The sequence below is a fragment of the Thermobia domestica genome, chromosome 7, assembly GCF_964235325.1.
Source record: "Thermobia domestica chromosome 7, izTheDome1.hap1.1, whole genome shotgun sequence".
In the NCBI taxonomy this organism is placed as follows: Eukaryota; Metazoa; Arthropoda; class Insecta; order Zygentoma; family Lepismatidae; genus Thermobia; species Thermobia domestica.
In genome coordinates, this window is record NC_137460.1 from 107,364,967 (window position 1) to 107,425,914 (window position 60,948).

Sequence of the window (60,948 nt, forward strand, 5' to 3'; positions counted from 1 at the left end):
CAATCATAATTGTACAGTTCTAGTGCCAATGTCTCCCTTTTCACTTTTTATAATAATAATAATAATAATAATAATAATAATAATAATAATAATAATAATAATAATAATAATAATAATAATAATAATAATAATAATAATAATAATAATAATTATTATTATTATTATTATTATTATTATTATTATTATTATTATTATTATTATTATTATTATTATTATTATTATTTACATTTGTCAACATTATTTACCTAGTATTCCGCACGAGAGAAGATTTGGGAGCTCTGTTGTCTCGAAAAGGAGCTATAGAAGCGATATCTTGTCTCGAAAAATACATAAGCTCTGTCTTCTCTCTATCTTGTCATGAAAATTTCTTCTGATCTCGTCTCTTGGCAAACATCACGCAAGACCAGTGATAATTTTAGAGAGTGACTCAAAGGTGGAATGAACCCGAGGCATATCTTTGTTCGTGGTCAACACATGAGTTATCAATATTTTAGCAATACTACTGAAATCATCATTGCCTACACCTCTTAGTTACGTGGTTCTTAACTTCTTTCTGCATGATTTTTTTCTTTTAGCGAAAAAAATAATCAGTATTGGAAATCCTCAGATGGAAACTTGAAAAATGAATTAAAACTTGAATTTTAAAATTTTCACTTAATTCCGATGAGAAATAAGTAAGTGCCATATACCACACACTTACAACTCACAAAGAACATACCAGATGACACCGAAATCTCTTATTCATACACGTCAATATCTCACACAACAGACAAAACAGTCATTTGATGCCTTTGATAAATCACAAAAAAGCTAAAGTGAAAAAAGAGTATGTGCCATATGTGGCACGGCATGCGGTAAGGGGTTAAAACTTTCTGTTTAATATATATATATATATATATATATATATATATATATATATATATATATATATATATATATATATATATATATATATCACAGCCTGCAATACTAGCTATATAAACAAACAAATCTATAATAATTATCAACACAGTAAAGTAACGAATTACACACAGCAATGCTTATTATCCTCAAAACTATCTATAATGCAGGGGCATAAGAAAATATTATTACATAATAACTTTATTTTCACTTAATAATGCATAAAGTTTTTTATTAACATGGAACAGAATGGACAATTAAAATAATATTTTTAGTGCAAATAATGGTGCGCGGAAGGTGAGATAATAGTTAAAGCATTTAAAAGTAAAAATAACTTGAGGGCAAGGTTGTGTAAACTGGAAAATAAACTTTTTAACAACAAGCTATAAGGTTTAGCTGACCTCCATATTGCATTTATTGATTTGATGTATTGTTTGCAAAAAAATAAATAAATAAATAAAATAAAAATAAAAACAAAATTATGGTAACGTTTTGGTGGATAAATACACGGACTTTTTGAAACTAAACAGAAAAACAAAAATAACCTTTATATTTGTATACATAAGAATAATATTTATGAAAAAATTATAATTTGGACTTTTTAAAGATTTAAAAATATAGTACCAACTAGTTGTGATAAACAAGTACATTTACAAGTATAAAAAGACAAATTTTATAAATCAAGCAATTATTATTTAACAACTAGTTGAATATACCCATGCTTCGCTGTATTTGGAAGTCAACGTCTGTGGGAGTATCATCATTGATCTCAGCGACCGCGAAAACTATGGATTTGATACTAATATCGGTCATTTTGGGCTATTTTTACATGTCTCGGATTCTCCCTCCCCCCACGCTAACTCCCGGCTTGCATACAATTGTAACTAAATTTGCAAGTCATAGCTAATAAAAGTGTCAACATTGATTTCAGCGATCACAAAAACTATGGATTTGACACTAATATCGGTCATTTTGTATTACTTTTATATGTCTCGGTATCTCACCCCACTCCCCCGATGACCCTCGGCCCGGAGCCGAATAGCGTGAATTTGGAAGTTAATGCGATCAGAGTTTCACCATTGATTTCAGCGACGGCGAAAACTATGAATTCGACACTAATATCGGTCATTTTCTACTACTTTTACATGTCCCGGTAAACGCCCCCCTGAGACCTCCCTGGTGCGAATTTTGACAAAAACGTTTAACTCTGGTCTAGAGCCTGGACCAAGGTATTTGTGACTAAAATTTGGTAACTCTCGGTCAATTTGTCTGGTTCCCAAGCCGGTTCTAGTAAACGCTCCCCCTGAGACCCTCCTGGTTCGAAATTTGGAAAAGGGGCTTCGTATTGATCTGGGACCTGGACCAAGGTACCCTTGACCAAAATTTGGTAACTCTCGGTCCACTCGTCTGGTCCCAGGCCGCACACAGACAGAGACACACACACACACAAACAAACTCTTTATTTTATTTATCGTATATTAGATTATTTATTTGGCTTTTACCATTTTGGATTTACTTCGTTTTGTTTAAAGCTTCAACATGAAGTTTTTGAGTAGCTGTTGTTAGGACGTTGAGTATAAACTTAGAAAGAAAGTATAACTTATGTATGGTATTGTATAACAGGTTAAAATTATTTATTGGCAATTTACATGTTTTATAATAATTATGTTTTTTGTGTTTAATTTGTGTATTTAACCTATGTGTAATTGTTTTCTTATTTAATATATTAATTAATTATATTATGCATGAGCGGCTACTAATAACGTCCGCATTAATAAAAAAAATTAAATAATAATTTACTTATTATATAATAATATTTCCTAGTCCATGGGAATTTGGATGAAGAAATATTGAGACTAATTGCGATGTATTTGTAATGAAACATATAATCACGTGCTACCAGGTGTTTGCCATGATTCCATTGCAGACGGGCTGTATGACGTCATAATTTCAAGTTGGCCACCAGAATAGATACTAATATATTTTTCTGTCTGTAACTCATTTATGGTTAATTCTATGCAAATTTTGTAAATAACATTTTTTGTTCAGAATGAAGAAAGGCAGTGAAAAGTTCATTATATATATATATATATATATATATATATATATATATATATATATATATATCTTACATACCTTACCGATTCCGAGATATAGTCATAGTATTAAGTTTTCTCACTTCTTTTTCATTCATATCAACTTTCCGTACTAGGCGGAAGTAGAATCCGTAATTTGTAGGAAAGCATTTTTTTTTAGTGCTATGCATGTTGTATATACATCATCACCATCATAGATACTCTGCCCTTATTGGCAGGTCACTTGCTGCAGCTGAGAAGCTTCCATGCTCCACGCTCCTCCGCTAACCTCTTCGTCTTCACGTATGATCTTTCCGTTTTTATATCATCCATTAATTGTAGTCTATTTCGCCCCCTCCCTCTCTTTCCCGCCACCACAAATTCTAGGACGTCCCTCATGGTACAGTTTCTTTTTAGGCAATGTCCCAACCGTTTCTCTTCATCTACTTAATAATATCTAAAAGTGTTCTTTTCTCCCCCACCATTTCTAACACTCTCTCATTCGTTTTCCGCTAGACCCAAATAATTCTTTCCATTCTTCTCCACACCTACATTTCAAAGGCTTCCAGCCATTTTCATCACTTTTACGTAATGTCCACGTTCCTGCATCATACAGTACAACACTCCACACGAAGCATTTTATGAGTCTTTTTCTCAACTCTTTATTCAAGGTCCCACAAAACAGACTTTTCTTCCTCCTAAAGGCTTATTTCGTCATTCCTAACATTGCTTTTATCTCACGTTCTCACTTCATGTCATTGCTAAGAACACTAGCCAGATAACGAAAACTATTCACCTATTCTATTTTCTCCCCTTCCACTTTTATATTTGACACATAATAATTTAATATATAGTAAAAAATAAATCCTTAATACATAAATAATATTAAATATTTATTTTAAAGACAAAAATCAATTATAGTTATGGTTGTTGGAAGGGTTTGAATAAGGCTAAAATGAACAAAAGTGTCTTCTGAGCGACAATGGTGGATCTAAGCCGGACCTTTGGCCCCCAGTGTTTTCAGTGACAAATATAATTTAATGTATTATTTATGTATTTTTAAAAGTTTATAGTAAAATCATGATATACTTATCATAGTCTGGGGTCTGGCTGCATCCCATTTTTTACCTCTAGTTCCGCCCCTGCTGAGCGACATGAAGTGCGAGCAAATTGGGTAGAAATTTACATTTAACAGAATACTGTATCGTACAAAAGATTCCATCCTTGACAAAGTAAGCCAATTCATTTCTCCTTTTCTGGAATGGCAAAGAGGGGAAAAGAATAGAAAGTTTGTTTTAATTGCCTATCAGCATAGATGGAATAGTACTGTAAATGGAACTCGAACCACTACTAGAATGGAAGAAATGCACAATTATTACTACATTACCGCTCTGAAATTCTGTAATACCGGTACTCTTCAATGCCTTATCATTGACTTCCATGTTTTCCTTTGGGTCATATAATTAGGTATATACATATATTAGATACCTAATATATGTATACATGTCGTTACTTATGTAAAGATGTGTTTCACAATATTCACCCCATATAACTTTGGTCCTGAAGAGAAGAGTAAGATTCAAAACTATTTGTTTTTTGATGTATTTCAAGCACACTCAGCGGCGCAAATCTGTCTTCAACATTGGAGGGGGGGGGGGGTAAGACCGTTCTTATAATCTTTTTTTTTTTTTTTTTTTTGCGATGTCCAAAATATTTATGAAGTTGAAAAATAATGTTGTGGAGGATCAGGGGAGCAGACTTGTCTTCAACGTTGGGAGGTGGGCAGATTTGAGGCTTATTGCGGGGGACATCAATTTCATCTCACGTTCCTTTGCGGCAATCGGACAAAAATCATCAAATATCTCCTCAAAAACACATTCCAAATCGGATTATTGGAGAGGGGAACAATTGCACTCAGTTCGAAGATTGGAGGGGACATGTCCCTCTCATTCTCCCAGGACTTGCACCAGTAATCAGACTAACATGGTTGATTTCTCTCCACCACTCACTTGACGCTCAGTTGACTAGAGTACGTTTGTTTTATCTTGGCAATTCCCGCCTAAAGGAGGGAACTGTCTGCAACGCGTTCTTGGCACGCCACGGTTAAGTTGTGAGTTACAGTACGCTAGGAAACAGCAAAACGCCACACCACTTACAAGTCACTGTAACACACTTGTTCGCGTGTGCTAACTGAGCACTTCAAATACCCGCCAAAGGCAATGATCTTATTTGATTCGCTGGCTGACAACTAACGTCACCTACACGACAATGTCAATAAGATGTCTACAGGATTAAAACGTTCACGTGAGTGCTACCAGAAACTACTTTAAAGGCCAATTAAAAGCGCTGGCGGAAAGTGTGACAAAATAAAACAAACATACTCTAATAGTGTTAAATTTCCTTGTGGTTTTTGATAACACCACGTGAAATATTAAATAATAATAATTTTTCATATTTAATGAAACTATGAACCCCTTTGAGTGTTTTCGTTCAATTATATTTTTATGTAACTTATCTAACGAATAAATACTCTTTATTTTTTTTAACGTAGGTAACAATCATGGGCAGCAAATCTTGCTACATTGAGAACAAGCGTTCCAAATCCTGTTGCAACACTGAGTTCACTCATGAGGACACATTCTTCTATAACAGTGAGTATCATCATCACTCAGCGATTACTACAACAAGTAATAACGACAAGGCTCCATCTTATAATGACATACTTGCATGCGTGGTAATTTTTGTTCTCGTGTGTGTTGGAGCCTTCTATGAGTTTGAGATAAAAGAAGCTGTGAAACAAGATATTAAACAACTGCAAAACTTGTATCCTGAACAACAGGGTAAAACGTGGAAGACGATTTTACGAGCATTGAGGCCTTTGATAGCTGATAGTACAGACGAGCCTGTTATATTAGTTGTTGTTGTACCACCAAGTAGTAAAAGAGTGGCTGATAGGTTTGTTGTTACTTTAGCAAGTATGTGTAAAAGAGTTCTGCAGGCTGAAGACTTCACGCACTGCAGCCATATACAAGCAGCTTGGTACTCGACACAAGGATCAGGACCTAGTTTCTATGACCATGTTGTAGAGTTGTTAGAACGTGAGAAAGTTGCTGTTGTCACTGATATCCAAAATCTCAACTATGAAGCTGCTCTAATGTTTCTCAGCTTTCGGAATAACATACCTGATTCAATACGACGATCCATTCTGATACTCACTGTATCTTCGCCGGATTTATCCAGAAAGGGATACGACTTGCGACCTCCTAGCATCATAGCTTACGACTACTTACGCAGAGCGTGGGGAGATGTTCTAAAAGGTGGACTTTTTGCTGCAATTCTTGATAGACTAACAGCTTCTGTAATTAAACTTGTGCCCGATGAGTCAAAATTTTGATGGCTTCTATTGTTACTCTAGCGCCCTTATGTCTCTCATAATATCTAAATTCCAGGTTACAATAAACTGTTTCCATACTCCTTGTTTTATTTATGTGTAAGTGAATTTGTTAATAGAAGAACCCTACTGAACAGTATGACTCCATTAGTACATATTACACATAACTGATTAAGTTATAATTCGCAATATTTACACGAGACAAAATATTCTACATTACGAAAGTAAAGGATTGTATTTGTGGGTTAACGCTCATTATAAGATAAATTTCCCATTAAATTTACTTTTGGGCCGTAGTAACTACTTAATTAATTACTATGTGGAGTAGACTGAAATTAATTTTGTCAAATAATAAAAAAAAAACAGTTTATAGTGTTTTCTGTACAATGTCAGGAATTTCTGCTTAGTTGTCGTAGATTGTGGACAGTTATAAGTTATTCTCAATTTATTGAATAGCTGCAGTAAGTATGAGAGATTTGAGTTGCTCCGTTACAAAACTTAATTTTTGCCGTGATCTAATATAGACAATAGCTAACAATGTTACTAGCAGTGTCACCAGTGTTACATAAACACATCCCTTAATTATTGTATTACGTAATATATGAGAGGTCAACAGTAAACTTGAATGTTAATTTGCCTCCACTTTGAAAGTAATAATTTTATTTAATTATATATACAGTTACATTATATTTTTTCTCTACTACTATTCAAGCCAACAACCTGAATTTTTAACAACATCCTCGACATAGAGTAAAATATTCACTTGGTTTTCTCTGTTGCCCTACTACCACTGTTTCCACTCAATAACAGTAGATAATTGTAGGAAAACAGAGATTTTTTAAAAAAAAATTCCCTGTTACTTCCCTTCTTTAGGCATACTTGCAATAATCTGTATAGTTTGAGGCTTAAAAATGTTACAAAAAGTTTATGTGCAAATTAGTAACAAACTATTCCGGCGTATGCTTATGCATTCAGAAATACACGTCTCGATCGACTAAGTGCTAATGTATTCACTCTAACTTAATCTATTCTCCTTGTCTAAAGCAGCCTATGTCACATAATTTACTCTTTCCATTCAGACGAGAAAAACAAAAATCATATTTACAAGCTTCATAACTCTAAAACTGTCTCTTTCATTTGTTTGTTCTGAAATGCCTTTCTAAAGCTTGAATAAAATAAATTGTCACAAAATGATCCAATAGCTTCATAAACGCCTATATTTACATTCTTTCCGTTCTTCAAAGACTGAATATCACATCAAGCTAGGAAGATCTTCTTGTGAAATCTATGGAAATTGTCAATCACGGCAATAGGCTTTGTGCTTCCCAAAGTCTGTAATACGGGCGCAGAGTTCTAAAAGCTACTGACAGAAATGAATGTTATTCAATGCTTACTTTCATTTTGTTTCCCAGGAATTTGCAAGCAATGGTCTAGGGGTGTCATTTGGACAGGACAGAAGGGTCTAATTCCCCCTCCCTTGAGTGTGATAAACACATGTTGTTTAATCACATGTATAGTAAAATATTGATATAAAAAGTGGAACTCTTATCTTGGCGGAGAATCCTCCCCGAACAAAATCTAAAATGACGCTGCTTTTAGCAACAAACCTATAGAGTATGATAGCACATTGATAAAGAGCTCTTACATTTGGTTTCGAGAGTCGAAGATTTGATCCCAAGCCAGGTGCATTCATAATGGATGACATTCAGAGAGAGAGAGAGAGAGAGAGAGAGAGAGAGAGAGAGAGAGAGAGAGGGAGATTCAAATATGGAAACAGACAGAAATTATTTACATACGCAAGTGTAGAACTGGAGAAAAATTAAGGGACAGCATACATATTATTGACGAAATTTGTGATTTTGTGGAACAGAAGAAGGAAAGTTCCCGAACTGCGAGGATCACATCAGTCAGTTGTCGAATTAAGGTGGAGAACTCTTTTTAGAGCATCAGATAATTGCTAAGGGAGAGAAAGATCATAAGATCTGCTGAATTAAGAATTTTAAAAATCCTTAACTTCCGAAACGGGTTTCGAGCCATGAACCTCTTAATTATCGAACCATGATTCTACCCATGGAGAACTCTAGGCAGTCATTCATATATGTTTCTTTAGTTTTCTTTACCTAACAAACGCATAGCTTGGAATCAAAGATGTAACTTTTTGGAATCTTGTACTTAGGTTAATGGAAGAGACGAAATCAATTGAAAGGTACACAGGAATAACGATCTAAGTCCATTTTTAAACTTTGTGAGGAAAAGCGATTTAAACGTGTAAGGACTATTTTCAGTTTGTTCTCGACAATTATTACGTCTGTTTTTCTGTTCTCAAGTAATAAACAATTTTATTGAATCCTACAATCATTGAGATTACCTTTCTTAAATAAACAATACATGCATGGAGATAATATTTCACCTTGTCATTTGTTTGTCAAAGGTGTCTTTACTAAAACTTATTCACTGTCTTCATCCACCTCATTTTCGCGTATTCTCAATGAACTGAAGTACTGTTGTGCTTCCAATCTGATGTCTCTGCTTTATCAGAGGCAACAGATCTGCTTTCAGTTCTCGAAGTTGAGAGGTTTCTATGATTTTGTATATTTCATATGAACCAAAGTATGACTTTCGAAGGAGAACCAGTGTATCCACCTTCTTTGCAAGGAATTATAAGATTGTCCTTTGTGCGACATCTTTCTTGTATCTCTTACCAAAAAATGTCCATTGTCGGAAAAATTCCGGCTCACAGTCTATCACAATGAAAGGTTCTGTTTTTCTGCGTGCGTGTTCAACGACCTCACGCCAGTCATTAGGTGTTTCACATTTAGATCCGATATTTATTATGCTCATGTTTCTGTCACATTCTAAGTATGAATGGCCCCTTACTAGAAATGTAATCTGAATGCTCTGAAACCGTTGTGTGGACCAGAAAGTGAAACAATTGGAATATTGTGCAGTTCTTATTCTGCCTTGGGCAGGAATCGCAGAACATGTGCAAGTCACTAACAGTGTTTGATACAACTTGTGTGCCCTAATGCCACTTCATGGAACAAACATCATCCGAACTTCACCACCAAACTTCATGCAATCATCTTCAGTGATGGGACTCATGGTTCGAAGCCATTTTGATGCATCCGGAACTCCTCCATATGCTCTTTTCTTCCTACTGGGCTCGGTGCAGTTTGTTCACCCGAACTAGAGTTGTCTATTGCAAAGTACAGCACTCGATGGTAGTATACACTAGCAAGACAAGAGTCAACTGACAAAACAAAGGTGTACTAATGTTATGCCCTGATATTGTGTTATGCTCACAAACATGAAAACAAACAACGAAACGTAGACACACGAACTCAACTCGTCTTTGCCTTGAATAAGTGGGACTATGGAACTGAGGACTTCGATCGTTTTTCCGGTGGACCTGTGGACTTTGATCGTTTTTCCAAAGTACACTCGTGTCCAAAATTATTGTCGCATGTCTATAAATATGTTGTTGTAGGAATATAATTTGATAAAGAATTCGCCCGGTATTTTTTATAATGTCGACAAAGACATGTATGTGGCACATTTCATGTCAAAGGAACAGTAAATAAAAACAATAAAACGAAACTTTCTTGTCCATTTAGCAACATTTTGTTTTATTCATTCTAATTTTCGTATTTATAATTCATTTCCTATGAAATTTTCCACAAATATACATTTCCCGATTATACACATAGTATCAGTATTAAAAGTACCCTGTAAAATCATTATCAAATTACATTCTTACAAGAAGAGAGTTATAGATATGTGACAATCAGTTTGGACATGAGTGTACATCATTCTTCTAATACTAAATTCCAGGGACATTAGTCATGTTTTCGAAATACACAGTTTTTATATGAAAGACCACTATCCGTTGTATTAAACGGTAATAACAACTCAAACTCGCAAAAATGGAGTTAGATCGTTATTCCCGTGTGCCCTTTAATTGATTAATTCATTACCCACAGTTTATCATAAGTTTTGTTATCTGGACTTTTCACTTTTGATTTATTTTCAGAGTTTCTTTCTTCTATTTGGATTTATCTCCCTTAATATGATATATTACAATAATTTACCAACATTTTTGTGTAACAGTTTGATTTATTTCCTTAGTAGGCTTTGCAAAACTTAAGCTCTCTTTAACTAAATTCCAATAGCCTCGGTCTCCTCTATATTTAAAGTGGACTGTTATCAAAATACAACTACCATTAAATTGAAGAATTTAGTTGTTGTAGGAATACACGAGATGTTATATGTAAATTGACAGAATTTATTAATAAAAACACGGATAGTAAGGGAAGGTAATTACAGTATATTTAGACCTAGCTAAAGTGTTTGACCCAATATCGTACAAAATTTTGCTATGCAAATTTTAAAAATGTGAAATATGGGGAGTATCACTATCTTGGTATCATGATAGCTATTTAAAAAGAAAAAAACAGGCTGCACAAATTAAAAATTTTGTGGTGAATTTAGGACTATAAAGTATGAAGTTTCATAAAGAACAGTCCTATGGCCTCTTCTAGTATATATATAAATAGATAGATAGATAGATAGATAGATAGATAGATAGATAGATAGATAGATAGATAGATAGATAGATAGATAGATAGATAGATAGATAGATAGATAGATAGATAAATGATTTATATAACCTAGAAATAGATGAATATATACAATCTTTCATTGATGATACTTTCCTTACTGCTGCTGGCAAAACATGGAATGAACCATTCTTAAAAGCTGAATTAGAACTGAGAAAAATAAGATTATGGCTCAGCAATAATCTGTTGGTATTAAACACTGATAAAACTAAATATTTGAATTCTCACCTACTTTTGTAGAACAGCTAACGGATAAATTACTCAAATTGTATAACTGTGACAATCCTATAAGATGTCGATATAAATATTTTTCAAATTAAGAACTTACAAAATATTTTGGAATAAACATTTAAAATTGGAATACCATGTCAATACTTTACTAAAAGTTTTAAAAAAATGTCATACAAATTTGTCAACTGAGAAATATTGTTTATTTGGAAATATTGTGTATGATATACCATGTTCTTGTAGAAAGAATATTAAATTACGGTCCATTAAATTGGGGTGCTTAGTCCACACACTTAAAACCAACAACTGAACTGCGAAATAGTGCAGCGTTTGAGAATATGTCTTAGTAAACAATTAGGTGAAAAAGTAAATTTAGAAATTCTATATAAAGAATTTTGAGTTTTCTCTAGTAAAACACTATTGTAATAGGTTTCAATTTACCTGATATATAAAAGTAGAGGCAACATGAAATCATCTATTCACAATAAGAACAACTAGATCTATGACATAGTATCAGACTCATTATATAACAGCAAATATTTATAATAAATTAACAATAGCAGCAATACCAGTAAAAGACGAGAAATGAAATGAAATGAAATCTTTGAGTTTTACGTCCCACAGTTATGCCGGTTAGGCTAAAGGAGACGGTGATGATGAGTAATGAATGAAATGGTGGAATGAAGAAGGTGGGAGGAAACGGGAGAACCCCGAGAAAACCCACGCACACGGTGTTTGTCCACCACAAAGTTCACTTGGCGGGGGCTGGGATCGAACCCGGGACCCCTAGCACCCGAGGTGAACGCTCTACCACTGAGCCACCGCGGCCCCAGTAAAAGACGAGAGGAATAGAAATTCTACAAATATTTAATTTCACAATAAGCAGAAAGTATGATAAATAAACAAATTGAAGAAATATTACAGAAATAATGTCCAGCATTAATTAATATATTAATCCGTAGACTTAAAGAAACTGACTCACACGCAAACATCTGTTTATGTGAACCTTTATTATATTACGGAAAACAATTATTGGAATATAAAAAATCTGTGACGAGTTATTCTTCCAGATAGGAAAATAAGACTTCTGGAACTCCGAAATCCTATTATCCCTGGAATATCTGGTATGTTAAGTTGTATAAGTATAGAAAGTGCAAATGAAGTACAAGAAAATACAAAGACAAGAATGAAATACAAAATCTTAATAGAAAAATTTGGATTGAGCCAATATCTATTGAGTAACTTTAACTTTTTATTTCTTTTCATTCCTTTCGTATTTTGTTAATAGTGTTCTTGTATTATTATACTTTTTTATAGTTCAACTATACGCTCTAACATTGTATGTGTATACTTCTGTACACTTGGAATTTCCAATATATTAGTGTAATTGGTACTATGTGTATTGTAATTTGTTTTCTTTTTCTTTCAATAAATTTCAAATTTCTTTCAATTTTAACATTAATTATTTATTTCTCTCATGTATTTAAGTACATAACATAGTAACATAGTCTCTACATAGTCTACATACTATTCAAATTGACATGGTGTATGTTATAAAATATGAAACACTTTCTTTTTAGCAATAAATAAATATGATTCGTTCTTCACTAGAAGTATTTATATTACGCTATTACGGAAAAAGCACCCCTGGTACATTTCGTTCTCTTACCCCCTTCAACTCCCATTAGCTGCGTGAGGTGTCCCTACATTTTGCTTTGGAAAGGTAATAAGTTAAACAAAAAAGGGAACCACTTTGGAAACATTGTACGAAGACACTCTTTTTTTTTTTTTTTTTTTTGTCTTGAATTACGAGGAAAGTCTGCAAAGTATCTTTACGAAGTCACCAGGGAAACATGCAACTAGATTTACAGTATATAGACTATTTATCTTAATATAGAGACTATAATATCACTAGATCGCCAATGTTTCCTGAAATTGAATATAGTCCTCATATCTAAAAAGGTTGGCCATTTCTGTTCTATCGAAATGGTTATTGTTTTGATGGTATAACTTTCTTAAGATGAACAGTCTGTATTTGTTCTTCGTTACAAATACTGCGGGATGATCACTATTCTTTCAATGTAATTTTATAATAAGAATCAAACATCTATGGTGTTACAATCCAAGAAAGATTATGACCGGCCAGGTGGCATTTATTTATTGATTGACTAAGAGTTGTAAAAGTGTAATAACTAATTATATCTACCATTCAACTTCTTCCTAGTGGTCTTATGTCGCACAATGCTATTAATCTCAATAAACTATATAATTTATTAACTGCATTTAATCTTTATAAGCTCTTAATCACACATCACTTCTAGACTTAATTATTTAACTGCATTCACATTGATTACTCTCTTTACTCAAACCCAGCCACGAACATTAAACGACTAGTATCAACGAACTTCTACATATGAAACTCACAAACAAATCAACAAACTCTCTAGCAACCAGTTTTTTTTATATCTTTTTCTATAAAATTCTACGTCCATGGTTCGATCGCAGCTTGAGCCAAGTGAGTTTTGTGGTGGACAAACACCATGTGAGTGGGTTTTCTCGGGATTTTCCCGTTTCCTCATTCCACCATTTCATTCATTTCTCATGATCACTGTCTCCGGCATATCCGTGGGACGTAAAACTTGAACATTTCATTTCATTTCTATAAAATTCTAACATTGTCATGAACCGGATGCTTTTATGTCAATTGTCATTTCACATTCTTAAAGCTTACTTTTTAACAAGAGTCAGGCTGTTTGTTTTAGTCAAATCAATTCCAATGGCTAGCGCATGCTGCTCAAGAAAGTTCCGGCATCATAAAAACAATTGTCAAAATCATGACTTATAAAAGAATGAAAAGTGAAAAAAGCTGGATGAAATGTAAATGAAAACAAAGATCGTAAAAATAGATAGAAAAATAAAAAAAATATAAATGAATAAAACAAATAACTAAAAGTTATTTTTTGTTGAATTTGTTAGTTTGGTGTCCCTTTAGCCATACGAGACGTGGATCTAAGAAGGTAGAATCTGAACTACAGTAATACTCTCCTACTGGGTATTGAACGTAGGACCGCGTGTAGCAAAGGCATGTGCACTAGCCACTAGACCAAAAGAGAAGGTTGTAAGAAAGAAGTAGTTATGATAATAATGAAAGAAAAATGAAAACTAAACAAAATTTCAATCACAAAACGACAATCTGATCAGTCAAAATATCGTTAATTGAGTTATTTGAGTTTTTGTGTTGCGTTTTATGCAACACCTCGATTATGAAGGACTTACTATTAACATAGTATCTGAGTTTGAGTCAGGTGCACAGACCATCACCCAATCTCACCCTTTGGGTCGTTTCCCATCACATTATTTCGCCTCCAAGAGAGTTGGTTTACAGGACTACCCCATCTGCCATAATAATAATAATAATAATAATAATAATAATAATAATAATAATAATAATAATAATAATAATAATAATAATAATAATAATAATTCCAAGGATGTTATAAAGTAGAGGATCTGCCCATACAACAAAATCGTGAAGCCCTACGTCACAGCTTCCCCACACCTACTCTGCCCACTAAGATCGCAATGTTTCGAGCTAACAATCATGGCGGAAACGAGAGTAGAAAATCAGACGTGCCGGCTCAGACGATGCTCAATTCTTTTTCGACTTCATTAAGTTCATATGATGAAGTTACGTACGGGCACATCCTCTATTTTATAACATCCTTGAATAATACTATTAAAACCGTGAAAAGAATTAGGTGAAGTTTCAATTTCATCCGGTAGATGTTAACAATCACACTAGCTATCTATTGCAGAAGTAAGAAAATAGAATTTAAGAATTCGTTTACGCTCAAGAGTTATCGTTAAGATGTTATCGTGACCTAAGTCACCGTTACATGTGAAGATATTATCGTGACCTAAGTCACCGTTACACGTGAAGATGGTATCGTGACCTAAGTCACCGTTACACGTGAAGATGGTATCGTGACCTAAGTCGCCATTATACGTGAAGATATTATAGTGACCTAAGACACCGTTACACGTAAAGATGTTATCGTGACCTAAGTCATCATTATCCGTGAAGAAGTTAATGGATTGATTTCATTAACAGTTTTGGCGAAATTCTAGCTATCTATTGGAAAAGAATATATTCAAATATTTGCTTTCGTTCAAGATTTATTTGTTTAGTAACAGACGTATAGACGTACATACCATCATTATAATCTTATAAGTCACACTTATGTCATCCTAATAATAATAATAATAATAATAATAATAATAATAATAATAATAATAATAATAATAATAATAATAATAATAATAAAGAAAAATAAGCATTCTGCATTATGAATTTGTTGAACTACACCTTTATGTCGCTGTAATGCGTTTCCGTATTATTTGTAACGTAGCAAATTTAAATTAGCAAGACTTGAAAGATAATTTACTGAATTTTCCACAATTACAGTCCATATATTCTGTGTAAATAATAGAAATAGGATAGATTTGTGTACATTGAATTGAAATATTTGTATTGAAAAAACTATGACAACAGTTCTACGTCATTATTCTGGTTGCTGAACAATTACTTGTATCTTAAACGAAAAAAAAAAAAAAAAGAAAAAAAGAAAAATTGAAAACCACAGAAACTTAAAAGTGAATTATTAAAAAGTTGAAATGACACGAGTCAACTAGTTTCATTTAAAAAAAAAAAAAACTATTTTCTTTGTAAAATTGAAAGAAACGTTATATTTAAAAAAATACGAGGAAGGCAAGAAAAATCTACAAATTCTGAAATTAATTATTTTGTCTGGCACATTTTCAAGCGTGACGTGAAACTCTATAATCAGGGTTGAAATATCAATTATGTGATTTTCTGCTATTACTATTTTTGAAATGAAGCTATTATTTTACAACAGATCAGCGTAAGTAGCTATAATGATTTTTTTTAAAAAAGTTTATATGAGTAATTATATTAATTTTGACATTTTAACCATTATATTCTGATCGTAACCAATAATGTTCAAAGTGAAATGATAACTCTTATTCGTCGATTAATATAGTCTTCAATCTATTTTTAAAAAGTTCTTTATAGAACATTTTGGTGTTAAAAGGTCAAACCTTTTGGATCCTCTTCACTTTTTTTTTAATTCACAACTGAACATGGTAGTTGATACAGTTAAAACCAAAAGCGGAGTTTCAAACGAAATAGACAGAGAAAATGACGTTTCGAATGTGAAAATCCTAATATCATAATAAGCAGGAAACGTCTCAGTTGTTCATTCTATGCGCAACGCTAATTACGAGGGTAATTTAGAAAGTAATGCCTCCAAGGTGACACCTTTGTTTGTGTTTGACAGATAGCACCTATACAGGTGTCAGTAGAAAGCTTGCAATATCAGCTATTGATGGTGGCATCATTTTTCAACATAGTCCACATTATGGGCAACACACTTGCGCCAACGAGAAACAAGGTTTTCCATGCCGTCGGCGAAGAATTGTGTTGGCTGCTGGCTGCACCACTGCCGAACTGCTGTTTCCATCTCCGAGTCACACCTGTAGCGTTGGCCCTTAAGGTGATCCTTAAGTTTAGAGAAGAGACAAAAGTTGCAGTGCGCAAGATTGGGACTATAGGCAAGATGAAGCAGAATGTCAACAACACTTTGCCAGCAGATGAGATAACTAATATTTTGGCGGAGGAGAGGACTTGTGGTAGTATTCCATTGACTGATGCTTCGTTCCCGGGCCATAATGGAGTATCCACGACTCGTCGCCGGCGATGATTGTTCCTGGTTGCACAATCTTCCGCAGTCAAAAATTCAATGACAATCCGCTGTTTCAACCAGACGTCACCATTAGATGCCATGGATTGCTCCATTACTCTGGAACGAGAACAGATAGGAAGGCGAAACAAGTGACATTCTATAGCTCAAGCATCAGTGAATTAATGATAAACAGTTCAGAATGTTTGCAATACTAATGGCCAAGTATTGGGCTTGGAGGCATTACTTTCTGAATTACCCATGTATAAATAGCCACTCTAATTGAGATCGCTACCTACACTATTATTTACCTGCCTGTGACAACTGCATGTTATCATATATTTACTCATTAATTTAAATTAAAACAATGTTTAGTATAACAAAGTCCTTGAATAATTTCATAACTATGCTATGCAGTTCGGAATAATAAAGAAAATAAATTGAAAGATATTAAATGTAAACAAAGAGCTGGACAGAACAACTAGTAATTCTAAATAAAAGGCCGAATAAGGGTAGAAACAAGAATAAAAATTAGCCCAATACAAAGGAAAATAAAAAAAATATGATAGGAGTCAAAGTTGATGTAATTTTCAACTAGTCTAATACATGCACATTATTAAATGTTTTCATGAGTTGACACTAAACCTCTACTTGATTTTCTAGATAGTATATACACAACCCTGCTCAGTAAACCAATCAATGTATCTGAGATAGTGTTTCTTCTTTACCACTTCATCGGATAAGCTTACGATGTCATACTTGATTTGAAAATGTGTATCATATCGACATTACAAACTACCGGTATTTCACTAAGTAACATTTTCTAAATAAATTAAACAGATTTTAGATTTATTGCTTGGTTTCCGCCACATTTTGAAAGTTACGATAAAGTTGCGACTGGACTGCTGAAGACATAACACTGTTTTAATGTCTAGATTTAAAAAAAAACAGTAAAGTCAATATATGGAGTATCTATGACAATATACGATTAGTCACAATAGTATCAAAGATAAACACTATACAAATGTTTTGCATAGTATTCCATGCATTCGTCTTATTTTTAAGTAATCCCACAAACAGTAAATAGAACAGTAAATAGCATTATATCAGTTATTTTTATGTTTATACTGGTAACTATATCGTTATTTTCTAAGAGATAAACAAGGCCGCGGTGACTTAGTGGTAGAGCGTTCACCTCTGGTGCGTAGAGTCCCTAGTTCAATCTCAGTTCGCGCTAACTGGGCGTTGTTGTGGACAAAGACCGTGTTTGGGGATTTTCTCGTTTCCTCCTACTTTCTTCATTTCATTCATTCTCATCACCGTCTCATTTAGCCTAGTCTGCATAACCGTGGAGGTACAGTAAAACTTATAGCTTTTATTTTAGGAAGCAAAAAGAAATAGCTAATGAAACGTAAAACGAAATACGACTACCGTAATTGCTATTAGATAATAATTTTATTTTACGTTGATCAGATTGCTAGTGATTTTTTCTTATTCATATTCATATATGTAGCTGTACATTCTGGCACACAGATGAACATTCTTTAACTAGGAAATAACGTGGTCTTTTGAAAGAGTATCTGACTTTTGGCCAGGAAAATAAAGCTGTTCACGTTGAGGCCTCAGATCTTAGTTTTCTTTGGACAGGACTGCACACAGTTTTCCTACATGCCTCGCCATTATGAGTTGGAATAACATCTTTTTGAATAGGGTATAGATGGGACTTTGTGTTTAGCACAGCTTGTTGTTCAAGGGCGTCATTTAGGGGGCAGGAAGGACAATTCCCCCCCCCCAAGAGGTTGAGGAATACATATACTTTAATCGATTGTGTACTAATATACTAGTACAAAACGCGAAAGTCTTACGTCGGCGGTGCTCTTGCCTCCCCCCCTTCCTTCCCAAGCGAAGTCCGAAATGACGCCCTGTTGTCGTTGATCAAATCGGGCTCCTTTCAGCGACATTTTGATCTTGAGGAACAAAAAGAAAACAAGGAGATGAAAACCAGAAAAGAGAAACAGAGGAATGATGTGTTTTGAGAAGCAAACTTGAATGAACTTGAATGAAATATGTAAAGAATGGGGATTCATCATCACGTGATTAAGCTTGTAACTTTCACTGCCTATACGATGCGTGGTTTCTTGCGCTGCATCATATTACGAATACTTATGGAGAATCTGATTAGTGCTATCTGATCATGTGCTGGCTTAGTTGTTGCGTGTACTTGTGACGCGCTCCTGCATGAAAACCAAGAAAAACAACTAAGGGTAAATGCATGCCGAAATTACATCGCGATCGAGGTCGAGGTTTAAGTCGCGGACGCTACCTCGATGTCTAGGTCGCGATGGATGAAGGCGCACATAGCGAGGAGGTTGCATCCTCGCTGTTAAGTTCTCAGTTTAAGGAGAAACATTGCTGTGACACATGTGAAATTATTCCGTCAGTGCTTAAAAATCACTGCGAAATCACATTTTGAAATTAAAAGGACCAAACATTTTATAAATAGGGAGGGACGCGAAGCGAGATATGAGAAATGCCAAAGTCTCGTCTCTTGTTTCGCAGAAATATTTGAGTCTCATCTCTTGTTCATCTCTATCAATATTCTAAATCAAAGACTTTTACGTTTTATTCAATTTTCTGTGAAGAAAATGTCCTCTTTCAGCACTCAGGCGAGAAATCGTTTCCCAGAAAAATTTAATAAATAAATAAATGAGGTATATCTCCAGGTTTCGAGAGGAGGGGATATTAACTGCAGCAAGTGAAGTTTTGGCATTGAAATTCCATTATTCGACGTTTCCTCCCCATGGATATGTGTCAGCCTTTACAGGTATTTCTTTACCTTATATCAATAACGAATTTAGAAGGAACTCTTTTTATTAATCTCGGAATTGGGGGGGGGGCGTGGAGTTTTTAAGCATATATATATAATTAACAGTAGCTTCTTTTTTCTTTAAAACTTCTACAATTTACGGATTTCAGCGCGAAAGCCCCTCATTGTGACCGCCACTGCCTTGTATGTATAATACTAAGCTACAGTATAATTCTCAAATAAATAACTTATCTGACATTCCCATTTCAGTTGCTATTTTCTTCCATTCTCTATTTAAAACGTGCCTATTATGATGTTTGTGTTTCTTATTTCATATTGCTGAAACATTCCTCATAAGTTCTATAAATATGTCTTTCATAATCAAAAATAACATTGCAGCAAAACCTCTCGAACATAGACTCACACAATCCTCTGTAGAGGAAATTCTAATCAAATGAAGACATTATTCTGTGTAACGCTTCAGGGAGAGTCAATGAAAACACTTGCCACAGCAATGCTTCACTGAACATCGATGTAAAAAGAAACTCAGTTGTTCATCATCGCGACCACTAATTCATCCTCGCGGTCGACCTCTGGGTCGCGATGTAGCGTACAACTTCGGCATCTGCGCGATGTAGATTAATAAATAATAGAATATAGCATTTCTATTAATACATATGACAATATAATCTCTAATATTATGTAAACACTTCATTTTCAGAAATAGTAAATTCAAGAAGCAAGATCATCATCCTGCATCGGCACCTATTGACTGTGCGTGTGGACAGCATCATAGCTATAGCGAACAATCACGAGATAAAGTAAGTTTTATGCTATATCATTAGTAACTGTTTTAACTAATGAATTACTGAAATTATAGACACCTTAATTTATACATCTTAATACTCGTAATCACAATTGTAAAAATGTTTTTGTCGCATTGTTTATTTATTAAAAAGGAAGATTACATATGCATTTCTTTCAGTATACTAATATTACAAACATAGACCTAGTCTATGTACTGTGCACTATTGTAAAAAGGTATGGTGATTCAGGGACAGAACGCTCACCTCCGGTGGATCCGGTTTCTGTTTGGATCACAAGTCATGTTGATTATTATTATTTTTTTTAATTTTACGGGCATCAATTATGCACCGAGGCTAAGGGAAATGGTGATAATGAGATAAGTGATAATGGTGGAATGACAAAAATGAGACAAAACATGAGAATCCCTAGAAAAGCTACACCTATGATGTTTGTTATCCACAAATCTCTCTTGGTGGGTGGTGGGATCGATCCACAAATCCTTCGAGTCAGAGGTGAGCGCTCTACCACTGAGGCATCGCGGTCCGCTAGAGGTCATGTTAAGTTTTTGGTGGACAACGTCCTATTCGTGTGTATAAACCCTAATAGAATACACACATATAAATAAGTTTAGAGGTAATAAATAATATAATCGTCAAGCAATGCTAAACATTACAAAATTCGCTCTATTTTACGAAGACCTTAGGCAAAGAAACCCTCTGATTTTAAGTAACATAAATTACCCTCTAAGTGAGGAACAAACTTGTTACATTGAAAGTTTCTCTTACGTTATAAACAGCACAACAAGTTTTTACACTTTGAATTATGTATTAAATAGGTTACACTAATAACAACTCTTAGTTATAGATTAATCGGAGAATATTCATTGTGAGGATTCAATCCTTATCAAAGAAGCATGAAGATTGAAACATATAATCATGATGGTGTACTCTTGAATTCAGAAAGATAGATTTGAAGCCAGTATTCGCTTCTCGAGGTGTTCTGTCTAGGAATTTCCCACAGGTGAGACGAGCCAGAATTTGCGTGACGAAATACGAGATGAGACATATCTATTACGTCTCGTAGCAATTTCAAATTAACACTAATAGAAACAAATACATTTTCTGAGATGAGACATAACGTTTAAGACACCTTTTCGAGACAATATATCCTCAATTCTTATTTCGTAGGCAATCCTTGATCTGTTTACGTACTCTAATACAGTTAGCTGCTGCCACTAACTACCAGAGTAGCATTAGGTAATCCCTTCCGTTCTTCTATGGTTCACAAACAAGATAAGGAAAATTGGAAATTAAGGAGCAAGATTTGGAGGAAAAGGTTGGGAATTAGAGCTAGACATTCAACGTATTTCAGGAACTTACATTCAGTTGCACATACTGAATATTGTTTTTATCATATAACAGCACTGAGTTTTAACATCAAAATGACAGATTCTTGTCAGATTGTTAGGTCATAAACTTAAACAAATTCAAATTTAAGTCAAATTAATTAAACTTTAATATTTTTTTTCCTTTCAGTTTCCATGTCACACTTGGTTGCTGTTCTTCCTTGCTTGTCTGGCTGCAACCACATCGTATCTTTTGACAGGAAATTATTGTTTGAATCTGGTAGATGAAGAAGGTATATTACTGTTGCGACTGAAAAATGAAATCATACGTCTGAGAAAAATGTTCCCAGGTCAACCTCGTGCAACATGGGTTACTCTTTCTGCTGCTCTGAAGCCTGTAGTGAAATGTTGTCCATCGCAACCTGGAGTACTGTTTCTCCTTTCAAGTCCAGAAACAGAAGAACTAACTCGATCTATGATTTCTGAGCTAAACAACATGTCATTAAATTTAATGAATAACTACGAAGATCCAACATCGCCTCCTTTGGAAGGTTCAAAATTCTCACAGATTGAAGCCGCAACTGAGTTCTATGCAACATGTTTTAGCACTTTAGAGAAACAAAATGTATTGGTCATTAAGAACATTCAAAATATTAATGGTGACATGGCTATCTATCTTAGTGCATTGACTGACAACGTAATGGCACCGTTCAAACGAGCCATTATCATATTGACAGCACATTCAAAGAGTCAAGTACCAGATGCTACTGTCGCATACAAATTTGCTACAGAGATTCTTCTTAAATCTTGGGATATTAATTACAATGTAGCTTCAAGTATACTCAGTAGAATTTTACCCTTTCCTATTGTCCTCTCACCTTCGAAAATGAATTTAAAATCTGAAGAAAAATTGGAAAAATAACATCTTGATCGTGTGAAGATTTACAACACAATTGCTTGTAATATCTTATTTTTCTTGTAATTGAGTGGCATCACAAAATAAATTTAAACAGTTGGTAATATTCAAAATAAATTATCGTTGAACAATATCCTAACATGTGGTTTTGCTGGTAGCGTAAGACATTTGTGTACTTTACTGCATACGTTAAAGATGATTACCAAAATCCGAGCTGTGAGAGTTATGAGCCATAGACTCATAATCTATGCAACTACAAACCATATAATGAAGGTAAATTCGCGTAATTAAATAGCAAATCCAAGTTATTGCGCAAATAAATATGAATTACCATATGTTGTAGTATCTTATCAAAATTATTCTTCTACTCAGAGAACGGTGTCTTCCCGGTTGGCCTTTTCCCGTTTCGCCTTATGCCTGTTTTCATTACTTCAAGTTATGATACTAAGATAGTGTACACTACACTAGAGAATTGAATTTGCAAATGATGATAGGGAAATTTAGTGTCATTTTGCAAAACATCTGCAAAACTAGTAGTATTTACGTTTGAACGAATAGAACGAATAGTACGAATCAAAGTAAGTATTCAGAATAATATATTAATTGCGCCACTGTTTAAAAAAAATGTACATGCAGTCTTGCATTTGTACATCAAATATGAAGAAGACCGAGGCGAAAGAACGAACATAAACAATTAGTAAGATATATAGGTAAGTATATACTAATAGTTGTAATAAGGTGTAAGTAATTTTGACACTGAAGCTTCTCTGCTTTCTTCTAGTATTTATCCTTGCAACTTCTCAAAAAGTTATTTTAGAACTGTAGATGTGGAAATTGTGTACTCTGCACGGAAAATATTTGGGCCAAATATTTCCTCTTTTCTTCTACTTACTTCCCAGTAAAAAGCAAGACACGTATGTATTACTGGAGATAAGCAGAGAAGAAGCTGAGAAATTTTAACTCCGTTTTAAATAGAAAGAAATATCTATAGATTTTGAGAAAGCAGCAATCAATGCTGTAAATCAAGTATTTCCTGATGTTAAAATCAGAGGGTTTTTCTTCAGTTCTCTCGTGTGGAGGATTGTTCGGCAGTTAGCACTTTCTCAATTGTATGTATATACAAAGGGAACTTTGAAGTGAAAAGATCGATTCGACGTTCAGCAGTAGTACATCTGGTACCAGCTTCCCATTTAGAAGTAATGCTTGTACGTTTGTAAGAAGATGCGCCTAACGTTGCATGTAAGGGGGGGGGGGTTCATGATTATCTTGTAGACACTTGGCTGGATGATGATGACTCTCGCTATTTCCTCCGTAAGTATATTTTCTTTCCTACATAGATAACTGGCGTTTAGTGCAAGTTTTTTTTAAAGTTATTAAATCGTTGATTAGGCTATTCCGAGCATTCTACAGTAAAGTATTTTATTCCATTAGCATATCATGTAGTGTAATAGTGTAATATAAATTTTCTTGTATGTATTGCAGATTCCGTACATGCATGTATTGAAGATTCTGCATTCACTGATTTGTAAATTATCAAAATAATAAATTCTTTTGATTTACAAAAGAAATGTTAGGTGCACACAAAATTTTGCTATCAACTTTCCAACGTAGATTCTCTTGCAATCCTTTCAATCTTTAATATCCTAATGATGTATTTTTTTTACCTATTTGCAGTGACTTGTGGAATCATTTGAAAACGATCAAAAATGAACGACTAACAATGTGGAAGGGTGGCACGTCAAATTATGAAGAAAGGCTTCAAGGGACAACTTAGACATATATTATTTCATTGAATTAATGAAAGACGAGCAACGTGAAAATGAAAGACTGTGAGTACTTTTTCAAGTGGGTAATCATGGAACACTTAGAAAGCTAAAGTGGAGACGGCTTGACGTCAGGATTCACCGCCTAAAAGATAGACTTAACAACAGTGAAATTGATGTAATTTTATATATTGATGCTGTTTCATATTATATTCACATAGAAACTTGATATGCTATTTTGGGTGATAAAAAAAATTATGTTCTTGTAAAATATTTGAATTTAATTTGTATGAAATAGAAGAGAGGTTGCAGTTGAGACTAAAATAAATCTCTTTTTGTTACAAATACGGAATGAAAATTTCCTTTCATGTTATGAGGCAAAACGGGAAATGGCCAAACGGGGATTCCCGTTCCGCCTTAAGATAACATCCTTATCGGTTGTCTGTCAAAATATGTTTTGAGGGCACAAGGCGAAACGGGAAAAGGCCAAACGGGCACAAGTCCAGAGAACGGATTTAGGTGAAATAGTTCTCTCCTCAAATCATAAATTCTTTTAAAATCAGAAGTAATTTATTTGTAATCAACATATCAGACAGTTTTAAACATTCAATTAACGTACAGGAATATCTACTAATTCTAAAAATTATTATATACTGATCCAAGTGCCATCCATTCAGTATTCACTAGTTCATCTTTCATCATGTCAGATTGCAAAGAAGCTGCAGGTGGTTTACGAACAGGTGTAGAACTTGTCTTTTCGGGGGGAAAACTGTATCATTAAGCCGGTGTATATGTTGGCTATTTTAGGTCGGCGTCAAAAGATGGATGATGATGAGCTGGTGTTCACCGAAGACCACCATTAATAGAAACATGTAGGATTTTTTGGGTTCGCCAGTCATAAACTAGTCGTAAATTTTTCACTAACAACTTGACAATATGGTATAACTTATTTTTCCCTGAAACTTTCATAAAAAGTAATTTACTCTTGGGAATGAGATTTTCAGATATGATTTTCTCAATACGAATCAGATGATTTTGTTCATATTTCAGAAATAAATATTTTATTAATAACCTTATAAAGATGCATAAACCTATTGTCATGAAAATATTCACAAGTAATTTAATTTTTTGAAAAAAAAAGCCAAAAAACTCAAATACTATTCGTACAAATATTATTGATAGTTTATAAACAAATATTTCATTAATAGAAAAACAACTCTAATAAATGACATAAATAATTTCTCGAAAAAATCGAGAAGGGGTATTTTACATTTTGGGCTAATTTTCTTCGGACGAAAATTTCAGAAAACGTTTTATAATTTTGTTCGTGTTTCATAAGTAAATATCTCAGTAATAATTGCCGTATAACTTAATTCAGTTTAAGAAATGGAGAGAGAAAGTTTAGTGCGATAGCCCCTACCTTTTACTTTTTAAGTTTTTTTCTCTTGTTTTTTAATGCATTTTCTTACTGGTCATCTTAGAAGCCGGTGCTTGTAGGTTATTAAAATGTTCTTTTAGCTCAACACATTGGATAAGGTTCCTGAAATTATAGCCATCACTTTGTGTAAATTAACACTCATTGTGTGATCATATCATTATGTTATGAGCTTTTTAACTAATAGGTTGTATTTTTGCAGGTGTTAAGGTCTATATGATACGAGTAACGATTTGTTCTTATAGTACGAGAAAATAAGTAATACATTTAATGTTTTATTTGCAGAAATCGAATATTTCCTCTACACTGATAATTTGATCTGTTGTTCTTTCTACGCTGACTGTACTTACTTTACACTTTGTTGTGTCCCCTACTCTATCGCAAACATAATTCCCATGGGAAGAGGCAAAAAAAGTTTCTAGTCCAAAATATGTTTTGTAGTTGCAAATATGCAATTTTTTTTCTGGTATTGGCTGCTACTTCCATTCAAAAAGTAATAATGAGTTTGCAGAGACATGATTCTTCTTACTTTACTTATTCTTAAATCAAATATAATAATCAGTTTCATTTTTCCCACTGATCTATTAATTCTTACTTCTTTTAATACTTTATTTTATTTTCGTTCGCTATTGGTAATAACTTTAATTTATTGATTCTATTTATTAATTAATTTTATTTATTAATCAATTCAAAATTAACCTTTTTATTTGAATGTTGCAAGTTTATTCAAAAGCGTAAATCATCCAATATTAAAATAAATATAACAAATTAAAACAATAGTCATTCAGCATTAACATTATTATTATTATTAAGTATTGTGCCTTTCGGCAGGTCCTAGAACTAAAGTTCTTTTTTGAATTTTAGATTTAGGCCTGGAAATGTTTCTCCCATGTTTTTCGATCCTCTGCTTCCTCTTTTAACTACCAATATTTTCTTATGTTTCTCAAATCATTTATCATTTGTGTTCTTCTTCCTAGTCCTCGATTTCCTTCCATCTTTCCTTCTATGGCGGTATGAAGAATACAATTTTTTTTCGCAAGATGTGTAATTGGCCTTTGTACAAAGGATGGTGGCTAGAAGTGTCCTCTTCTCTCCTATCCGTTTTAAAACATCGTCGTTTGTTCTTTCTCTGTCCATTTTATCTTCTCCAATTTCCTCCAACACCACATTTCCTCCAAGCTCTCTAAATATTTTTTTCTCTAACTTCCGTAATACCCAAGTCTGAACCATACAGCCCAATGTTCCAGATATAGCACTTGGCCAACTTCTTCCTAAGTCCAATAGTTAAGAGTGATCTTTTCTTGTTGAATGCTTCTTTAGCTATGGCAATTCTTGACCTGATCTCTTTCGTGCTGTAGGTGTCTCTTGTCAAAATACTTCCCAGGTACTTGAAATTCTCGATCTCTTCAAGTTCTCTTCTACTTTGACCCATAAGAGAGCGTTTCCTCGGGATATTCTTATTACTTTCTACTTTTCGATGTTGATTTCCTTCCATATACTTTTCCGGTGTCAACTATTTTGTCAATCATCTCCTATAGTCCTTCTTCAGTTCTAGTTCTTATAATAACTGTATCATCTGCATACCTCATCTTGTTAATGATCTGCCTTCCAATCTTAAATCAATTCCCATTAATGCTCCTTTCATTAAAAATTCACTGTAAATGTTGAATAATTGTGGCGACATACTACATCCTTGTCTGACTCCTCTTCCGATCTCCACACTACTTGTTTCTTCTTCATTCACACTTGTTGTCCTACATACAAGCTTTCTAAAAGTACTGGAGAGGTTTGAGAACAGCCTTTGGGTCTCATTCTAAACGAAGGGAAAATCCCAACCTACACCTCCTCACAGGAGAAAGCGGGAAACGTAGGTCGGTGGAGGCTAACGTTGCCAACAGACTTCCTCGGAAGGCGGATGATCGGGTAGAGGTCAGGGCACCTTCTTTTCCTTAGGAGGGGAAGCTGTCCTAAAAGGCGGATGAACCACTAGATGATCAACCGCATGAAGATGTGGAAATGAAATGGGAATACTACCACATCTTTTTTCCAGAAGTTCCGATGGAGGAGAATAAATAAATATGACGGTTCTTCCTGAGGTAAAAAAAAAAAATAGTCCCCCGATTGGAGCATTAACATACGTAGAAATAACAAATTAAAACATTGTGTTCTATGATTAAAGTTGTTTAAGTATTTTGTTCAGAAACATCTGTTTATTCAATGTCCCACCAGACATATACATCAAACATTGCAAAAACTACAAAAAATGATATTTAAAAAAAGCGTAAAATTGTAAGAAAAATTGTATCATATCGTTACTCTAGTTACTATAGTACCATACGAAATTATAATAAAAATCAACTGTGATGTTCGCTCCTTCATAAGAAACCTCGACTCTCAAAAGTAGAATTTGTTAAATTTTGATATTAAATTTAGCTATTAATTGTCACCTATTAGGGTTCAATTAATGCTTTTGATGCTAATTGACAAAATTAAAGAAGAGAAAGTGCTGAAGAAAATACTGTTTGTTGCAATGTTTTTGAACAACCCAGTCCTAAGATTACAAGTTTACGTTACCGTCTGCAATCACTTATTGGCACTCAGTACTCAATAAAAATGACTGCCACACACAAACTGGCTGGAATTAATTTTTTAAAAAATGGGCTTCTAACGTATATGTTAATAGTATATTTAAAAAATCTTTAGAAGTTAAGATGGTAAAGCAACCCTTATTGATGCCAAATAATTTCACATGGACTGACCCATTTTGACAGTATTTATTCTGGTACATGAAACCTTGCATAACGTAAACGAATTTAATCTTTTCGCTCAGGTTCACACTGCTCAGCATACAAAATATGGCTGCAAAACACTGTTTAATTTTGGCAAAACAAATCTCTAGATGGTTAAAATACATTTACTCTGTTAGCAGATTACCATTTCGCCAAACATACTGAGTAAGGATATTTGTTTCATAACACACAGCGAGGTGCAAGGGCTAAGGAAGCAAAGGTAAGTAAGTGACATAATGTGAAGCGCAGAGGAGAGCGAAAATTTTACAAACTGCACAAAATTTCTGGAACGAACGTGTTGTTGTGCCGTGGTTCACTGTACCTTTGCCTTTTATAAACGGTTGGCCTGTCACAATACCTCTTGCGCTAGTCTGACCTTCTACTTACGGTTAATCACGACATATACACGCCTTTGCTGCTTGGGTTGTAGAAATACTGCGAAGCTTAAGACTGAACTTTGTAATGTAAAATCTAATATCGTACATTAAAAATATAATATTGCATTTTCTCTTGTCGGACATACAGACACTATAGATCTTGGTAGAAAGCCATTCTACAAAGACATCTCAGCCTCCTGCAGCCTTCCCTCTCAGAATTTTGTTTCTTATTCAGCCCGAAAAACTTCAACGGAATGGGAGAGAATTTCGTGTTTTCCCGGGTGATAGAAACGCTAGTTGCGTGCCTGAATGTTCTCATCTTCAGTAAAGGAAAGTTATGATTGTCAGCAGGGCCGGCCTTAAGCCGATTGGACCGATTGTTCCCACTTGGGCCCCGCGTCTAAGGAGACCCCGCGCTAGTGTCGTCTACTCTACTCTTCAGTCCCTTTTAACAGCATATTAGGCCACAGAGCAAACAAGTGTGTTGTGGTCCCTCGGACTAAATTTCGCTCCTAATACGTGCGATTAATACATGTCATTCTGATCGTGGGGCCCCAATGCTTGCGGCAGCCCCGGTCAAGTACCTATGGTATCGTTAAGATGGCTCTGCTACTCTCGGTTGTCAAGTACACACAACAACATATTGCAATACAGGTATGTACAGTACATACTGTTTCAGATAGCCTTACAGCACAAGATGTGCTAGGCATGCGTCATTTAGGCGTAGCTAGATGTGCTAAGCATGCGTCATGCGTAAATTCATCTCCCACATTTGATGTATTTGTCACTTCTTTTTCTAAGCGATTGTGCACTAGAAGCAACAAAAGCATCAACTTTATTAGATGGTAACTGTCGCCGATCATTTGAAAGTGAATATGGAAGAAAGTGAATAGACACTCGTCATATTGTTATAAAAATTACATAGCGACCAGATTTTATCTGATCCCAAACGATTATCGTCGAATATACGTGGTTAAAGGAGCACTCTGATTAACCAAGTTCAGAACACCTCAACAATTTATCCCTCTACAAACGATTTTCTCTTCGTCGTCTTCGTGGCCAAGTCGGAAGAGCACGTGACTAGGAAACCAAAGGTTGGTGGTTCGCGCCCACCCTCGGATACATTTTTTTTACTTGTTTAAAGTGTTGTTTAGACTCACCTTAATGTGCACACATTACGCATATAGGCGATTTAACATATTTTGGAGGAGTAATTTTGTGTTTCATTGAAGCTTACGGCATGGGGAACATACCTAGAACATACTAGGTTCATTCCCCAGGTACATGTCAGGCATGCGCCTAGGGGCGGACATAGACTGGGACAATCACTTGCCATCCATGTGATTTCTCTCTCATAGGTACATAAGGCACATACTGGACACATTCCCATGTACCTGAGGGAACATGATAGGCATATGCCTGTTATGTAATTGTGCTGCTAGGGCATTTTCAAGTATGCCTTTAGTAACGGGCAAATTATACGCCGGTTGTTTTATTCAGTCATATTAACACAGTGCAAGTAGGTAATATTATTTTAACCTTAAATTGCAAAGTCACTTTCGAAAGTCAATTTGATGTAAGGCCTTGGTGCAAGTGAGTTGTAAACCTGGGCCCCACAAAATGTTCCCAATCGGCCCCCGCACCAGCTAAGGCCGGCCCTGATTGTCAATGGAATTAAGTGGTTATGATTCGTGTCAAATTACAGATGATCACTTTACATTTGCCCCGTGCTGAAAATAAAGAGGCGTTAAATTCGAAGATGGAGTATCACAGACCTATCGAAAGAACAGCGAAGGCAATATGCTAAAATTTGAATATAAATAAGCCACAGTCATAGTATAAGTCATCGAAAAATTTAGCATTAACATCGAAGGAAACCCCGGCCTGTTGAAAATAAAGTATAATGTGCCATTTTGATTTAGTTTTGTGAGTGCAAGGATTTTGACAAATACCTCCCTTACTTATGTGACGCAAATGACATTAACAGTGTGAGTTTTGAAATGAGGATAGCTATGTTTTCTAAGCTAAGAGTATCATCCACCGCATTCGCAATATACAATCTGGAAAATGTTTTTTTTTTTTTTTTTTTTTGTTTCTACATTGCTTTGTTTCCAAGCAACAATTTTCGTTTGTTATAGATAGCAATATAACCCATTAAACAAAATGTAATTTCTTTTTCACAAACTTCTCTGTGTTATTATAACTTGATAATTGCTTGCTTGTTGTCACAAAGGAAAAATGACATAGTGCGTACAAACTGAATAAGGAAAGACTTTTTTTTCAGTGCGAAATGACATGAAATTTTAGTTGTGGATAATAGCTACTATCAAAAGTAATTATAATGAAGTCACTGGAAAATCAGAAATGAGAACATTTAACGTGACAATAGAACCAGTTCTCCCTGAAGTGACAGAAGAAGAGGTAACTGCACAGGAGGCATTTGAGTCTGTGACATACGTAAGTAATGTTTTTCTCTTTATGATAGTGATGTGGAGAACAAGCTGTGATAAGAGATGGCGCTGTAAACACTAAACATTGGGGAGCTTTGCTCTAAATTTTTATTCAATTTTATTATTTATAATTCATTACTTTTGACAATTTTACTATTTGTGACAATCTCAATACACTGTTTTTCAATTTTAATATATTCATGCGCCGCTTATACTTTCTTATTACATTAACAGTGTGATAAACAATTATATTTCAAACACAAATTCGTCCATTTTGGCACGTGCCATTTTAGTACATATGCCTACTTCAAACAAATTTGATATAAAACAAATTTAGTGAAATAGTCCACAAGGCTCTACGGCTGGGACTTCCTTTATAAATCTTCCGAAAGGGAGATAACTGAAACTGAACTAACTGCTGAGCTCGAGCTAGCTCCCTCGCTTTGGTTGGGATAATGGAAATCATTCAAAGGTGTCAGCTTATTAATATCATGCTGTGAGACTTCTAAAATTGTCTCGTTAGTACATCCATCCGTCCTTTACTCTGCACGATAACTCTTGAACGGATGCGAATTATTTTAATTCTGTGTGTGTTTTTCTTGCAAAAGATAACTAGAGCGATTACCTCGGCTGAGTTCATTAACGAAGTAAATTCGATAACAAGTTAACTGGTAACGACGACTTTAGTGGTACACAATCTAAAGCCGGTATTATATACATGTAAGCGATTTTTTTAGTTCTATGTTTTGGAATAGATAGCTGGATGATGTCGGCCGACTTCGTTAATGAACTCAATCCGTTAACATCTTAACGGGTAACAGTTACTTTAACGATGGGGATATCCATATACCATATATTTCACGTGATCATTTGTACTGCCTTTAACAGAGTTTATTTTTGAACTGACAGTCGAATGTGCATTTCCATTAAAATACGTATTTAATATTTAAATTTTAAAAAAAATAAATGTGAAATATTGATATAAAATGCCCCTTAAAATATTTCTTCAAACACTTTTCAATATTCTGAGGTATCATGGAAAAAAGTATAGTCTGAATTCTCTCAAAAATAACACAATTCTATTGGTCCTCATCATAGGTGTCCTGCAGCTCACGTCTCCCTCAGCATAGATAGTGTGTATTGATAGAAATTGTAGAATTATATATTTATACGATATGCAAACAATGAGTATCTGTGTAGTATGGGAAGATTTCTGAAAACTAATTCATCGCGATACCGATCTCCTTAATTACGTTTCCTGTTTCCACCCGCTAAGAAATTGGAATTATTCTTAAAATTCTTTTAAAAACTAAGCTACGTTTTGAGAAAATCATAAAAGAAAAATATTTCGAAATATGTTCTTTAAAACCGAATTGACTCTTTTATACGTTTCCAGTTTCAACTCCACCGGAAATCATTCATATACATAAAGGAAAATACACATCATGTATCATGGACATTGGAGATGTTTTACCTAACATATCATAGTAGACACACACTCACACGTACATACGTAGAAACATGGTGTTACATACAACTTATGTATGTAACTTATATAGAAATATATAAATTTCAAGATTAGTACAAGAGAATGAAATATTCGTGTTCTGCTTGTGAAAAAGTCCTCTATATTTATAAATAAATTTCCCAATAATGGGAAGAAAGTAATCTTTCACTGATTTTTTAAATTAAACTTTTAATATTAAATTGTTTTGTAAAAATTTCACAAAGTCTATACCCCTCATTTCATGGTCCATAACTTGGGAACTAAAAACATGCACAGCATAATATTTAACACGTTTGTATAGAAGGTCAAGGTCTACCAGTGTGCCATACCATCATAAATTTTTATGATATACAGGATGTTTCAAGACAACACCGACAATGTTTGGGAGATGATTCCTGATACCAAGATAAGACAAAAAAGTATAGTCCAACCTGGCTGCACAAATGCTTCTTTTTGGAGTTACAGGCTGCCAAAAACATTAAAAAATGAACTTTAAAGGTCCATAGTTTTAAAGCTATTTGACCTACGTACTGTAGTCGGGTCAAACTTCACTTAGAAACTAATATGTGCACTATCCAAAAATACATGTTTCAGAATCCTAAGGCACTCTCGCAACAATTTTTATAGAAGGAATTTGGCTACGGGCATATAATTTGAAGTACTCACCAACTACCTCTATAAAAATGTTGCTTGAGTACCTCAGGATTCTGAAACATGGATATTTGGATAGCGCACATATTAGTTTGTAAGTGAAGTCTTGATCCAATTACGGTAGGTCAAGACATCTTATACCTTTTACCACTGTTTTCTCCGTCCCCTTAAGATAACGACGTAGATCAAGAGTAATGAACTTTTTTCAGTAACATTATAATGGACTATATATTGATGGTTATGTGTTCCAATTTGGTCTCCGCGAACAGATATCCTGCTGACAAGCAGGGATTTCCCTCCCCCCTCTAAAGTCATTTTCCAATGATGTGGTAGAACGCCCCAGGGTGCCACCCTCATCCCATTCTTTCCTTCGATTCTGAAGAGCGGATAGATTTTCTGTAAACGTCATAAAGGAAGAACATGACAATTTGAAATATTGGCTTCTTGCGATTTCCTGCTCTTTGATGTATACTGCGAAAGATCAGGTAGAGAACGTAAATTTCTTCGTTACTGGTAACTTTAGTTAGATAATTATTGTTAGCCGCTAATTTCATATTAGTAAGTTCCAGGGGGGTCATTTAAGGGGGCAGGGAGGGGAATTTTCGGCCCCCTGAGTTTGAGATTTATATAGATTTTATCAATAGAATAGTAGTCAGTCAGTGAAAACGCGAAATTTTACTTATATCAAGGGGTCTTGCCCCCCCCAAGCAATTTATCGCTTTTGTAATCAAGGGTCCCAGGTTTGAGCCTAGCTAGAGAACAATTTCTGTCGGATTCAAACCGTGTAGTGGTTTGTAATCCATTTTAAACTGTAGGTCTCGTCCTTCATAACCACACTGTTACATAAGAACGTGCTAAAATAACTTATTTCTATCCACATGTAATCTAAATAAAGTAAAAACGTTGTAGCCATGGCCCCTACATTTTTTTTAATGAATAACTACAGTTTGAGGGTGTTAATTCGACTGAGTTTGGTTTCAATCTCAAGAAGTGACCGCAAATCGGTCCAACTCAAGGTCAAAGGTCAACTAGCTCTTTTCGCTTAGAATCAAGACTTTCATTACAAAAATATGTAAGCGCTTACGAATTTTATTGAAGATTATGTAACCATATTGGTTGTCACAGAATAGCATAATGGAAGGTTTTATACTTCCAGCTTTATCCTAACTTAGGTCTAACTCAATCTATCTTAGGCTCTTATCTATTTCTTAACTATAACCATATGAACCAAATAATCTCTCACATGTTTACGATTTGTTATCCCTTATTACAAATCTAAAGTAGGTTTAACTTCATGCAAATAACTTTATACATTAGTTTCCCTAACTCACAATCCCTTGTTCAGACGCACTACTCGGTTTGGCTTAGTCGATCTTGAACAGTACTGAATGAGCAGACTAGCCCTGATGAAAATGTTTTTGCCTATACAAGCCCTGTACAACCATTTTGAACCTGTTGTAACCTGTTTAGTGCTGTCTTCCCTTGTAAATTGGTATTATCTGTCAGGAAAGTAAATGTACACCAATTTTTCGAGTCTGACATTCCTGCGCTCCATCCGTGGAGAGTATAAGAATTAAATCAATCAAATATTTACTGAGGGGCAAAAAGAAAAGTTTAATCTGAATAAGACATTGCAGAGGGGCACAAGCTCTGAATACGAATAGTGCATAGTGTAAATAAAGGACGACACCGAAAGAGAAAGCCAGAAACACCTGTTAAACTTAGAAAAAAGAGTAAAAATTTTCGAAGTGGGAACATAAAACACAAATACAACAAATACGCCAACAACGCAACGTTCACCATCCCATGATCTTGGTGTAGTGGTTAAGGTGCTGGCTCACAAATGCAAAGGTCGTTAGTTCGAATCTCCGTGAAGGTCATTTTTAAAATTTTTGTCGATAATACATACAGCTCATGAGAGGGTAAAAGAGGTCGTATTTAGTTTTTCGTAGCAATTATTCTTGGTAATGTTTAGTACTGATATTACTTTGTCTGTCTTCTACTGTCTTTGCGTATTGCTTTTATTCTTTTCTTCATTTCGAAAGAGAAGAATATCCGAACAAATGCCACCAAAATTTCTCTTATTTTAAATGTAAAAGCCATTTGCGATCAGTGAAGAATAAAAATTGAACGTTCCGAAGTAGCTGCAAAAAGTAAAAAGAAAAACATGGAAATGGACCATACTCATGGTTACTAAAAATACAATTTCTACATGCCTTACACCTCCCGACCACATTTCTACGTTAGCAAGTAAGAGGCTTGTGTTTAGGTTAGGCTCGTCAATACGTTTTGCAAAGGGCCCGGTTCAGCTCTGACGCACCATAGGTGCGAGAAGGGAGAACGGAGCAAAACATTTTTTCTCTCTCCCTCTGTGTGTCTATTTATCTATGTATCTGTATATATATAACGCTATTTGTGAATGCCATAACCACCCTATTTTTCAGCGGATTGAGACGAAACTTGGCACAAACATTAATTGTTGAAATATGTGGATGCGTTCGTTAACCACAATAATCAGATGAAAATGTTCAAAATGGCGGCCCTTCAAACTCTTAAAACGTTCCAAGCGAACCAAATTTCGCCCATAAATAGGTATTCAGAAAGTTTGAATAACTTTTCCTCTTTTACTGAAATATTTGTGTGCAGGGACTTATCCTCTTTTATTGAAATATTGGACCCGATTAATCGCCTAAAGAAGGTTCACGCCATTTCGCTACGGTCAGGCTTTTTTTTTTTTGCAGGAGGAGGTTATTTCCTATCGGAACAAGATGATTATTAGTGATGATATGGAATTACACATTGAAAGTGAAGTAACTTGTGAAACGTGGTATTTGAAAGAATAATATAATAAATGTGCTTTCCTCTAACACAGAGAACTGTAAATCATGTATTTCGAGTTCGGGAGTGTGAATGGCGAGGAGTGTTATTTGATTTGCTTTTTAGTAACACATTGCAATGCAAATAAAGGTAGGCAACATTAGTGGTAAGTAAAACAACAACAACAACAACAACAACAATAATAATAATAATAATAATAATAATAATAATAATAATAATAGGTGTTTGTGGCAAGGCAATATCTTCCTCAATTCTTCTTCAAACGTAATGGTTGTAACGCCATATCTCCCTAACACACAAAATATTAGCAATTTATATCGAGAGAACGGGAAATTGTACAGTGATGGGAGCAACGTTGGACAGTATGCACTCATAGTACTCAGAAAAATAAGCGATTTCAATGCAAAATGAACGAAGAGTCATTGTCATGGGGAGTCGTGGGGCCACGGAAGAGCCCTTTTTAGGCAAAATGTCGATAACTTATATCGAGAGAACAGGAGGTGGTGGGATGGGACCAACGTTGGACACCGTGGACCTATATGGCGCATCGAAAAAATTTGGGGGGCGGACGCCAGCGAGCCTTACTTCTTTCCACATAATAATATAAAATTATATTGTCGAAATACACACACGAGTTAGCTACTAATATTTCATATTATTATTATTATTATTATTATTATCGACAGCGTCTATTCATTACGTGAGCATGTTTGACATAAAACCAAAGAGCAGATCCACCATTCGTAGAAAGAATAAGAATAGTCAGTTACTTTAACTGTGAGCGACAGCGAAAAATACGAAAAGAATCACTACCTTAGCGAAAAGGAACAATACTTTCTTCCAAATGGATAAAAAAATCAATCCGAGATAGATTCGAATTCGCATGGACGCCGCAAAAAGCCAGTACTTTGTCCTATTTTTTTTAACTGACTCACCGAACGTGTTTCAGTAATTTACTTATTGCTAATTTTACTTGCTTCACTCGTTTAACTTGCTTTTTCTAATAACTTATAACGACAGGGACACGAACACAGAAACATCGAGAACAGTTAAAAATCATAGATTCTCTCCCGCCGGGAATCGACCCAGGGACACCATACACCAAAGGCTCACGTGCTAGCCACTAGACCAGCAGGGAGGGCACCGCTCGATTAGGAATTACGACCACTGTATTGCCAGCTATCACTTTTGTGGGTTGTATACTATGATCACATGTTTCTTCTTTGCTGGAAGAGTTAAACCTACATTCCATGTAATACATGAGGTATTTAGACCTACATGCTCTTCATATAATGTAATAAAAGGGTCATGCTGGGAATAAAAAAAAGAACATTTCTTGTACAAAATGGAAACTATTGGCATCACAAATATTTATCTACGAGGCATGCGCAGTAGTATATTTCAGAATAGTTACTATTTAGTTCAGTAAACGAAGAAAGGGGTATAAAAAGCAAATATGTCGCGTCAACGAGATCGACTAGAATTGACAGAGGCGGAAGCAGATCTGTAGTAATACAACAACTTGGTTAAATTGATAATTGGTTCTTTATTCTGTAGTAGATCGTATCACAACTTTACGGGAGAGCAGAGAAAGACTTACTGACGCTATAATAGAGAATGCTTTAGTAACACGATCATATAGACACAAATGGATGTAACTGTGAGTACTACAACTTGGATTTAACGAAAGCCCTTTAGATATTCAGTGGTTTGCAGGGTTGTAAAAGACACAATACAATTCTTAATACATCAGCTTACAGTAGCTAGATACATGCAATTTCTGGTTAGATACTGAAACTGCTGTCGGATTTTAATACATGACGTGTTGCAGGATACAAAATGCTTTGCATTACTTGTTTGTTTGTAGACAGCTACTAGCTTAGTGTTCAGAAAGGTTGTGTATAAACTAGAGATAGCCAATTCCGGAATTATTACTTTTCAGACTCCCGTAAGTAACTAACTAACTAACTAACTAACTCTATGGCCTATGAAAGCCGGAGGTTCAATGCCGCGTTCACAAAAGCTCTCCACTGACTTCTATCCTTAGCTAACTGCATCCAGTTTCTACTTTGTATTCCAATCTCTGCGAGATCCATCTTAATATTGTCCTCCCATCTGCGCCTAGGTCTTCCTAATGGTCGTTTTTCGATTGGTCTTCCTGTCAAGACTTTGAAAGCGTTTCTACTTTTTTCCATTCTAGCTACATGACCTGCCCACCTGTCTCCTAGACTTCACAACCCTAACAATGTTGGGTAAACCATATAAATTATGTAGTTCCTCGTTATGAAGTTTCCGCCATTCCCCATTCCCGTTCCTCTTGGGTCCGAATATTCGTCTCAGGATTTTGTTCTCAAATACTTTTCAGTTTATGTTCTTCCCTCAGAGTAAGCGACCATGTTTCGCAGCCATACAAAACAACAGGCATGAGTATCGTTTTGTATATTTTAAGCTTCAAATTTCTCGACAGAATTCGCGAAGACAAGAGATTTTGAACCGAATAGTAACACGAATTCCCTGCTTTTAGTCGACATTTAATTTCTCCGTGACTATGATTTTCCTCTGTTAATATTGATCCTAGGTATTTGAAACTATCCACTTTTTCAAAAGTATTATTTAATATTTTAACGCATCCATAGTTTGCTGTATTCCGGTCCCGACGCACTTCCATGTATTTAGTTTTTTCTGTATTTACTTCTAACCCATGTCCCTGCAAGCGTTTAATAAGATCTCTGCATTTCTTTCTATTGTTCTCCTATCATCACCTATTAAATTTACGTCATCAGCATATGCCATAATCTGGTGAATACCGTTCAATTCTAGGCCCTGGTTGCTATCTTTGATTTTCCTTATAGCGTATTCCAGAACGAAGTTAAATAATAATGGCGACAACGCATCTCCTTGTTTCAGGCCATTTTCGACGTGAAAGCTCGTGGACAAAAAATTTCCTACCCGGACTTTACTTTGGGATTCAGTTAAATATATCTTAATTAATCTAATTAGCTTTCTCGGTATTCCAAGTTCTGTAAGGACGTTGTATAATATTTCTCTCCTAACTGAGTCGTACGCCTTTCTAAAATCAATAAATAGTTGATGTACCGGGGTATTGTATTCCCACTTTTTTTCGAGTATTTGACGAATAGTAAATATTTGGTCGATAGTTGATCGATTCCGTCTAAATCCGCATTGATAATCTCCAATAATTTCATCTGCGTAAGGGGTCAGTCTTGCTAATAGAATATTTGTAAGAATTTTATAGGATGTTGACAGAAGAGAGATGCCTCGATAATTATTACAGTCAGTTTTGTCGCCTTTCTTGTGAATTGGAACAATGATTGATCCTTTCCACTCTTGTGGCAATTCTTCCTTGTTCCAGATAAGGAGAATGAGTTTGTGTATCTTGTTCCACAATTTTTCGCCTCCAGCTAAAATTAACTCAGCCGGAATTTCATCTACACCCGGAGATTTGTGTTTCTTTAATTTCTTTATAGCAGTTTCTACTTCTATTCTGTTGGGTTCTGGAATATATGGTTCTGCGGTGTGTATCTCTATTTCTCCACGCACACTAGTTTTCGGTTGCGTGTTAAGCAAATCGCCAAAGAAATCTTTCCATCTATTTAAGATGCTATCCATGTCGGTGAGAACTGTACCGTCAGATTTCTTTAATATGTAAGCACGAGGTTGATAGCCTTTCTTAAATTCGTTGATTCCCTTATACATGTTCCGGATGTTTTTATTTTTACTATTATCTTCAAGTTCCTTAATTTTAGCTTTCAGAAAATCGCGTTTCTTTGTTCTAAAAGTTTTGGAAGTTTCCCGCCTGATATCTGAGAAATTTTGTGTAGTTATTTCATTCGGATTTTGTAGCCAGCGTAATTTTGCCTGTTTTCTCTTCTCTGCTAGTTTTATCCATTCCTGGTCGAACCATGGTTTGTTCCTACGTATTTCGGCGTGTCCCAATTTTTCTTTTGCTGAAATGTTAATGCTATTTCTAATTTCAATCCAGGTATCCTCAACACTAGTGCACTCCCAATCTTCTAAAGCCGAGAATCTATTCGAAACTTCAATGTGGTATTTCTCTCTTACCTGGTTCTCTTCTAATTTCTTTAAATTGAATCTCTCCGTTTTCGGACAATGAATATTACCTTTATTCAACGATAACCTCTCTCGTATTATCGCTGCTACCAGGTAGTGGTCGGTGTCGCAATCAACCCCTCTAAACGACCGGACATCAATTATGCTAGATTGCCTTCTTCTATCTACTAAAACGTGATCAATTTGATTATGTGTTTTCCCGTCTGGTGATGTCCAAGTGTATTTATGAATGTCGCGATGTGGGAATTTTGTACTCTTCACGATTAGGTTTTTGGGTGTTGCAAAATTTACGAGTCTAACACCGTTGTCATTACTTTCCTTATGCAGACTTTCGTTCCCTATAATCGGTTTGAAAATATCCTCTCGTCCTACCTTCGCATTGAAATCCCCTAATAGAATTTTCATATGGTATCGCGGGAGTTGGTCAAATATCCGTTCAACTTCTTCGTAAAAACTGTCTTTTATATCGTCATCCTTATCTTCAGTTGGGGCATGTACATTTAAAACAATATCACACCACCGTCCCTTAAGAGTTATAAAAGAAAGTCTGTCAGTGAGAAATTCAACCCGTTTAATTGCTGGTAATATACGTTTATGAACGAAAAACCCTGTCCCTAACTGGTGATTTTTGTTTCCTTCCCCGTAAAAGAACGTAAAATTTCCGGAATTCTCACATCCATTTCCTTCCCACCTAACTTCCCGAACTCCTACTACGTCCATCCTGTATTTCTCTAATTCATTCGTTACGGATTTTAACGCGCCTGCCCTATAAAGACTCCTAATATTCCATGTTCCAAATCTCATGTCCATTTTCTTTTGCTGATGTCGTGCCAAGTTATCAGTCCTTGTCCGAGGCTTTTGTGAATATTTCTGAACAAGTGCTTTTTTTTACAGGATGAGGTTGTCAGCCCTACCCAAATCCCCAAGCTGGAGGACCACTCCTAGTCGGCTGTCCGCGACTGCTTATTCATTATATTCGCAGCTAACCTCTATATCTAGAGGCCTTCTTCTCGATCCGCAACCTGAGGATGCGCCATGCCGTGGTGACAGGAACCCACGTTACACGTTACACAGTTACTCCCGTAAGTAAACACGGACAAATTCCGGAATTCGGATAATTCCGATTTTGGAATAATTCCGGAATTCGGAAAAATCCGGAATTTAGAAATTTCTGATTTCGTTAACTTTCCGGAATTCGAAAAATCCGGATTTTTTCGAAATCCGATGTTTTACTCAATTCCGGAATTTTCTAAATTCCGGATACTTTCCGAGTTCCGAAATTCTTCTGAATTCCGGAGTTTAACTGAATTCCATAATTTTCCGATATCCGGAAGGTAAAAGTTCCGCTTCCGAAAAATAAATTTATTTTGGTTAATATGAATCGTGGCGGAAATAAATCTTTGACCAGGTAATGGCGACTGTTTTCAGAGAAATGGAGAGTATGAGAATTCAATCTGTTATATTTGTAGTTTCGTGTGGAGAAAAAACAAACTTGTGAACGAACGGTTCAAGAACAACTCAAGTTATTAACGTAAACTTTGCCGACTTCATAAAAGAAATACGAAAGACATTTTGAATCGAAGAAATATAACATACAAGTTTGCAAGCGGAGACAAAGAAACCTAACGTAACCAGACTAAAAACGAATCGTTTACCGCGTAGCGATCGCAGTTCAGTGGTCGAGGTGCTTGTGCGATTGCACGTTGTATTTTTTTTGTTTTTTTAGGATTTTTGATGGCCATTGATAATAATAATAGTTATTATTATCTCGTAGAAGATTAAAAGCTAGGAGCTAATTATGGCTCAGGTCATACCATTACAAGCAGAAACGTGACATTTGTAAAGAATATTTCGGTTTGGTTTAATGTTGCTCACGACAAGAGGATTTTCTCATCTTGTTTCTAAAATAAATAAAATAACATTGTACATTCGAGACAGGTCAAGGCTAACTCAAAATTTTTGTCTCTCTTTGGAGATGAGAATCGAGACGAGATGAAAAGTATCATAAACATTTCCCGTCTTCTCTCGATTCTCGAAATACTGTATGTCCATTCTTTAACTAACAATTGCTCTGTAGACTGAATCTCATAGGCTATTTCGTTACATTCTATTTCAGAGCTAATTGAATTATGCTCTGTGTAGGTATTTTGTAGCAAAGCTTTTATATTTACCTCTGCATATCCTAAAAATTAGTTTATCATATGCCTTACTGTTGCGTGATATTCAGTTATATTTATTACAGTTATTTTCCTTAAAACATACAGTAGAATACTTCCTACATGAAACTTCAATGGAACGTTCTAGTTAAAAATGTTAGTAGTTGCAGAGGTGTGTCTTGAAGGTACGGAACCCTTTTCCCGAAATCTCTACCTTTAAGTAAGTTTTGCCAAATTTCAGGGCAAGTTTAAAACTTTTGTTATTATTATTAATCTGGCTCCCCTCTCACCTGACTCTCCTCAAATTTCTTTAAATTAAACCATTCCGTTTTCAGATATTGAATATTTCCTTTATTCAACGATAGTCTCTCCCTCTCTCTCTCTTATTATCGCTGCTATCAGGTCGTAATTAGTTTCACAATCAGCTCCTCTGAGCGACCGAACATTAGTTATGCTAGATGTTTTCTTCTCTCTATTAAAACGTGATCAGATTGATTATGTGATTTTCCATCTGATGAAATGCAAATATATTTATGAATGTAGCGATGTGGGAATTTTGTAATCTTCACGATAAGGTTTCTGGATCTTGCAAAGTTCATGAGTCTAACTCCGTTGTCACAGCCTTTCTTATGCAGACATTTATTCCATATAATCAGTTTGAAAATACCCTCTCGTCCTACCTTCGCATTGAAACGGCCTTACAGAATTTTCATATGATATTGTGGGAGATGATCAAATACGCGTTCTATTCTTTCGTAAAAAATATCCTTTTTATCGTTATCCTTATTTTATGCTGATGCATTTAAAACAAACTATTACACCACCGACCCTTAAGAGAAGTAAAATAAAATCTGTCATTAACAAATTAAATTCATGTAATTGCTAATATTATTCGTTTGTGAACGGATAACCCTGTATTTAGTTGGTAATTTTTAATTCGTTCCCCGTAAAAGAACGTAAAATTTCCCGACTTGACTCCTCCATTTTCTTCGCATCTAACTTCCTGATATCCCACTAGGTCCATCCTCTATTTCTAAACTCATTCCTTACAAATTTTAACGCCACTACCCTATAGAGATCTTATATTCCACGTTCCAAATCTCATGTCGATTTTACTTTGCTGAGTTCGAGCCAAGTAATCAGTTCTAATCCGAGGATTCTCCGAACAGTATCTGAACAAGCTTTTTAATTTTTATCTTTTTTTTTTCAGGATGAGGTTGTTCGCCCCACACCAAATCCCCACGCTGGAAGATCACCCCTTGTCGCCTGTCCGCAACTGCTTATTCAGTATATTCGCAGCTAACCTCTATATATAGAGGCCTTCTCCTCGATCTACAACCTGAGGACGCGCCATGCTGTGGTGACAGGAAGACCAAATTTCACAGAAATTAATATAGCTATATCTTAGAAATACAATAGGTACTGATTATCCGAACACTGCTTTAAAACACACAGGAACAATCAATATGCTCGGATATATGGATGCATATTAAGACTGTGCAAGTGTACGATGCTTAGATGACGTAAAAATCTAAATTAGAGACTAATGTCAATGTAGTATTTCATGAATGCATCGTATGTTTGACTACCCGGACTATTCTTGATGTATCATATTGCTTCGCTTTATAACTACATAACTTTATAATATTTTTGTAAGTGATCATACTCTTTATCTGTTCTCTGCCAATAGCAACTGTGTGAATTTATAATACAAAAATGAAATATAGAAGAATATAGTAAAAAAATAAATAATGTGATATTTCGCAGGGCATCTTATGTAAATCGCGCCTTGTATCCTTTACAGGTTCTTTATTAACAGTCACTATTTGAATTTATTATACAAAGCTGGTATACAGGATAGGCTAAATAAAACCACTTAACTATAATATTTTTCGTAGGACGCCTTGACTGTAGTATACAGAAGAGTGAATAAAATCGTCCATCTTTGATGTGTTCTCGCAAGGGAGTCTAATGTAAAGGGCGCACTGCGCCGTTCACGGGTTCTTTACCAAAAAAATAACTGCAAGAATTACTGTGTAGTGTAGACTGCAGGACTGTGGTATACAGAAGAGTGAATAAAATCTCCTATCTTTGATGTGGTCTCGCAAGGACGTCTAATGTAAAGGGCGCACTGCGCCTTACACGGATACTTTACCAATCAAACTAAAAACTTGTACCTTTATTTATACTGTGATGTTTCGGAGGGCGCACCGGGACACGTCGCGGTGTCCCGGTGGGCCAGCACGGGCCTGGACCTGAGCGATAATTAGCTCCTAGCTTTTAATCTTCTACGAGATAATAATAATTATTATTAGTTTATTATTATTACTATTATTATTCCTGAAGATTTGATAGGTCAAGTATTGAAACATCCGAGTATTATGGAATTCAGTTAAACTCCCTAATTCAGAAAAATTCTGGAACTTGGGAAGAATCCAGACTTTAGAAAATTCCGGAATTGAGAAAAACTCCGGATTTCGAAAGAAATCCGGATTTTTCGAATTCCGGAATGTTAACGAAATCAGAAATTTCTAATTTCCGGATTTTTCTGAATTCAGGAATTATTCCAAAATCGGAATTTTCCGAATTCCGGAATTTGTCCGGTTTTACTTTCGGGAGTCCGAAAAGTAATAATTCCGGAATTGGCTATCCTTAGTTTGTACACAAAATTTCAGAACACTAAGCTAGTAGCTGTCTACAAACAAACAAGTAATGCAAAGCATTTTGTATCCTGCAATACGTCATGTATTAAACTCCGACAGCAGTTTCAGTATCTAACCAGAAATTGCATGTATCTAGCTAATGGAAGGCGGAAGCTGAGGTATGAAGAATTGTATTGTGTCTTATACAACCCTGCAAACCACTGAATATCTAAACGGCTTTCGTTAAATCCAAGTTGTAGTACTCACAGTTACATCCATTTGTGTCTATATGATCGTGTTACTAAAGCTTACTATATTATAGCGTCAGTAAGTCTCTGCTCTCCCGTAATGTTGTGATACGATCTACTACAGAATAAAGAACCAATTATCAATTTAACCAAGTTGTATTACTACAGATCTGCTTCCGCCTCTGTCAATTCTAGTCGATCTCGTTGACGCGACATATTTGCTTTTTTATACCCCTTTCTTCGTTCACTGAATTAAACAGTAACAATTCTGAAATATACTACTGCGCATGCCTCGTAGATAAATATTTGTGATGCCAATAGTTTCCATTTTGTCCAAGGAATGTTCTTTTTTTATTCCCAGCATGACCCTTTTATTACATTATGTGAAGAGCATGTAGGTCTAAATACCTCATGTATTACATGGAATGTAGGTTTAACTCTTCCAGCAAAGAAGAAACATGTGATCATAGTATACAACCCACAAAAGTGATAGCTGGCAATACAGTGGTCGTAATTCCTAATCGAGCGGTGCCCTCCCTGCTGGTCTAGTGGCTAGCACGTGAGCCTTTGGTGTATGGTGTCCCTGGGTCGATTCCCGGCGGGAGAGAATCTATGATTTTTAACTGTTCTCGATGTTTCTGTGTTCGTGTCCCTGTCGTTATAAGTTATTAGAAAAAGCAAGTTAAACGAGTGAAGCAAGTAAAATTAGCAATAAGTAAGTTACTAAAACACGTTCGGTGAGTCAGTTAAAAAAAAAAAAGGTGGACAAAGCACTGGCTTTTCGCGCCGCCCATGCAAGTTCGAATCTATCTTGGCTTGATTTTTTTATCCATTTGGAAGAAAGTATTGTTCCTTTTCGCTAAGGTAGTCACTTTTTTCGTATTTTTCGCTGTCGCTCACAGTTAAAGTACCGTAACTGGCGTCGACAGCTGTCGATAATAATAATAATAATAATAATAATAATAATAATAATAATAATAATAATAATAATAATAATATGAAATATTAGTAGCTAACTCGTGTGTGTATTTCGACAATATAATTTTATATTATTATGTGGAAAGAAGTAAGGCTCGCTGGCGTCCGCCTCCCAAATTTTTTCGATGCGCCATATAGGTCCACGGTGTCCAACGTTGGTCCCATCCCACCACCTCCTGTTCTCTCGATATAAGTTATCGACTTTTTGCCTAAAGAGGGCTCTTCCGTGGCCCCACGACTCCCTATGACAATGACTCTTCGCTCATTTTGCATTGAAATAGCTAATTTTTCTGAGTACTATGAGTGCATACTGTCCAACGTTGCTCCCATCACTGTACAATTTCCCGTTCTCTCGATATAAATTGCTAATGTTTTGTGTGTTAGGGAGATATGGCGTTACAACCATTACGTTTGAAGAAGAATTGAGGAAGATATTGCCTTGCCACAAACACCTATTATTATTATTATTATTATTATTATTATTATTATTATTATTATTATTATTATTATTATTATTATTATTATTATTATTGTTGTTGTTTTACTTACCACTAATGTTGCCTACCTTTATTTGCATTGCAATGTGTTAATAAAAAGCAAATCAAATAACACTCCTCGCCATTCACGCTCCCGAACTCGAAATACATGAGGGCCGGGTTCGATTCCCGGCGGGAGCTCATGTGGTTCGGATTCCACGTTAATCAGTAGGTCCACGTCTCATATAGCCTCGCTGCTGAAAAGGGACGTTAAACTCAAAATCAACTCAACTCAACTCGAAATACATGATTTACAGTTCTCTGTGTTAGAGGAAAGCACATTTATTATATTATTCTTTCAAATACCACGTTTCACAAGTTACTTCACTTTCAATGTGTAATTCCATATCATCACTAATAATCATCTTGTTCCGATAGGAAATAACCTCCTCCTGCAAAAAAAAAAAGCCTGACCGTAGCGAAATGGCGTGAACCTTCTTTAGGAGATTAATCGAGTCCGATATTTCAATAGAAGAGGATAAGCCTTGCACACAAATATTTGAGTAAAAGAGGAAAAGTTAATCAAACTTTCTGAATACCTATTTATGGGCGAAATTTGGTTCCCTTGGAACTTTTTAAGAGTTTGAAGGGCCACCATTTTGAACATTTTCATCTGATTATTGTGGTTAACGAACGCATCCACATATTTCAACAATTAATGTTTGTGCCAAGTTTCGTCTCAATCCGCTGAAAATTAGGGTGGTTATGGCATTCACAAATAGCGTTATATATATACAGATGCATAGATAAATAGACACACAGAGGGAGAGAGAAAAAATGTTTTGCTCCGTTCTCCCTTCTCGCACCTATGGTGCGTCAGAGCTGAACCGGGCCCTTTGCAAAACGTATTGACAAGCCTAACCTAAACTTGCTAACGTAGAAACCTCTTACTTGCTAACGTAGAAACGTGGTCGGGAGGTGTAAGGCATGTAGAAATTGTATTTTTAGTAACCATGAGTATGGTCCATTTCCATGTTTTTCTTTTTACTTTTTGCAGCTACTTCGGAACGCTCAATTTTTATTCTTCACTGATCGCAAATGGCGTTTACATTCAAAATAAGAGAAATTTTGGTGGCATTTGTTCGGATATTCTTCTCTTTCGAAATGAAGAAAAGAATACAAACAATACGCAAAGACAAAAAGTATTATCAGTACTAAAAATTAACAATAATAATTGCTACGAAAAACTAAATACGACCTCTTTTACCCTCTCATGAGCTGTATGTATTATCAACAAAAATTTTTAAAAATGTCCGTCGAACGGGGATTCGAACTTATGACCTTTGCATTTGTAAGCCAGCACCTTAACCACTACACCGAGATCCTGACATAGTGAACGTTTAGTTATCGGCATATTTGTTGTAATTGTGTTTTATGTTCCCACTTCGACAAATTTTACTCTTTTTCCTAAGTTTAACAGCTGTTTCTGGCTTTCTTTTTCGGTGTCGTCCTTTATTTACACTATGCACTATTCGTATTCAGAGCTTGTGCCCCTCTGCAATGTCTTATTCAGATTAAACTTTTCTTTTTGCCCCTCAGTAAATATTTGATTGATTTAATTCTCATACTCTCCACGGATGGAGCGCAGGAATGCCAGACTCGAATAATAGGTGTACATTTACTTTCCTGACAGATAATACAGGTATAAAACAGGGTGGCACATGGGCCCTGTGCAAACATGTTTGGTGCCTGTATCGGCCTGTGGCCCGCCTGTAATGTATGTGAAATGTGTAAGGCAAAGATCTTGTAGCGAGAAACTGTACACTGTGTGTAATGTGGAAAAGTACAGGACATGTTATGTTCATTGGATGTAAGAAGCGTATAGAAGGCACGTTCGTGCGCAAATTTCTGGCAGACAAAGGACATGGCAGTGTGAAGCACAAACATGGAATGTGTAGGAAGTATGCTAGTAAATAGTTTACACGCGTTGTTACGTTATTATGTACAGGTTGTGTAGAAGGAATGCATTTCGAAAACAACAGGTAATATAGAGAGAACCTGTACAAATGTCACGATCAGGCAGCGACCATAACATGTTTTCAGTCTAAAACAGGAAGAAAACATGGAATGCACCTGTACAGTTACTCTAAACATGGACAAAGCAAACCATGTCAGCATATAATTTACATGAAGAAAACATATAGTAGCCACATGTCTGTTTGATATGTATGTATCAGGCACGTAGCCAAGGGGGAGTCCGGGGTCCGCCCCCCCCCCCTTCGAGACCAGGAATGAAAGAAATTAAGGAAGGACAAAACAAAATGAAATGCCAAAAAGAAGGACCAGCGTTAAAAATTAAAAAAGAAAACTACAGGAAGCTTTTGCTTACTCTTTCTTATGAGGAGATTTGTATTACTTGCAATATGATGGCGAGTCAGGGAACTTGAAATTTCAAGAAAAGTTATGGAATTCTCAGAATTTCTGCTACTAGTCAATGAGATTTCAAGCTTTCGAAAACATAAGTACCATTGTGTAACAGCGTGGACATTTTTAATCATAACTTTTCGTCATCGCATCCTTGCAGTATCAAACATGTTATTTCAAGGACAATTTTCTGTTGCTCCTTTAACCTGTCATTTGGAACCGACAGTAGTTGACGGAATAATAAAACAAAATGTTGAAAGAGTTGAGTTGATTTTAGTTTAGCGTCCCCTTTCAGCAGCGAGGCTATATGAGACGTGGACCTACTGATTAACGTGGAATCCGAACCACAGGAGCTCCCGCCGGGAATCGAACCCGGGTCTAAAAATGTTGAAAGAAAGTTCTGTTAGCATTTGATTCAACAGAGAAAGGAACGCATATATTGAAAAACTTGTTGAATATACACATGCTTCGCACAGGGGCTGTATTTGGAAGTCAACGCCTGTGGGAGAATCACCATTGATCTCAGCGACCGCGAAAACTATGGATTTGATACTAATATCGGTCATTTTGGGCTATTTTTTTTACATAGCTTGGTATCTCATCCCCCCTCCGGTGACCCCCGGCCCGGAGCCAAGGAGTTCCACCATTGATTTCAGTGACCGCGAAAATATGAATTCGACACTAATAGCTCAAGTGGTAGAGCGTTGGCTTCGCATTTGGGAGGTCGTGGCTTCGAATCCCGCTCCCTACCATCCTGACTGAGGTTTTCCAGGGTTTCCCTCAGTCCTACCAGGCAAATGCCGGGATGGCACCTACTAAACAGGCCCTGGCCGATACCTTCCCAAATCCTTTCCATTGTTATTGTTGTTGTTGGATATCCAGTGTAAAATGGCCTCTGAGCTGTATCTGGTGATAGTTAAATAAATAAATAAATAAATATCGATCATTTTCTACTACTTTTACATGTCCCGGTAAACGCCCCCCTGAGACCCCCCTGGTTCGAATTTCGACAAAAGCGTTTAACTTTGGTCTGGAGCCTGGACCAAGGTATTCGTGACTAAAATTTGGTAACTCTCGGTCAATTTGCCTGGTTCCCAAGCCGGTTCCAGTAAACGCCCCCCTGAGACCCCACTGTTTCGAAATTTGAAAAAAAAACGCTTCGTCTTGATCTGGGGCCTGGGCCAAGGTACTCCTGACCAAAATTTGGTAACTCTCGGACCACTCGTCTGGTCCCCAGGCCACACACAGACAGACAAACACACAAACAAACTCTTTATTTTATTTATATTAAAAGATAGTTTACAAGACCGTTTTCAGTATGTACTTTTTATAATAATTGAGGTCATAACGAAAAGAAAATTGTTATACAGTGAAACCTGTCTTCAGCGGAATCGAGCGGGACTCGCAAAAATTTCCGTTAAAGACAGGTTTCCGCTTAATGGAGATAGACCTTTCCGTTAAAAAAATATATATGCTTATAACGGACATAATGAAAAAATATATTGATGTACGCAACTTGTTCAATTACAGTACTTTTTCCTTCTACGGATTAATACCCCAAAAAACTTAAAACAAAATAAACACAAAATGTGCTGTGCACACTTTCCTTTATTTTTCCCAATAGTCAACCAGGATTTTTTGCATACATTGCTACTACTTGGCTGCGGTATACTTCAGGACACAGAAAAGCTTTCTCTGGAATTTCGAAAGTCCTCTGAACTCTTTCCTCCTTGTTTTCACGACACGGGATGGAGATATATAACTTCTCCTTTACCCCAATTCCTTTTTTCCAGAAATTTGTTTTGTCAGTTTTCTTCTCATTTTTGTTGGCTGTCGCTACAGAAGCGGAACAGAAGTACGCCTACAAAGAAGACTGACAGCTGACATGCTACGTAGGACTAGCGAAAAATTGTGGGAGCTGAATATGAGTAATGATTGACGAAGGTCAACACTGCCCATAAAGATTTAACAAAAGAACGAAGTATTTATCGCAGACAGTATATGTTTCCACTCTCACAGAATGTTTAAAAATTTTCTAAACGATGTAGTCTGAAACTCAGAATTTTCCGTTAAAGGTTTATTTGGCTTTCCGTTGTCCGCATAACACAGTTTCCGCTTAATGAAGGGACTTTTACATGTCTTTTACTCCAAAATCCATGGGACCATGAAATATTTCCATTTAAGACAGTTTTCCGTTTAATAAAGGGTCCGTTGAAGGCAGGTTTTACTGTATTTGAATAAACAGGAGAAGGACGTAAATACTGCAAAATCTTTTTCAATATTTTTTTATTATTTTGCTCGAAATTTCTTCATAGTTTATTAAAATACTTGCCAACATATCCTCATTTTATTGTCTTAACAAACCAATATATGTTGATACTAAAGTAGTTTAGATTGATATTGATCGAGCTCCTGGGCCTTCAGAATTTCATATCCCCCCCCCCCCCACCCGTTACAAAATCCTGGTTAAACGAACCAATATATGTTCCAGTAAAATTGTTTAGAGTGACCGAGCCCCTTTTGTGATGACCACAGTATTTCATGTCATGGACTCCCCCTTCACGAAATCCTGGCTACGTGCCTGATGTATTGTCTGTCAAACAAATAAAAGCATGTTTCCCGTGGGATAATATCTTACCCCTTGCTGCTATGAAAATAAAATACTACACATTTCGCCAGTAGCTTCTTATTTGCTAATAAATTAAAACAGTATTTCTGGGCATCGTGCGGAAAATGTATTTGCTTTTGCGTGCATTGTACGAAACACACAGAGTGAACACAATAAAAACGAAACAAGCGAAAAAAGACAATACGACGTAAAGTGCTTAGACTCTTTCGACAAATCACTCAACGTAGCGCTTTCCTTGCAAGCAGGTCTTGATGGTGTAATCGGTAACACAATGGGCTCAAGTTCATGTGATCCTAAGATACATACTCCTGAAGGCATACTTCATATTTTCTTTACAACAACAGAAGTTTTTTTTTTTAAATTATCCAGTCATCCGAGAAAAGGAAATTGTGTAGAAACAAAACATTTCACTTTTGTGTTCACATTATCGCGAAGAAATATGATCATTACTTGTAGTCCAAACTGTAAACAATAAGTTAGTGAATAATGTTTTTCGATCTTTTTATAAACAATGTCCAGTGTGCTGTCGTCGGCAGAGCTCTACACTGCAGACCTTAAAGTCGTAAGTTTCTGAGGAAAACAGTGTCCATGTATTATTATTATTATTATTTTTATTATTATTATTATTATTATTATTATTATTATTATTATTATTACTAGAATGACGAAAGAAGGAAAGAAAAAGACATATAGTCGAAGCTATTGATAGGAACAGAAGACATATACTTCATGTCAGATTCTTTTTGGGTTTACACATGAACGTAACAATATTATTACATTTATGGATTAACGGATAGAATTCTTTTATGAGAACAAGAAATGGAGTATAAATATTCGTTAGCTGGTAGCAGTAATGAATTATGTTTCGCCCTTCATCTAGATAGGTTGAGTTGATTTTGAGTTTAATGTCCCTTTCTGCACCAAGGCTATATGATACGGGACCTACTGATTAACGTGAAATCTGAAACACGTGAGCTCCAGCCGGGAATCGAACCCGGGTCTTTTTCTAGATAGGAAGGTGAGGTGACACCCTGAATAGAATTGTTCTTGTGACTAGAGTTGTAAGTTCGATCACTATTTGTAATTTGTGTTATTTTTTTAATGCTTTATCAACATTGCTTGTAGCGTTAAATTTAATAATAACTTGTTGGCGAAATTTGAAGACCAACTTATTTGTGTACATTCACACAGATCGAGGTAACGAAGCCAGAAGAATGTGCGTATGTCCCTTGAACAAAGAAATCAGTTTCTCTACTCTGGCCATCCTCCCTGTTAGAATATTCGATAGCAAGGTGGTCTGAAGAAGTAGTCCACGGATCGATTTCTGTGCAGAACCATTTTTAATTCTTGAGCACAAGTAGAAAAGGCAAAAAAAAAAAAAAACAATGGAGACGCATGAAACTTAGAGCTAACAAGTACGACCGAACCAAAGGTATGGGTCATTACGTAATTAGTTTAAGGACAATAAAATGGAGAAAAATTGCTTTGTCTGTGTCTAGGGATGGAGTATAAATAAAAGATGAAACTACACTTTTGTCGAGAATTTCTGTCGCATGTCTTCCAAATTACATAAATAGAAATAACTCTCTTTTTCATGATAGAAAATGTTAAATGTCTTCTTAGAAGTATGTAGAAAAAGGAAACCACATATTTCCAAAAAATATTTCTGTAAAAAAATTAAGAAATAAAGAAGTTTTAATTAATAAAAGAAATCTTCGAAACTCACACTCTTCCATTTTATTGTCCTTAAACTAATTACGTAATGTCCCATACCTTTGGTTTGGTCTTACTTGTTAGCTCTAAATTTCATGTTTTTCCATTTTTTTATTTATTTATTTATTTATTTATTTTGCCTTTTCTCAGGTCCGAACCTCAGCTATGTTAAAAATTTGATCGAAATTGATCCTTTGTTTCACGAGTTATCAAGTTTTATTTATTCTTTTTACCTCCTTTTTCTCCTCAACCCTAAGTTATATCGTTAAAGTAAATAGATAAATACCATCTTAGGCCCGAACTTCATCTATGTTGAAAATTTAATCGAGAACGGTCGGGCGGTTCAAGAGTGATGAAGTCACAAAGACAGTCACTTTCATTTTCATTTTTTTTTACATATATCTCCCTCTCACCGACCCCTACGTTGCACCGTCAAACTGAAATGATAAAAGTCGTCCCAGATCCAAACCTTATCTATGTTGAAAGTTTGATAGAGATCGGTCTGGTGGTTCAAGAGTTCTTAAGTTTTATTCATTTTCATATATCAACCCTCCTCTCCTCCTCCTCCCCCTTAAGTTCTAACGTTAAAATAAAATGGTAAAAAAGCTTCCCAGATCTGAACCTTATCAATGTTGAAAATTTGATCGAGATCGGTTGGGTGATTCAAGAGATTAGGAGCCACAAACATAGTTACTTTCAATTTTATAATATACGTTGTTATTATTATCATTATTATTATTATTATTTGCGTACTTTTGAACTTGCACGGCGAAATTAATGCAAAATATGTTTTATTTCTCTATTTTTTCCTGGATTGTATGTTTTTCCTTTATTAGTGGGCATTAATTTCTCTCTAGGCCGTCCAATAAAAGAATTTCATTGTGCACTTTGGTGCAAATAAACTTACAGGAAGAAGCCGTTTCGTTCCAAAGGCCTAAGTAATATTTGGCTTGTAGTTTCAGGTGCCCCAATAGTGTAGGGGTAACGTAATGGCCTTATTAATAATACAGCTTTCTAACATAGGTCCGAATCCTGTTCACGCCAAAGTTAACTTTTTACAAAGCGATTGTGAAGGATCGACTTATCATACTGGACAAGCAATATGTAATGTGGACGCAAACACCTGTATCATGATAGACACGATTTACGAATGTTGGTTGGTAAAGAGCAAGGGAATTACCAGGACATCCCAACGACATCATTGATCTGCAGTATACACTTTTCGTGATATCGTTCTCAGAAAGAAACACTACACCGTTTGTTAAAAAAGTTTGGCTAAAGCAATCGGGGGTGTAGTGATAGCGTGCTAGACTTCCAAGTGAGAAATCTTGGTTCGATTCTCCATCACGTAGAATGATTTTTTCGTATTAAATAATGGCTGCAGAGATTTATCTTCTGATGGAGAACTCACAAAGCATCATTGGTGATAATTTGAGCAAACAGTGTGTACGTTCTACAACATACACTGCAATTATAAGTATGTTTCATATTTATATTCGTCCCTCTCCCTCTTTTCCTATCCTGTCTTTGCATCTTTCACTTCTCCCCCTCTCTCTCTCAAGCACAAACGCATTTCATGTCCCAAAGTTAAAACGGAGCAAGAGCTCGATGTGCGTGATCTGGAGAATCTAATTAACTGGGAACTTCGGCGTCGTGTTTTTCGTGCTCTGGGGATAACATCTCCAGTCCCAGTCCTGCTCACTTCTGACAGAAATACTGTTTAAATGCACGGAAATAAGTAAAATCTCTTTTTTATCTTCTGGGTTACCGAGTCTCAGTCGAATTACCGGGTCACTACGGATTTGAATCCTCGACCCAGTGGTGGTCTACATCATCCGACTGACACGATAATACGTTTGAGCTCTTAACGTGTTCATTCTATCTGTGCAAATTACGTTATATCCGGAAGAGATGAAATCAATGCTGGATCTTTGGAACAGATTAATCTTCGGAAAAGACTAGAAAATGGTAACCTCTTTGCTTATTTGAAAACAGAATTTTATTTATGCTAGTTCAACACAAAATTTATTTCCATCCTATAATTCAATGTGTTTTATTCACGTTGAAATTTGATAAACTTTTGCTTTCGAACATTGCTAACTGTTCATTACGATACAGTTTGGATTTTTAATATAGGGTATTTCTGATAGAAATTTAACAGTAAAATAGCATTCTTCAATTTTCTCTTTCTTTCTTTCTTTCTTTATCTTTTCGTTTTGTTTTTCTTTTTTGGTTCAGTTTGCATTAGTAGTCGGAAATAGAGAATATGACCAACGCTATCTACTGGGTATGTTAGAATGTGTTTTTGGATCAGTACATCCAATGAACACTACCGAATTTGCAATCGAACCACGCGGAAACAAAGCATGTGTAAAACTTTTGACAATATCCTAGATGTGTCTCGGAGTTATACAGTTTTGCTGGAAATTGATTATGCTATCCATTATGAAAGTGACATAATGAAGGTTTGAATCATCCCCTATATATTCGAATAGTTCTGAAAAGTATGTGAAAACAAACGTTATTTCTATATTATTGTTGGATTTCTGGAAACGGAACCTGATAATGTTAGGTTCTTTTCTTATTACGTTTGAATTCCACAGTTTTATCTGTTCTCCCTTTTCTTCTTCTTCTTTTGTTTCTCTCTCTCTCTCTGCTTCATTTTTGAATCTCTGTGTAATAGATATCCATTGGTTTCAACTTTTCATTGTGTGTGTTCCAGTTTCTCTCTACATCAACTTATGAATGTTGTTTCGTCACGCTTTTGTTATTTCATTTTATCGAAACTAATACATGTGAAGTTTGAAATCAGAATTGCGCTCATATTGTTAGCTAATTTTAGTATGGGAGAGAAGAGAGGAGAGAAAGGGGGTCTCTTTGCCTGAAACGATTATGGAATAAGAAGGTGTATATTGGGTGGTCTAACTCCACGGCGTTAGTTGTCACAATTTTTTTATGCGGAGTGTACAGTCATGAATAAAAGTCTTATTTCGTTGGATTTTAAATGTTCATAATTCTGTCGTTGATAGATGTAAATTAATATACTAATTGAATTTTGCGAATTAAGTTAGGAGTTTATACAACTATCTCCAGGTCACTTCACAGATACTTCACAATTACATCACAGTACAAAAAATACACAACTTTTAACGGGGAAAGAAAATGTTCAAAAGTGAGATATAGATCAATGTATAGATCTTATTGGGCTGAACAAAATTATATTCGTCAGTGTAATAATTGAACCTTCAACGTAATTTTGAACAAATTGAGAAAAACGAATTTCTTTGTAAACCTAATAAGATTCACGCTATATGATAACCTTGTCACTTATTGAAGTAAAATTATACTGAAATAAACCGACATGAAGTTCTTCATTATGACAACTTGGAAGATGAGAACGTGTACTATAATTAATGAAACATTATCATTACAATTGTCATTAGTCGTTAACTTTTAAGTTCTGTTTCACTTAAATATAATCTAAAGATATACGAGGTACTGCCCAAAATATCCGAGAATTGTCATTGTTAAAATCAGAAAACTATTACTTGCGTCCTGATATTCTCCATCGCCTTCAAAGTAGTCCCCTCCAGCATGTATGCAACGATTCCAGCGTTATTTCCAGTTTTTGAAGCACTCTTGGAAGTTCCCAGGGTGTTCAGGATCCGTTGTGATTCCGCTTGAATATCTTCCATGGAGTCAAAACGTCGCCTTTTCAACGCGAGTTTCATCTTTGTGAACAGGTGGAAGTCGCATTCGACTATATCCGGGGAGTAGGGAGGGTGAGAGACCGTTGCCATGTTGTTTTTTGCCAGAAATTCCCTCTCAAAGAGCGAGGTGTGAACGGATGAGTTATCATGATGCAGCAACCAGTTTTTCGTTTGTCACAGCTCTGGCTGTTTGCGCCGAACATCTTCCCTCAGTCTCTTCAAAATCTCGCAGTAAAACTTCCTGTTCACATTCTGACCAGGTTTAACAAACTCCTTATGCACAATTCCTCGAATGTAGAAAAAACTGATCAGCATGGACTTGATGTTGTTGTAAACTTGTCGAGCTTATTCCAGCCTTAGAAAGGATAGCGTCTTCCAGTGTAATTGCTGTTTCGTTCCCGGGTTATAACCATAGACCCAAGATTCATCACATATAATGGCTCTGGATAAGAAATTTGGACACTCTCGAACTCTTTGTTGCATTTCACACGAACGAATAATGAGTTTTTTGGTCGATGCTGAGAAGTTGAAGGACAAAAGTCGCTGCAATTCGTCTCATGTTCAGTTCATCGGATAGAATTCGTTGACATGTACCGTATGCCAATGGAAGTCTGTTACAAACATCGTGAGTTGTCTGCCTTCTCTCTTCGCTAATCACATCACGCATTTCCATGATCATTTCCGGTGTTGTGCATGTTGACGGTCAACCAGAATGTTTGTCATCTTCCACAGATTCAAGGCCTTCTTTGAAAATCTTGAACCACTCAAATGTTCTTGCTTAACACAGTACGCTCTCACCACATGCCTGTTTCAGCATGCGGTGCGTTTCGTGTACAGCTTTCTTCAGCTTGACACAGAACTTGATGCAAATCCGTTGCTCCTTAACGTCAGCCATTTGACATATCACAAAAGCACTTAAACACGTCCTGACACATACAACTACAACTTACAACTAAATGCGCCAAAGATGACACAACTTTATGATGAAGTACCTCGATAAATCTAGCGGCGGAATGTCATACTTTTACTGATTTGCCCGGTAAAAAACATTCTCGGATATTTTGGGTAGCACCTCGTATATATGTGTCATCTTTGAACAATACTGAAATCTATATTACACATTCACATTATTACGCCTATAATATTTATTACGTAGATTTTAATGTGCATATATCATTTTCAGATTGTAGATGGAATAAGCCTTGATATTGGAGTCATTCTGTTGGTGAATATATGTTGCCTAATTGTGTTGATAATATCATATTACTTCTACCGTCACAAGAGACAAATGTGGATCCTTGACTCATTCAGAGATTTAATGGGCAAATTGAAAAGAAGATTTCCTAATCAATCCCCGAGATCATGGAACATTATAGAAGCATTAGTGAGCAGACTTGTGGATCCAGATAATCTGGCTCATCCTGTGGTCATATTATTGGTGGCATCTTTAGAAGCTGAGAAGTCTGCACATGAACTAGCAGCTGCTCTCTCGTCTGGAGTAGCACAGCTACTTGGATGTGCTCATTCTTCTTTGTTTGAGCCAGTAGCCACCGAAAAGTATTCAACAGCAGAGTCTGGAACATCGTTCTATAAAGAAGTCTTCAACAAACTTGTGAAAGATAAAATTGTTCTTATTCCAAGCATTCAAAAAGTGCACCCAACGGCCATTCTCATGTTCTACCAGGTTGCTGACACTGATTTAGTCCCTCCTGATCCATCAACTCTAATACTTACTCTTTCACCAGTAGAGAGTAGACTCAGCGAATACGACAGACGGAGGATGTCTCCAGAGGCAATAGCTAAAGTCTATGCTCTAGATGCATGGGGCAACAGACTCTCTGACGACATAATCGACGGTATTCTCAGCACGATAACAATCTCGCCTATTTCTGTTAATAAAGAAAGATCGAACAAAGACCTATAAAACAGTAAGTATGTCGCTCAAATCACATACATCTTTTAGTGATATTTTATATTAGTCCTGTTGCATACGTTCACACTTCAAATTTAGCTATTATTTTCAAAAGTATGAGTTGTATAAGTAAAGTTGTGTTTAGAGAAAATAAATAAAGTACTTGTTAAAACTGAACTCAGTTTTTTCTTCCTTCGATGTACTAAAAAGAAAATTTGCTTATCTGGTTTCAATGGATTAAAAACTACCTGTATTATTATTATTATTATTATTATTATTATTATTATTATTATTATTATTATTATTATTATTATTATTATTATTATTATTATTATTATCAGTGGCGTATTTAGGGGGGGGGCTTCCGGGCTTAAGCCCCCCCCCCGAAATCTTGCTTACTATAGTAAAGTATATGAAATATCTTGCATAATTTTCACATTTTCAGGCAAAGCCCCCTCCCGAAAGTTAGTAAAGCCCCTCCCGAAACAAAATCGTAAATACGCCACTGATTATTATTATTATTATTATTATTATTATTATTATTATTATTATTATTATTATTATTATTATTATTATTATAGAATTGTAGTAAATGCCGCTATGTATTACTGCTAACAATATTATCTGCTCCTCCTCCTGCATCTTTCATACACAATTCGTCTGACACAAAATCTTGAGATGTACACCTATTAAAATAATAGTAACATCCATTTCATCCCGTCAAAGTCTAATTTTGTAACTCTTTTTTTTTTCCTCTACGAGCTTCTTCGTTCCGTTAGCGCGGAAGACCAGAATTCGAGTTTCGGCGGGAGCTCAAGTGGTCGGAATCCCACCTTAAGCTGTAGGTCTACGTCACATATAGCCTTACTGCTAAACGCGGCACTAAACTCAAATCTGGGGGCGCGGTGGTTCAGTGCTAGATCGTTCACCTCCGGTGCTTGGGGTCCCTGGGTCGATCCCAGCTCGCGCCGTGTGGACTTTGTGGTGGACAAACACCGTGCTCGTGGGTTTTCTCGGGGTTCTCCCGTTTCCTCCCACTTTCTTCATTCCACCATTTCCCTCATCTCTCATTATCACCGTCTCCTTTAGCCTAACCGGCATAACCGTGGGACGTTAAACTTAAAGATTTCATTTCATTTCATTTTAAACTCAAATCAACTTTCCTTTTACGTCAACCATCAAAAAACGCCTAAAAGTGTTTCTAATTATTTTAAATGGAAAGTCTAAATACCAAAATTTCATATCTTATTATAAGAATTGCAAGCTGTATTTCTTTTTCTTCGCATCTCTAGTGTTCCTTTGAGGTAGGATATTT

At 35.6% G+C, this 60,948-nt stretch overlaps 3 protein-coding genes across 3 annotated transcripts in view; all 3 read left to right on the plus strand.

Annotated features, from left to right (window-relative positions):
- Positions 1–6,446, plus strand: part of LOC145688914 (uncharacterized) — a 7,087-nt gene extending 641 nt beyond the window's left edge. Inside the window, exon 2 of the mRNA XM_081763081.1 lies at positions 5,527–6,446. Coding sequence (XP_081619207.1) covers positions 5,527–6,369 — 843 coding nt within the window. The 3' untranslated portion in view covers positions 6,370–6,446. The remainder of the gene's footprint in view (positions 1–5,526) is intronic.
- Positions 6,447–15,837: 9,391 nt separating this feature from the next.
- LOC145688915 (uncharacterized) lies at positions 15,838–22,964 on the plus strand. Its single transcript, XM_081763082.1, has 3 exons — positions 15,838–16,132; positions 20,497–20,596; positions 22,118–22,964. The coding sequence occupies exons 1-3, from the start codon at positions 16,104–16,106 to the stop codon at positions 22,847–22,849; spliced, it is 861 nt and encodes a 286-aa protein (XP_081619208.1). The 5' UTR covers positions 15,838–16,103; the 3' UTR covers positions 22,850–22,964.
- An 8,388-nt stretch (positions 22,965–31,352) lies between these two features.
- Positions 31,353–59,810, plus strand: LOC145688916 (uncharacterized). Its single transcript, XM_081763083.1, has 2 exons — positions 31,353–31,664; positions 58,905–59,810. The coding sequence occupies exons 1-2, from the start codon at positions 31,572–31,574 to the stop codon at positions 59,643–59,645; spliced, it is 834 nt and encodes a 277-aa protein (XP_081619209.1). The 5' UTR covers positions 31,353–31,571; the 3' UTR covers positions 59,646–59,810.
- Positions 59,811–60,948: the final 1,138 nt, after the last annotated feature.

Coding starts and splice junctions, on each gene's coding strand:
- LOC145688916 (XM_081763083.1), top strand. CDS start 31,572: ATGAGAACATTTAACGTGACAATAGAACCAGTTCTCCCTGAAGTGACA. Junction 31,665..58,904: donor CATTTGAGTCTGTGACATAC/GTAAGTAATGTT, acceptor TATCATTTTCAG/ATTGTAGATGGAATAAGCCT.
- LOC145688915 (XM_081763082.1), top strand. CDS start 16,104: ATGAAGCTATTATTTTACAACAGATCAGC. Junction 16,133..20,496: donor TTATTTTACAACAGATCAGC/GTAAGTAGCTAT, acceptor CTTCATTTTCAG/AAATAGTAAATTCAAGAAGC. Junction 20,597..22,117: donor GCGAACAATCACGAGATAAA/GTAAGTTTTATG, acceptor TTTTCCTTTCAG/TTTCCATGTCACACTTGGTT.